Below are 68,918 nucleotides of genomic sequence, written 5' to 3' on the forward strand. Positions count from 1 at the left end.
CCGCCTTCCCCTCTCCCAGCAACGGAAACAAACAGGGAGAGGAGAGTGAGGGCTGGCCAGGCGGGCTTAGTGGGGAAGGCTGAGGCAGACAGGCACCCGGCCCTGCTCGGCCCCTGCCAGCTTCCCCACAACCTCCCTGGAAAGTGCCAGGCAGGCCAGGCGGGCCAGGGGCGGCCCCCCGGCACCCATGGGGACCACAGTACCCGTCCGCCGTGTGTGTTGGGGGGAATCCACACGGCAGAATCAAAAGGCAATTTTATTTCTATGAGTTCAAAGTCCCAAGTCCCACCGGACGCGTGAATGAAACCATCCCAAGGCCTCTCTGCACACAGACGTGCACGCGGTCCCGGACGACCGGTCTGAGTTGTGTGGCCATCCTGAAGGCCTGGCTCCAACCCCGGTGAATGTTCTGCGGGAATGGGGAGAAGGTCCCCAGAGATCCGGCCGTCAAGGCTCTTCCCTTCGGGGCAAAAGTAACCATCAGCGGACTCTCCTGGCTCTGCTCTTCTGAGTTGCGTCCTGCTGGACCGACCCCTGGTTTCTTTCCCAGGGACTGAAATGCTCCCCCGGCCGCTTGCGGTGCCCCGCGCCCGTCACGGGTCACCCCCAGAGCTGTTCAGAGGTCACTTCCAGCAGGTGAGGGGGCTTGCCGCACATCACCACAGCTCGTGACCCTGGGAGCAAGCTGGCACCCCCTTCCTCGCTGCCGTCCCCACCAGACCCAGTTGTGCTAATCGCGGCCTCCTCAGGGTCCAGCCCGCTTGCCAGTGGATGAGAGTCCCGGTGGATACGGTTGACCTCCTTGAGGTGGACATAGTTCTTACCGTCAGAGTCTCTTTTAAAAAAATTTTTTTTAAACGTTTTACTTATTTTCGAGAGACAGAGAGGGACAGAGCGTGAGCGGGGGAGGGGCAGAGAGAGGGGGAGACACCGAATCCGCAGCAGGATCCAGGCTCCGAGCTGCCAGCACAGAGCCCGACGCGGGGCTCGAACTCACAGACGGTGAGATCATGACCTGAGCCGAAGTCGGACGCTCAACCGACGGAGCCACCCAGGCGCCCCATCTTATCATCAGAGTCTCTTAATTCTTCGGTTTGTCATCGGGAATTCAAAGACTCTTTCCAGGCGGTTCCGTTGACAGCATGTCGGGTCCTAACCTTCAACCCCCCACTCCCACCCCCTGCCTTGCCGTGCTGACACAGTAGTGGGCAGGCCACTCCGCTAGGGGCTGGGGACCCCTCTGTGCTGCTTGCTCCCGTGAGTCTGGGCCATCGCTTGATGGGAGGGATTTGGGTACATCTGGGCCCCCCCAGGAGCCCCCCTCCTCCTGGGAGGACCAGCAGGAATCGTGGAGCCTCGGGAGGCCTGAGCAGGGGCTCGGGGAGGCGCAGGGGTCAGGAGCCCTTGCCCACCACCCCTGACCCTGCAGCACTGACCTCGGTCCCCGAGCCCTGGCCCAGTTCCCGAAACTGAGCCCACCCATGGATCTCGGCTTTCTCTCTGTCACCGACCAACCATTCCTTGTCTGAGCTCGGCAGTGTCTCCCCATGTCACCTGGGCCTCCCCACCCCGTCCCCCCACTCTTCTGGTCCCACCGTGGCCTGGTCCGGCTGCCTTCCCACCGCGAGCCCTTGCTGAGAGCTGTCGAAAGGGATCAGCCGCAGGGGCTTCCTGCCTCTGTGTGACCACCCGTGGGCACCTGTCTGCCCTCTCTCAGACTCGTGTCATGCCCTCTCTCAGTCCGTCCATGGCCGTCCAGGCCGTCTCCTCTGGGGGTTTTCTTGGCACGCTCACTCTTGGGGTCTGCTGTCCACTTCCTGGGTGTTGTAGGGGTGAACCTGGGTCTACACGGGGGCCTGGGAGAGGGGTAAGGGCCTGCTGATTGTGCGTGCGTGTGTGTGTGTGTGTGTGTGTGTAGCTTAGCAGGGGGCAGGTTGCAGACCTGGGGAGATGGGAGCTCCAGCTTGAGCCTGGGGACCTGGGGGCAGGGCAGGAGGTCCGGGCCCACAGCGGTTGTGTGAAATTGCTGTGCAAGGCTTTGGAGGAAGGGGAGGCAGGCCGGGGCCTCTGCCTGTCCTTCCCCAAGACGTCGTGGGGCTGGGCTGCGCCTCATCTCAGAAGCAGCCTCTGGGCCTCTCTGGGTCCTGGATCTGCCTCTTCCCTCCTCCGTGTCTCTGTTCACTCCTTTCTAAGCCTGTGTCTTGAGATTCTGTTTCTGTCTTAGGACAGAAGCAAATATAATCAGGGCGCCTGGGGGGCTCAGTTGGTGAAGCATCTGACTCTTGGTTTTGGCTCAGGTCCTGATCTCACGGTTCGTGGGATCAAGCCCCGCATCCGACTCTGTGCTGATGGTGCAGAGCCTGCTTGGGATTCTCTCTCTCCCTCTCTCGCTTCCCCTCCCCCACTCATGCTCACTGTCTCTCTTTCTCTCAAAATAAATAAACATTAAAAAAAAGAGAAGCAGGGGCACCTGGCTCAGTCGGTTAAGCGTCCGACTTTGGCTCAGGTCACCATCTCGCAGTTTGTGAGTTCGAGCCCTGCGTTGAGCTCTGTGCTGACAGCTTGGAGCCTGGAGCCCGCTTGGGATTCTGTGTCTCCTCCTCTCTCTGCCCCTCCCCTGCTCACGCTCTGCCTCTCTTTCTCTCTCGAAAATAAACAAACATTAAAAAAGATGGAACAAATAAATAAAAAAAAAGAGAGAAGCAAATACAGCCCCAACTGGCGGGTGTGCTCAAAGGAGGCCCCGTCTCCTGTGCTGAATGAACTGTGCATTTCTTAGGGAAAAGCAAGGGGGGCCGTCTAGGGTTCGCTGGACCACAAATGGCAGCCTGGGCCCTCTGCCTCCTCTCTCCCCCTCGGAGCCTCTGACGGGCCATTTGGATGCCACATGTGTTTCTGTGCCCCTTTGCTGAGCACGGACTCTCTCGACCGTCTTCTTTCTCCCCGGGGCACAGACAGACCCCAACAGTCCCCTGGATCTGTCCAGGCCTCTCTGAGACCTGAAAAGAAAGTGGGTGGGAAGATGGATGTTTGGGGTGGAGACTGGGTGAGGGAAAGGGAGAGGAGGAGTTGGGGTGGGGGTGGGGGGGCTCCCGGGAGTGGCCTCTCTTCTTCTGTTGAGGATGAGCCCAGAGAGAGACACGGGCTGGGGCTGGTCTCAGAGCCAGGGGGCTGGGCCTCTGCTGTGAAAACCAAGCTGACACTCAGTGCACTCACTCGTCACCAGCCTCCAAACCCTGCAGGGCTCAGGGCACAAGGCAGGAAGGCCGCCAGCTTCATTTATGGGCCCCAAACTGCAAGGAGGTGGCAATTAGCCCTTAGTGGGTCAAAGGAGAACAACAATGTGACTTGCCTTTTGAGGCTCTGAGGGCCCCCGGTGTGGAGCCCTCAAAAGTGGCTGTTCTTCTAGGAGTATCTAGGTCCTCAGTTTCCCCCAGCACGCGTCCCCTGGGACCCCCCACTCCGACCCAGTAAAAGTGCCTCTGGTGGGCCCTGTCTTCTGGATCACTTTGGAGCCCAAGCCCCACTCCCTGCTGATAGCTTCCTACACCAGGTCCCCAGCTGTTGCTGGGGGAGCTTGACTGCTGGCGGGCTTAGGCTGTGGAGCAGGACTCGGGGGGGGGGGATCCTTTGTTAGGGGGCTAGGTTGCTTCTGGTGGGCTCACGCCTATTTGGAACCCCCTCCCAAACCCTCAATTCACACACTGATCTGTGTTGGTACGACGCTGCTGGTGTTGTCCCAGAGCCAAGGGATAGATAGGCTGGCCAGTCTGCCCTTTAGCAGATGGGGACTGAAGTCTTCCCGCGTCTCAAGTCAAACTTCATTTCTCATCCCCATGAATCATGCGGCCCGCTTAACGCACGTCCCGACCCTAACCACAGCCCACCCTAGCTCAAATCCCGAACGCAGAAACCACAAACCCCAGCCTCAACCTACTGGAACCCCAACCCTAAGTCCGCCTCGGCCCAGCCTCCAGTTTGGCCGTAGCCGCATTACCACACGTGGCTGTGAATGAACCCCTCGCTCGCGCCTTATCCTGACACGGACCCCGGTCACACAGCCTAGCTTCAGCTCTCGCTGTCACTCTAGCCTAATCTAGCCCTAGTTCCTCAAGGGTGACCTCGAGCTCATTGGTGATCCCAACCGCCCGACCCAGCCTTCGCCCCGGCTCTGATATGAACCAACAGCCAGGACCCAATCCACCAGCCCTACACTTGACCCTGATGGAGCCACAGCTTTCCTCTTTGCCGTGCAGTCCCCCTTCTTCCTGCCCCCCCCCGGTTCTCCGCCCCCCCCATCCCCCATCACTGGCCTTCCAAGCTTCTACCCCGTGGGTACATTTACTAACCCACACGACCACCGAGCCCTTTCCTTGGACCGCTCTGGGTTGAGGGTCAGGATGCCTGGGCGTCCCCCCACTTTGCCAGGCTCAGCAGCAGCAGGTGGGCTGAATCCCCCCCCCCATCTGTAAAGGGGGGATAATGATCCTTGCTCTCCCGAGGGTGCAGGGCAATCTCATAAACCTCAAAATAAACAAGGAAATACAGATATTCGTTGGTACCTCTGGCGGGCCCTAGAGCACCCTGTCATTGCTGAGGGGGGTGGTGGAGGCATTTGGAACACAGAGGCGCGTGGACTCCTCGCGCTTCCTCGTTGAGCTGGCCGCGGCCCGTAACTCTCCCCAAGGCTCTTCACCCCTGCCCTCCCTGTGGCCCCTGTCAGCGACGGCCCCGCTGAGGGAGCTGAGCTGCTGAATGGGACCGCACAGGACCTGACCCCCACCATCGCGGGTGGGCGGTCCTGGGACCCCCTAGGCCAACGAGCCGGGGGCTGGTCCTCCGCCTTCTCGCTCTGCCTCCTCCCCTACCCACCCAGCTCCAACCTTCCCAGGTCACCCCAGTGAGCAGTCCAGGTCTCGAAGGGCCTCGTCTCCCCTCCTGTGCCTGGAAGCAAGGGCACCAAGTGACCCCTGAAAGGTGTGCACAGGCAGAGACGTGATGTGCGCACGCCCCCTTCCTGGTCTTTCCGGTGGCCCCCAACACCCCCGCGCCCAGGAACCCCCTGCGCTCGGGGCTGGCCTCACCTCAGGTAGGGGTGGGTGCCACAGCTCCCTAGGGGCAGCCAGGGGAAGCCCCTGTGCCCATGCACGCCTCCCTCTTTCAGCCCTGGGGAGACCCGACTCCCTTTGAAGGGCCAGAGGCTTCAGGGGAAGGCAGGCTGGACGTTCCCGGGCTCTTTCATCTGCCTGGGCCTTCCTTCCAGCCCGAGTCCCCTTTCCTGCTGCCCCTTCCCACAGACCTCAACCAGGGGTGGGGGGGGGGTTGGTTCCCCCAGGGTCACAGATGAGCTTGCAGGAAAGGCTGGGTCAGACCCCTGTGTCCCTGGGCCCCGGGTTAAACCTTCCCAGCCTGGCCACCTTTCCTCCCCAGGCCTGGCTCTCCTTCCGCTTCCCCATCTCCCCGGGGGAAGGAGGCAGCAAATGAGTGGTGAGGGGAGCTCTGTGGACGCTGTAGAACCAGGCGACTGTTGTTACCCCGAGCATGGGGCCAGGAGGAAGTGGAAGCTTAACAGGTGCCTAATTACAAGTCCCGCCGGCCTCCCTTTGCCACTCTCGGGAGAGGGAAGAGCTTGGGTGAGGGCTGGGTAATACCTGGGTAGGCCGCTCTGTCACCCCGATAATTAAGGCTCCCGGGGCTCCTCCCCAAGGCGGGGACCAGGCCCCCTCCCTCCTATAGAAATAACTCTGGCTGTGGCCCCGGCACTCACTGCACCTTACTGCCACCCCGGGCAGTGTCTGGGCCCTCCGCTCCCCCTCCCTCCACCTGTCCCCACATACCCACCACCGCTGGCCCCAGGGACACCCAGCCCAAGCGGAGGAAACACCAAGCCTAGAGACATGGCAGTCCGAGGAGCGTTCCACCTTCTGCTCGTGTGCCTGAGCCCAGGTATGGGGCTGGGCATCCGGCAAGGACACCCACGCGATGCCAGGAGGGCAGGGAAAGGGACCACAATGGGCCGCAGCGGCGCCTCGGAGGTGGTCCGAGGCCCCGCTGCCAGCTGGCTGTGGATATGGCCAAGACGGCCCCGTGCCCGAGGGTTTGGGGCACAGGCCTTGATGGATCTTCGCGGTGCCTGTGAGCCGTGTGGGGCTCGGACGTGCACGCACACGCTGTGCACGGAGAGCAGGGCTTGCCTGGAGAGCTTGCCTGGGGATCTGGGGGTGGGGCAGGGTGTCAGGCGCACGGCGAGGCTGGTGTCGCCGGGGAGGCTCTCCCCGGAAAGGCCCTTTTTCCTCTCTGTGTGCTGTTCCCCCTGGGAGGACCCGCTCCCACCCCCAGGCTAGAGCCAAGGGCAGGGAGTTGCTTTGAGAGGAGACAGCGCCCCCTAGGAGACGGACTGTGCTCTGAGAGCTCCAGGGTAGCGCCACCCCCCAGGATGAGATGGGGGGGGGCGGTGGGGATGGCGCCTCCCAGAGCCCCCTCACCCCGAGGGGGCACACCTCGAGGGCAGGGCTCAGAGGTTGACGCTGTGGCCCCCTGCCCCTGTTGGGGCAAGTCCCAGCAGGAGCCCCTGTGTGTGGGCATGGCTGGAAATGGCTGAGACCCTCCTGGGGTCTGGGTTCGCAGGAGCGCGTTTGTGGGAGGAACTCGGGGAGCATTTTCAGCCTTCATGCACACACACACGTGTGTGTGTGTGTGTGAGAGAGAGACAGAGAGAGAGAGAGAGACAGAGAGAGAGAGAGAGAGACTGCATTACTGGCAGGGTGACAGCAGGGTCCCCTCACGAAGCTCCAGCTGTTGTCTGGGGACCCGGGACACGTCCATGTGTGTGGTGTGGGGCGTGGGTGTGGCAGGACAGACCGGCGCTCCGTGTGTCTATGCTCCAACACCCTCTCTCTGCTCTGTCACCTCCAGAGGGAGGGTTAGGAGCTGTGCAGGCAGCTGGGAAACGCACCAAGGACGCCCACAGGGGGCGCACAGTCCCTGGTGCTTTGGCTGGGGGACGGGAGGGGGCTCACTGCGTCGCCTTGGCCCCCTTCCTCCCTCCTTCTCTCCAGGGACTCCTGTCCAGCTCTCTCTCCTTGGCTCTCTTCCCTCTCTTGTCTCATGCTCCCTGCAAGACTTCCTCAGTGCAGGAGCAAGAGGGACCAAGGTGAGACAGCGAGGAGTGAGGGGTGTGGAAAGGCTGGAGCCCCGCGGACAGGGTGGAGGTCGAGAGGCTTCTGGAGAGACTGAAAGGCTAGGGTGAGGCTCCCTGGCCCGGGACAAGGGAAGACACTGCCTAGTGCAGGGTGGAGGCGCTCTCATTCAGCCTGTCCCCTCCTTCCCCAGCACCCTCCCCTACAGATCTACCCTCCTGTTGGGCTGCTGGGCCAGCCCCCTGGGTATGGGGACAGCCCTCCCGGCAGCCCTTCCCAGGGTGGAGCCTCTGCTCTCTGGGCTCTGGCTCATCCCTGGTGTGCCTCCTGGCGCCCCAGGAGCTGGCAGTCAGTGCCAGGATCCTTATCTTGGGAGAGCCGATCACATCTCCCTTGGCCCGGGGCTGGAGGAGGTGTCCCCATGATCCGCTAGTGCCCCGTGGCCGGCCCGCCTGCTCTGGGTCAACCTGGAGCCCGTGGGGTTAGGGCTGCTGGCCCTGCCAGGGTTGGGGGCGGGGCATGCCTGAGGTGTCTGGGGGTGTTAAAAAGGCCCCTGCTGGCCCTCTGGAAGTGAACCAAGCTTCTGCAGGGACGTGTAGTGTTGAGCAGATGCGCACGGGGAGGGCGCCGTGGGCAGGGATGCGTGCCTTCCGGATGAAGGCGCACTGTGCGTGCAGACGCGTGTCTGTGTGGGTAGCAAAGTGGGACCCGCATAGAGATGTGTCTGCGTTTTGAAGGTCTGTTAAGTGTGGCGATGTGGGGCGGTGACCGTGTGAAACCGTAGGTGTGAGACACTCTAACAGAGACGCGGGCCCCGAGAGATCCGGAGAAGGGCAGAGCGGGAGTTGCCGAGACCAGGGCTGGGACTCCGGGGATTTGCTGGCTGTCTGGTGGGCCGGAGCATGAGCCAGGCCGGGCCAGGGGCCTGGGCAGGGAGGGCTGCAGGAGCCTGGGGGGTGGAGCCTGCCTGTCCTGCCTGCCAAGGTCGGGGCGGCCCCCCCCCACTCCCCACACTCCGTAATTCTCTCTGGGTCCAACCGGTTGGGGCTAGTGTTTGCCTGGGGCTCCAGGGGAGGGAGGGCAAGGAGCTGGGTCCTGAGCTTCCAGATCTTGGCTTCTTAGTGGGGCTGACTCAGTGGAACCAGGGCTGTGAGCAGTGGGAGGGGCCCCAACTGGAGCCAGCATGTGTGGGCGGCTGTGCCTGAGCCATTCGATGGCACAGGGGGACGGACACAAAATCCAGAATGCCATGTGTCATCACACAAGGCTCAGACTGTCCTACGGATGCATGTGGCCGTATTCCCAGGCCCAGGCCACGAGCAGCGCCAGACCCACGCAGCCAGGCTCCCGGTCCCAGCTGCCTGCCATCGCGCACAGGCACGAGCGATCACTCAGCGCCCTGACACAGCCAGTCACACGTGGTCACACCCAAGGGTACAGCCACAGACACGCAGGTGTCATACGCAGAGACACCCGCAATCATGTCACGTCTTTGACTCCTGGGGCTGGAAAGGGACCCCAGCGGCCATGGCTTCCACCCTCCGGTCTCCACGCGGGAACACTCTCTTGGCCCAGAAAAAGGCATCTTTTAATGAGCCAGGATTTTCCATCGGAGCGTTCAAATCTGGTCGCTTCGCATGCTTACATGCACACACACACACACACACACACACACACACAGGCGCGCGCGCACACACACACAGCAGCCACTCCTCCCCAGGCTGTTCCATGCAGGATGGCAGAGAGAGGGGCAGAAGCTGACTGCCCCCGCCCCCTGGTCTTCTCTCCCTCCCTCCCCCCACCTGCCCTGCCTCTCCCTTAGCACTGCTGTCTGCTGTGCGGATCAACGGGGATGGCCAGGAGATCCTGTACCTGGCAGAAGGTGATAATGTGAGGCTGGGCTGCCCCTACATCCTGGACCCTGAGGACTATGGTCCCAATGGGCTGGACATCGAGTGGATGCAGGTCAATTCAGACCCCTCACACCGGGAGAATGTGGTGAGTGCTGGGCTTAGGGTTCCCCTTGCCCTACCTGTAGGCCAGCCTGAGGGGAAAAGGAGGGCAGAGAAGGAAATGAAGACCTTGAACGTCCCCAGTGGCCTCTCCAGGGATGAGGCGACAGGCCCGCGGGCTCTGTAATCACAAATCACCATTAGTTGGCCTTCTCCCACCTGCTCCGGAGGGCAGGGGAGGCCTCGGGACGGTCCCAGCCTGACCCGACACTTTCCGACGCTTTCCAAAGCGCCTGATCTCATGTGCTCTCGCACGTTCACTGGGAGGTTAATGGGTCAGGTATCATCGTCAGCATCTTTCAGCAGAGAAAGCGGAGTCGCGGAGAAGATCGGGGAAATGCCCGAGGCCACCGAGCCACGTGGCCCTCCTTGGCCGTGCCTGGCTCACCGCTTCCGTGTCCTCTCTTTCTTCCCAGTTCCTTAGTTACCAGGACAAGAGGATCAATCATGGCAACCTTCCCCACCTGCAGCAGAGGGTCCGCTTTGCAGCCTCAGACCCCAGCCAGTATGACGCCTCCATCAACCTCATGAACCTGCAGGTGTCTGACACGGCCACCTACGAGTGTCGGGTGAAGAAGACCACCATGGCCAGCCGGAAGGTCATCGTCACTGTCCAAGGTATGGCCGGACTCCTCCGGGCGCCCCCCACTCCCCCACCCAGGCTCCAGAGCCCCTCGGCCGGGCCCCGGCTCACACCTGCCCGGTTCCCCGCAGCGCGGCCCGCGGTGCCCCTGTGCTGGTCTGAGGGCCACATGACCCACGGCAACGACGTGGTGCTCAAGTGCTTTGCCAACGGAGGCACCCCGCCTCTCTCCTACAAGTGGGCCAAGATCAGCGGGCACACCCACCCCTACCGCGCCGGTTCCTACCACTCTCAGCACAGCTTCCACTCGGAGCTCTCCTACCAGGAGTCCTTCCACAGCTCCCTGAACCAAGGTGGGTCTGAGCGAACAGCGGGACCTTGGGGGGACACGCCGACAGAGCCAGGCCTGGGTCCTGGCTGCTGCACTGACCCGCTGTGAGCCTCAGGCGGCTGGCTGCACCCCTCTGTGCCTTGGGCGCCTCACAGAGGGAGAGGGAGCGATAGCACCTGCCTTCCCGGGGCCATGCGGGGGCGGGGGGGGGGGGACTCAGAGGGCTGAGGCCCACAGGGAGGCTGGACAGTACTCACTGCCAAACAGAGACTCTCAGAGCTGGAGGGACCTGGAGAATTCCTCTGGTCTCACCTTGTCCTCACTGTACAAAGAAGGACACCAAGGTCCAGAGAGGGGAGAGATTTGCCCAAGGTGGCAGAGTGAATTAATGGTGTCTCCGTCCCGTTGCTGGGAGAGGGGCTGCCTCGTCTCTCCGTTTCAGCACCACCGGGGGAGTGAGTCATGGGGAGAGTGGGGTGGGCCGGTGTGTGTGTGTGTGTGTATGTGTGTGCGCGTGTGCGTGGGTGCATCCGCCTTCTCTCCTTCCCTCTCCACCGGCAGTGGTCTAGGCTGGGGTGGCCCCCGGGCCCTTGCCACAGCCCTGTGGTGCTTTTTCAGTTTCAGGCCTGAACAACGGCGACCTGGTGCTGAAGGACATCTCCCGGGAGGATGACGGGCTCTATCAGTGCACGGTGGCCAACCACGTGGGCTACAGTGTGTGCGTGGTGGAGGTGAAGGTCTCAGGTGGGTGCAGTGGCAGCGGCCCTGGGGGCCCTGGGGCAGGGAGGGCGGGACTGGAGGAGCCTGGGCTGTCTGCTCTGCCTTCCCATTTCCATCAGGGCTGGGAAGACGCGGGGGACACAGGCATCTCCTCATCCTTCCTCACTGGGTGTCCCGGGGCCCCGACACCCGCTGGGACCCTCGCTCTCTTCCCCACAGAGGGCCGGCCCCACACTTCCTGGTTAGGGGGCACCTGCCGGGCTGCAGGAAGCCTGACTGTCTTCACTTGTCTCCACAGACTCCCGGCGCATAGGCATGATCATAGGCGCAGTGCTGGGCTCCCTGCTCATGCTGGGCTGTCTGCTGGTGGGCATCTGGGGGCTCGTCTGCTGCTGCTGCGGGGGCGGGGCCGGCGGCTCCCGCGGTGCCTTCGGCTACAGCAACGGCGGCGGCGGGGTCGGCGGAGGGGCCTGCGGCGACTTGGCTAGTGAGATCAGGTAAAACCTGATGCATGCTGCATGCTGCCGAGCGGCAGGGGACCGGCGCCCTGCCCCTCCTCACCCCTGCCTGCCACCGGGCCGGCCGGGACCCCCACCCCCACCCTGCCGGCCATCGCCAGGAGTGCCGGGGACCGCAGCATGTCGACCTGCCACCCGCCGTGGCTCCTCTCTCCCCGTCCCGCGCCAGTCTTCACCTCTGCTCCCCTGCCCTCCGTTTCCCTCCTGTCTATGCACCTCTCTGTGCACCTTGTCTAGACTGTAAGCTCCTGGAGGGCAGGGACCGTATTCCCCCCCCCCCCCCGTGTTTGCCCTGTTTCACGCCGGTGACAACTCTGGACATGCTTATTTAAGAAGAGTCAATAGTAAGGATAGTGCTAATAAGGTATATTCGAAACCGACTAGAAATAAACATAGAACAAGCCTAGGAGTGCTAATGACCGCAAAGCCCCGGGGAAGGAGGCAAAGGTGGAGAAGGAGGTCGAGGGGCAGAGGCGAGGAGAGGAGAAGGCGAGGGCGAGGCTGGTGTTAGCTAAGGAGAGCGAAGGACAGGGAAGGCGGCTCCTCCCGGGCCTCCGAGCCTCCCTCCCCGTCTCGGGGACGGGTGCGCACGTCGGAAGGGGCCGGGGGGCGCCCGTGGGGCTGCCCGCCGGGGGCTGGCGGACGCTCGCGGACGGGCCCCGTGTGCGGCGTGGGGTCGCCGGCCAGGAGGAGGCAGAGGAGAGCAGGCGGAGGCCGAGGGAGAGGCGAGGCGCCGGTGGAGGGCGGCGCGGGGCCGAGAGGCTGCCGGCGGCCCCCCGCTCCGGCCAGGCCGTGCCCACGCCGCGCCCGGAGGAGCCCGCTCACCCGCCCGCCTGTTGTTTCCACAGAGAGGACGCCGAGGCGCCCGGGTGCAAGGCCGGCGGGCGCGGCCGCAGCGTCACCCACCTGCTGGGGTACCCGACGCAGACCGTCAGCCGCTCCCTGCGCCGCAAGTACGCGCCCCCGCCCTGCGGCGGCCCCGAGGACGTGGTCCTGGCGCCCTGCGCCGCCTCCGCCGCCGCCGCCTGCGAAGCGGGCCCCTCCCCGGTCTACGTCAAGGTCAAGAGCGCGGAGCCCGCCGACTGCGCCGAGGGGCGGCGGGAGCGCACCGACGGGCTCCTGGTGTGAGCGCGCCGCGGGGCTCCCCGCCCGCAGCTGGGGACGCGCTCCGCCCCGCGCCCGCCGCGCCCGCCCGGGCCTCCGGGCCTCCGGGACCCACGGCGCCTCCCCCGGGGCCCGCGCGCGGTGGCGGGGGGTGGGGGGGACGGCGGGGGGGTGGGTAGGGGGCAGCGCGGAGCGCGGTCGAGGCCGGGGGCCCGGCGTCCCCAGGCGAGGCGGAGGGCCCCGGGGCCGGACTGGATGGTTGCGTGTCAGGTCTGAGCTCCCGAGCGGCGGTGTTAGCACAATAAAGCGACTGTTAAGACCCGAGATTGTGGTGGCTGTGGTTCCACGGAGGGGCTGGCGCGCGGCCGGGGGCGCGGGCGGGAGGCTGCTGCCCCTCCTCCCCGGTCCCTCCCTCCCACCTCCGACGGTCGGGCTGGGCTGGGAGGGGCTGCCAACCCCCCTCCGTCACCCTGCGGATGGGGAACCTCCTGGTAGGCCAGGAGTCCTGCTTTCCCCTCTCATTCCTGAGGCAGGCGAGGGGAGACCGGGGGGACTGGCAGGGCTGACCTCCCGAAAGGTTCCCGGCCACCCTCAGCGCCTTCTTCCTCCTCCCTCATCTACCTCCTGCGGACTTCCTTCTCTCTCCAGGCTGTATGCCTTCCTTCCGTGCCACCCACCAGGAAGGATTTCAGAGCCATACTTTGGGGCTAGTAGACCTTGCACGGCATCTCATGTAGCGACCCCCCACCCCCACCCCCCACGCCTGCTTTAAAGGAAAGGGGGTGGGCATGTATTGCGTGCCCATTAGGTGCCAGGCGCTTGCCCGTTTTTTTTTTTGTCTTCTTCAATCCTCGCTTTAGTCCCATGAAGTCGTGCACTATCCCATTGGGCAGATGAAGAAACAGAGGCTTGAGGAAGTAGCTATCTTGACCAAGGCCACAAAGGTAATAACGAAGGTGTCGATCCAGGCATGTTGGACTCTAGGACCTCAGGCCAGTTCTCTGATACCTGAATTCCTTCCCCGGCATTTCTGACCAAGGATGTTCCAGCCCCTTGAATACCTCCAATGGCATCTTACTACCTCCCAAAGCGGTCCATTTGACCTCTGTCTGAGAGATATTGCTACTGCGGGGGCCCAATTTTTATTCCCAGAGCTTTTATCCCTGGGTCCCAGTTCTGCCCTCAGGGAGCCCTAAGCATCACATGTTCAGTTCTCAGCTGCCTCTAGGGGACCAGGTGGTTGTCCCCTCCCCCCCCCCCCCCCCCCACAATGGCTGCAGCAGTCACAAGCAGAAGTGTGTCTGGCCTAGGGGGTTGGAGGGTGTTCTGAAGAGCATAGTTCTGCCTGCCTCTGCCTAGCCACCTGCCTGTCGAGAGCCCGGGCATTTCCGTCTGTTTGCCTCTTTTCCCCTGGAGGCTTCCTAACCCTCCCCGCTCCTACCCTGCGACCCACCGCATGAAGTGTCGGGTATGGGTGCACCTCAAAGCACCTGGGTTTCAAGTCTCTGAACCGAGGAAGCCCTGCAACCCTGCGTGGTCACACGCCGCTTAGGAAGCCCTTCCGGTTGTCTGGGATATGCACAAAAGGGTGCTGGTGTTGGAGGCTCTGCCTTGCTAGAGCTTGGGAAGAGAAAGGAGAGACAGTGGGACCGAAGGAACCAGGGACAAATGCTTTGGGGTGGGGGCAGGGTTACAGGGGAGAAGGGCATTGAATGGTGAGGGGAACAGAGAACTGCAGGAACCGAATTCATCCCCTTGTTTGCTTGGACACATTCACGAGCATCTGTAGCAGCTAGAGAGCTAGGTCCTTGGCAGGGACAGGGCCTGGCACACTCTGGCCCGAAGGCAGGGGACTGAACGGGATGACTGGGGAGGGCCCTCCCAGTCCGAGGAGCCTCCAGCTCAGCCTCCTGCAAGGTGGCGAGGGATGGACAGCTGGCTGCGGGGGTTGTGTTGAGTGACATCATCTTCTTCATTCCAGGAACCAGGGAGCTGTGCTCAGACAGCCTTCCTTGGAGGGTGAGAACAGTGAGAGGCCCTGGCAAGGAAAGCTTATTAAAAAGCAGTAAGAGATTTTAGAGAGGTTCTGGAAACAACTTCCAAGAGGGTGACTCAGTGCACGCCGGGAAGTGCCTAGAGGCGGGCTCTCAGTGGGTACCTGTGGGCTCACCGCTGGGGTGCCGAGGGTGGGGGGGAAACACTTGCGGTGAATGTTTAACAGTGGCTTTGGGAGTGGAGGGAGGGATGGGGGCAGGGACGCCCTGACTGGTAACATCTGGCCTTTCTGAGACGCGCGCGTCCCCGCATCGAGTGGGAGCAGCATGCAGGACGCATTCCACGAGACAGGTGCCGTGGAGGTAAATGACCCCCACCACGGAGGCAGTAGTGAACTTCAGTGAAATAATTCGGAAGTGAGGCGTTTTCTGAGTACCTACCTCTCTTGTCTGGATGCAATTTATTTGTAAATTTATGGGAGTTAATTTTTAACAATGGCCGCGTTGAACGGGGTGGGGGGGGGGCTTGTGCATTGTAGGGGGGCCACCCAAACGCGGGAGAGGGAATCTCAAGTCTGGTCCCAGGTGTTCTGTGCTTTTCCGTGGAGACACCAGCAGCACGAAGCCGGCTGTCTCCGCTCTGCTTTCTAGCGCTGCCTTCGGTGTCCCTCCCCAGCCTTGCCGGGGTCGGATCCTCTGCTCACCGGAACATTAGATAACTTGTGCGTCCCTGGTCACCACCAGATCCCTAGCTTGGCATCCACGGAATTTCCATGAATGTGACGTCTCTTCACGAGACGCCGAGTCCCTCCTGACCCAGTTCCTCCTGAGTCTCTCCGCAGGTTTTAGGAAGTCGTGCTGCAGTCACCCTCTCTTAAGCCCCCATTCTCAAGACCCCAGAGGCATGGAATCCCAGTGAATCTTCTTCTCTGGGCTGCCGTTCAACTAGCCACATCCTGCTGCCCGATGACACTTCCATTGGTCCAGACCCGCAGACCCCGGGTGACTCTGGGGAGGGGTTCCTTGTTTCTCCTGCCTCCCCGGAAGCCAAGGGGTTTTAAGGGTTACACAATCACTGTCTGGAGGCCGGGGACTGGTTCGAACTTTGGCCTTGTCCCTGTGCTTCCCCGGGAAGCCCCGCTCCCCGGAACCCCCCCTCCCCGGAACCCCCTCCCCCCCAGGAAAGCCCTGCTCTGCACCCATCCGGCCCCTCTGGAGCGATCAGCGATCTCCCATTTGCTCCTGGTATTTAATAAGCCCCCAGCCCTCAGCTTCTTCATCTGTAAAATGGACTAGTCATAGGGCTGTTTTGTGTGAGTGCTTATTACGGAGCCTGGCACACCGCTGGGGCTTTGCAGCCTCCCGCCTGCCCTTGGTATGTGACTTCCGCTGGGCCAGAGGGCGTGCGGGCTGGGTCAGTGGCGGGCCCAACGCGGGGAGGGGGACGGAATGAATGAAGCCTTGGGATTGAACCTGGAGGCGACTTACCCTGTCGGGGAGGAGGTAGGGAGCCCAGAAAGCAGCCAATAGGGAAGTGGGAGGAGAGCCAGGCCTTGCCTCTGAGCTCCGGAATCCACACGCGGGTATTAATATTGACAACAATCCTCATTAGTAATAGGGTTACTAATAATAATAACAGGAAGCACCAGAAACACAAGCTCAGCAGGGTCCCAGAGTCAGGCCTGGGGACCGGCTGCCAGGATCCTCAGGGCCACCTCCCTGGACCGGGCGAGGCGTGCCCTCCTGTGCCCTTTCTTGTCTACCCACTAGCACTCAGGCCCGCGTCTGCTGCCCTCTGGGCACGGTGCCCACTGGGGCAACCCCTGGAGCGGGGACCTCGACAGCCCCTCCCAGGTGCGCAGTCCCTGCTGAGGGGTCCCCACCCAGCTGTCCCGAAGCTGAGGGGCCACCCTCCCAGCAGAGGAGTTTCTCACACATTTTTGGGAGAATCACTTCAGTCTTGGGGCTGAGTTCCTTCGGCTCAGGACAGGTTCCACTTCCTGCCTGTCTCTGCCTGTCAGTCCCTGCGGACACCCCCTGGTCTGTGCCCCTCCCCCTCTCCCACTTGGACGTCACTTGAAGCCCAAGGCCCCTCCCTGTCCGACCTGCCTGAACGCGCTTCTCGGCTCAGCCAACTCGTAATCCCGCCTCCAGCCCCAGCCCCCACCTGGCCTGAGCCCCACTGCCTGCCACACTTCTTCCTCCCCTCCCCTCCCCCCATCCTCCCCTCCCCCTCTCCTTCCCCCTCCCTTCCCCTCCCCCTCCTCGCCCTCTCCCCTCCCCCTCTCTCTTTCCCTTTTCCTCTCTTTCTCTCCCTCTCTCCCTCCTTCCCTCCTTCCCCCACTTCTCTCCCTACTTCCCCCCAAACTCTCTCTCTGTCTCTCTCAACCTGTGTCAGGTCTTCAGAGGCAGACTGACCATATCTGGTTCTATTACCCCAGGCTCTACATGCTCCCAGAGGAGGGGAGAGGATGTTTACTTTGCTATCTTTGAGCTGTCCTGGAGTGTCCTGCCTCCCTCCTATCTCCATCACACTTCCACTGAGGGCAGGGCTGGATCACGTCCTTTCCCAGTATCTACTCCCTCTGAGAGCTCAGACTCTCTCCCTGGGCTGATCTTCCCTAAGATTAGTGTGACGGATAAAGACAGCGCTGGACGCTTCTCCCCCAGCTTGGGTACCACCAACAGCCAATGGCTGTGATTCCCTTGGGGGTACGTGAGGGAAAAAGCCCCACAAATCCCCCCAGACCCTCCTCAAGGTGAACATTGCTCATCCGCTGATGAGCAAGTCAGGTAGGACCTGGGGAGAGTCTACTGGCGTTCCAGACCTTCCAGAACAGGGGGCGGCCACCAGGCAGCACTCTCCTGGACAGGCCACTGTGCCCCATGCCTTTGACTTCCAGGCTCGGTAGGAAGCTCTTCCCTGTATAGCATGGGGTGGCGGCAAGTGGCTTCTCCTTCTCCTCCTTCTCCTTCTTTCCTCCTCTGCCTCTTCTTTTAAAGTTTATTTATTTACTTTGAGAGAGAGAGCGAGAGCATGAGTGTGCAGGGTAGGGACAGAGAGAGAGGCAGAGAGAGAGAATCCCAAGCAGGCTCCACGCTGTCAGCGCAGAGCCTGATGTGGGGCTCACACCCCCAAACCGTGAGATCAGGACCTGAGCCAAGATCTCGCATCTGACGCTTAACCGACTGAACCACCCTAGGGCCCTGGGAGGGGGCTTCTCATTCGTAGCTTATTAAGGACTTGAGGAAATGCATGTTCGTGATTATCGCCATCAGAAAATTGCTTGGTCAGGAGCCTAAGCTGTTCTTGTAACGGGGTTCCTACGGGGAAGCTGGATTCCCTCCTTTCAATGCCCATACGCCTTTCCAAGAATGTAACGCACAGTTGGAGAAGGAGAGGAGTGGGGATGGCAATGACTTCCTTCCAAGCTCCCCACCTAGCCCTCTAAAGTCAATATACCGTTGGGGCGCCTGGGTGGCTCAGTCGGTTGAGCGTCCGACTCCGGCCCAGGTCATGATCTCACAGTTCGTGAGTTCGAGCCCCACGTCGGGCTCTGTGCTGACAGCTCAGAGCCTGGGGCCTGCTTTGGATTCTGTGTCTCCCTCTCTCTCTGCCCCTCCCCAGCTCATAAATTAAAAAAACTTAAAAAAAAATTAAAGTCGATACACCGATAGCACCTGGACTTACGAACCAGGGCCGGACCTCACTCCGACACCCCATGCTCCCTACCTGCTCAGATGTCGAATGGGCATCTCAGACTCAGCACGCCCCTGACCTTTGCTGAGTCTCTTCTGGTACCGTCTTCCCCAACTGTCGATGGCAGCTCTGTCCCCCACTTTGCCCTCCCCGCAACACATCCAACCTGTCAGAAGTCCAGTTGGCTCTACCTTCAGAGGAGCTCCAGAGTCTGAGCCTCCTCTCCTCCTTCCAGAAGGCTCCCAGCCTGAGTTACAGCGACAGCGTCCTGGCTGGGGTCCCTGCTTCCTGCTTCCCCCGCCCCTTGCCCACCTACACGTCATTCTCAGCGGAGAAGCCAGAGTGATACGTAGACCATTCTTCTGCTCCCAATACCGAAACGGCTTCCCCTTTTGCTTGGAACCAAGGTCAAGGTCCTTACACTAATCCTCCAGACCTGTCATGGTGCCACAGGGACATACCCTAGGGCCCTTCTCCCTTTGGCCCTCTCCTCTCCACCCACGCTGACTCTTGCTTCTTGAACACCACAGAGTATCAGCCCTGGCTGTCTCTCTGTCCAGAATGGCTTTCCTCCAGCCTTCCCAACGGCTAAATCCTCACCTCTTTCAAGTCTGCTCAAGTATCTCACTGAGTCTTATTTAAGGTTATAGTGCCCTTCTGCCCACACTTCTGATGGCCCTACCCCCTCTACGTTTTTCTTTAACCCATAGAATGCAGCCCCTTCTAAACATGCTAAGACAGGAGTGTATTTGTCGTGGTGATTGCTGATTGACACTCGACCCCGTGACGGGGACAGAGATCTTTGTCTTATTTGCTCGCGTACCTAAGACGCAAAAACGCCAGGCACGCAGTAGGCGCTCAATACATGTCGTTTCAAAGGGTTGGCGAGGATGCCGGAAGACAGGCAAGCTTCGGCAGGGAGAGTTCACCCCCGGCCCAGGGCCCCTGAGGGGGTGGGAAGTTCATGGGAAGCAGCCCGTCTCCTCCCGGGTGCCCGTGAGCTCCCTTGGAGGCCCCAAAGGTGGTCTGACCCCAACCACAGGACTACGCTGCCTGGAAGAGGGACAGCCAGGTATCGAATCTCCCACCCTGAGACTCCTGGCTTCCTCAGCGAGGGGCGGTCTGAAGAAGAGTGCCTTGTTTTGCACCTGCACGCCCCCCAACACCCTGCACTGACCGCGCTGTTCACGAGTGCGTGTTGGCCATGCACTTTCTGTGTGTCGGTGGTGGGAGGGGCTACTAAACCTTCTGGGCGCTCCCGGGCTCCCTAGGGAGACCCTTAGCCTCATCCGGAAAAATGAAAGAATAATGCTCATGATGGTTGATTCGGCTTCCTGCCACGCTGGGACACTTGGCGCTCTGAGGTCACCGGAGGAAAGGGTCCTGGGACCCCGGGTGGCCGGGGCTGGTTTCAGAACTTTGATCAGAGAACAAGATGGACAAAGGGCTGTATTCTCCCTGGGAGGTTCAGGAAGAGCCTGGAAAAAGGGACAAAGTGGGTGAGTGTGTCAGGCCCTGTGATGGAAGGTGGCTGACTGCCCAGTCATTTCTTTTTTTTTTTTAAATTTTTTTTTAATGTTTATTTATTTTGGACAGAGAGAGAGAGACAGAGCATGAGCAGGGGAGGGGCAGAGAGAGAGGGAGACACTGAATCCGAAGCAGGCTCCAGGCTCTGAGCTGCCAGCCCAGAGCCTGATGCGGGGCTCGAACTCACAGACCACAATATCATGACCTGAACCGAAGTCGGACACTCAACCGACTGAGCCCCCGGGTGCCCCATGCCCAGTCATTTCTAACATAAGGCCTTGCAGGGCAGAGCAGCCACATTGTGTGTGTGTGTGTGTGTGTGTGTGTGTGTTGCCTGAGATGCTCGCCAGACAGGGATAGGGTGTGTGGGAATGTGCTGTTCCCTCCTCCATCCTGTAGGCTGAGGGCCCTCACTTCTTCTGCTGAAAATGTCCAATGAGGCCTCATCCTTCCGGGACTCCAGCTTGTTCTCTGTCTCCCCTGCCCGCTGCCCCAGGCAGGACAGGAGCACTCCTCTTCTCGGTGGTGTAAGGGACCAGGAAGGAGGTCCCGATCTCACGGCAGCATTGAAGCTATGCTGGTTGGTGATGGGATGTTTGTGTGTCCTTCAAACTGGGTGGTTGGACAACCTCACAGGAGGCCGTGTGTGAAGGGGTAGGATGTTCACCACGGTCCGTGGTGGCCAGATGGCCTCAGCTCCAAGGGATGGGCCACAGCAGACCGCCAGTGCCCCCCTCTGTTGGCCTGAGAACACCCCCACCCCTAGGCCCTGACTCATGCTGCCCCTGGCTCTCTGCCCTGCCCTGCCCTCCACTCCCCTAGGTAACTCATTGCCCCTTCAGGAGAATCTGGGACATTTCCAGCCCAGAGTGACTCAGTAGCTAGATATTCTCTGCTTCAACCCTGCTCCAGCTCTGCGGCTGAGAGCCCCATGCAGGCAGGCGCTGGCCTCCATTTTGGAAGGCTGGACCCTCCCCTCCCTACCATCCACCAAGGCTCACCAGACTCTCCTTCCACCAGCCGGCCTGACCCTGAGGCCACTCCTCTCGATGTCCTCACTACCCCGTGGCCTTGACCTGGCTAGCGCGACTTACCTGTGTGGGACAGTGTGCTGTCTGACCGTCACTCCATGACACTGTCCCTTTGCTTGGAAACGCGCTCCTGAGTGGCATCGGGGGCTCCACCTGGACAACCCAGGTGGGACGCAGGATGCTGCAGCAGTGGGCATGAGGTGGGTTGCATCCGGAGGGTGCTGGGGTCAAGGACAGCCCTTCATGGCCACCCATGCAGCTCCAGCACCTCCCACCCTTGTTAGCCTCAGATGCCGAGTGTTCCAGGCTTTCCGGGGCTGGGTTGGCGGGATTCAGGCCGGGCAGGGAAGCTGACCAGGGCAGGAAGGGCAGCGCGGTGGTGCGGTGAGGGTGCGGTGGGGGGGCCCTCTGGCCTGAGGCTCTTGTAGCCCCTCCAGCCTCAAGTTCGTGTAGAAGGATCTGGAATGGAAACACCTACCCGGATCCGGGCATGAACCATTGTCCCGGGGCGGGGTGGGCGGGGAGTGGAGTGGAGCAGAAGTGGTGGCTTTTCTTCCTCAAATCATCTGCATGTAAACCATTAGCTTGCACTGTATGAAATTACCCATATGGGACCTTTTTCTTTTTAACTTCTACAAATGGCCATTTTCATATGATTCATTTCAACATGCTGTTCATCCTCCAAATATTTTGTTTCTTTAAAAAATTGTTTTTAATGTTTCTTTATTTTTGACAGAGAGAGAGAGAGACAACATGAGCAGGGGAGGGGCAGAGAGAGAGGGAGACCCAGAATCCCAAGCAGGCTCCAGGCTCCAAGCTGTCAGCACAGAGCCCGACGTGGGGCTCGAACTCACGGAGTGTGAGATCCTGGCCTGAGCTGAAGTCAGACGCTCAACTACCTGAGCCACCCAGGCGCCCCTGTTTTGTTTCTTTTAAAGCCCCCTTCCCCGAAAATTCTGTCTGCATGTCCAGTTTGGGTACATGGCACCTCCTTCCTCCTGGTTACTAAGGTCAGACGCCCCGGTGTCTTCCCTGACCCCTCCCCGCAGCCACCCTGTCCCCGTGGTCTCGATCTTGCTGCTGTCACTGCCACAGCTCACCTGCTGCTCTCCTGCTCCGTCCGTTCCCCCCAGGCCCCAGAGCGAGCTTTTAAACATGCAAGTCTGGTTGCCTTCCTTCCCTTCGTAAAACTTTCCAGTGGCCTCCTTTCGCATTAGAATTAAATATTAAATCTTCCCGTGTCCTACCAGACCCTGCGTGAACTGACCTCTGCCATTCCTGCCTCCCAGAGTGCAGCTTGCTCATCACTGCCTGGCCACAGGGACCTTCCTGCAGACCCTTCTGGATCTTTCCAGAAGGGCTTTCGGGTGGCTCATTCCCCAGCACGGCAGGCCTTCCCCCTTGGCCGTCCCTGCGGGTCTCAGCTTGGGCTGGTCCCCGGAGTCACCCTTTGTGTCAACCTGCCCCGGCCCTACTTGGCTCCCTCGTTACTCCTGCTCACAATTTTTGGCTCTTCTCCGTAGAGCTTAACGCATTTTTTAAAAAAATTTTATTTATTTTTAAATTTGCATCCAAGTCAGCATATAGTGCGATACTCATTTCAGGAGTAGATTCCAGCGATTCATCCCCAAGTATAACCCCCAGGCTCATCCCAACACGTGTCCTCCTTGATGACCCTCCCCCATTTAGCCCATCCCCCCACCCACCCATTTAGCTCATCCCTCCACCTACAACCCCCCCATCAGCCCTCAGTTTGTTCTCCGTATTTAAGAGTCTCTTCTGTTCTGTCCCCCTCCCTGTTTTTATATTATTTTTGCTTCCCTTCCCTTGTGTTCATCTGTTTCGTCTCTTAAATTCCACATATGAGTGAAGTCTTCGGATATTTGTCTTTCTCTGAGTGGCTAATTTCGCTTAGCACGATACCCTCCAGTTCCATCCCCGTAGTTGCAAAGAGCTTAACACAGTTTTAATTGGAGGTTGTGTGTATTTGTTTATTGTCTGTCTGTCTCTAGACTAGACTGCAAGCTTCCTGGGTGCAGGGCCCCATCTGTCTGGCTCACGGCTGTGTTCCCAGGGTGCTACCCGCTCATTACAAGATGTGCTGCGTGGTGACTGCTGGGGACAGACTGCTCAGTCCTCCGGGAAACCAGGGGCCGTTGTCCCGGTCTCATCAAGACCCACTCCCCCCGTGTTCCTTTGGAGCTGCAGTGACAGCTGGTGGGGGACGCCATGGGGGGAGGTCTCAGGTTCAAGAGGTGGGTGGGAATCATGATAGAAAGAAATCCAGGGGGAGAAGTGTCCATATTGCCCTTAACACTTGCAGTGCTAAACCAAGCTAACAGTTTGTTACGTAAAACACGTCCTGCCCTCCTACTTTGACAAGTACACCTTCAAAATGACCCGGAAGTCCAGATCCAGATTCCGAAATCTTGGCTTTTGGGGGTTTCGTAGCAGGGCTCAGTCTCCAAAGAAGACTCCCCCCTCCCCTTCTTGCCCACAACTCTGTCCCACACTGTGAAGGGCTTGCCCACCTGCGTGGCACCCTGGCTCCGTGTCTGAGCTTCGAGCTGACCCCCAAAGCTGCCTCTTAGCTGCCCTCAGGCGTAGGGGTGCCCATACAGGCACTTTGTTCCATCTTTGGGAGGGCAAGTGCAGGAAAGGGCTTGTACAAGGCCCAGGTTCCCATGTGGGCAAGGGATTCCAGGATTCTGGATTGTTCTAGAAGGGTAAGAGGGAGCTCCAGGTGGACGGACCCTTGCCTGTGCAGGAGACTCACAGCAGGCTCTGCGGTACAGACCCGGGGCCGCGGCCCTCTCGCCTTGGCAGAAGGGTGACACTATCTATGCTCGCGGCCTCTGGGAATAACTGGACAGGGAGTGGAGAGGCAGACACCCTGTTGTACCTGTCCTTGCTGGACACAACCCTCGGAAGAACAAACTCTGCAGGGACCGCTGCCCGGAGTTGGCCGAGGCTCTAGCTGGTCCCTCTCGGGTGAGTCATACGTGAGAGCTCTCCATTTCCTCCTAGCTGCTGTCCCCTGGAGGGGACCCTAAGGGCAACCCGCCGACCCACCCGGGATGCTGCCCTGGGAAGACCGGCCCCTGGAAACCTCTGTGCCGTAGTTCCTCCTGATGGAAGCTTCACTCCCAGCCGGAGTCTCTGTCCCTTTCGTCACTTTCTTTGGGGACCTGACTGCCCTCCTTGGGGACCGACGTCTCAGGAGCCAGGAGATGCCTTGGCGCACACGCTGGGGGCTGCATGACGGTTTACTCGCTGGCATCGGACTGCGACGCCTCTATCCGGCCTCCTCTGCCTCCCGGCTGGTGCTGGGGCAAGAGGAGACCGGCAGGTGAGCGGTCGGTGTGTTACAGATGGACCGATAGACGCATTGCCTTTCCTACTGATCCCAGTTCAGACTTCTTCTTGCCCTTGATTTTGTTAAACCGACACCCCCTCGGACAAGATGTCCCGCGACTCTTCTCTGTTCCCCACAGGGAGGACCCCTGATCCCAGCTAGGCCGACTGCGCCCAGTTTGTTTGCCGGGAATTTCGATCTTCAGACTGAACAGAAAGAGAGCAGATTTATTCGACGGCGGCCCCGAGGACGCTGTGCCAATGCCTGTATCCCCGAGGCCACCTGGCTTTGTCCTTTCTGAGGCCCGGTTCCTCAGTGTTTTCTTTGGCTCTCCCAGTGCTGTAGACCGAACATTTGTGTTCCCTCTCCCCAAATTCATATGCTGAAATCCAGTTCCCAGTGTAAAAGTATTTGGAGGTAGGGCCTTCAGAAGAGACCAGGTCCTGAGGACAGGGCCCCTGGGAATGGAATTAGTGCCTTTATAGAAGGGACCCCAGAGAGCTCTCTCTCCCCTTCTGCCATGTGAGGACACGGTGGGAAGATGGCCATCCATCCGTGAGCCAGGAGGCGGGCTCTCCCCGGACACCGAATCAGCCAGCACCTTGATCTTGGACTTCCCAGCCTCCAGAACCACGAGAAATAAATTTCTGTTGTTTCTAAGCCACCTAGACTCTGGTATTCTTCTACAGCAGCCTGAACTAAGACACTGAGCTACCTACAGCTTTCTAGAAAATTCCTCCTTTTGCATTAGTTAAAACCAGAGTTGGTTTCTGTTCTTTGCCTCCAAAGAACTCTGATGCCAGGTTTTCACAATATTGTTAGATATCCTAAAGAACATGGCTATTTACTTATTTATTAAATTTTTTTAATGTTTATTTATCTGAGAGAGAGAGAGAGAGAGAGAGAGAGAGAATGAACGGGGGAGGGGCAGAAAGAGAGGGACACACAGAATCCGAGGCAGGTTCCAGGCTCTGCGCTGTCAGCACAGAGCCCGACGCGGGCTTCGAACCCACAAACCCTGAGATCGTGACCTGAGCTGAAGTCGGATGCGTAACCGACTGAGCCACCCAGGCGCCCCAAGAGCATGATTTATTAAATGGCCAAATGTATCCTATTGACTTATTTGGCTGATTTCGTGTATTTTGTGCTTTCCTGGCTTTCCCACTGATGCCTCCCCCTGTTCATTTCTGGTACATTCCTGGGCAACAGGCGGAGAGAAGGGCAGAGGAAAGGAAGCTGGGAGAAATCTTGTTTGCAGGAAGCTGGCGTGTTTCTGACACACAAGCTGAATCGTCTCATCGGCCTCCTTCATTTCGCTGTCCCCTCATTCTTCCCTTACTTTACAATTCTCGTGTGATGTGGGAAGGCTCTTATGGGTTGTATAGGGCAGGGATGGCTAATAGGTTTCATCTTGGCTCCCAACTTCTGTTAATTGGCCCGAGTCACTTGAGCGTTGGGCTGCCTGGGGACTCAGTGGGACCAGTGTGTCATAAGTAATTATGCCCGACACGGTGCTGGAGGGCGGCGTGGAGGGAGTGCATATTTGTCATTCCCACCTGACACGAAAAGGCTCTAGTCTGCAATATCGCTCTGTGATGGGTTCTGTGCCACCGCTGTCACCGAAACAGCTCACTTCATATTGGGCTCTCCATCTGGCAGGGAGCTTTTCCCTGGCAGTGCGGTGCAGCGGAGGGGCTGGGCCGATTCGATAACCTGAAGCTAACTCTGACTCTGTCACTGACCAATTATATTGTTCCAAGGAGTAACCATCTCTTTGGGCCTTGGCTTTCCCCCTGAGAAATGAGAAACCTGAACTGAGAAACCACAAAGTTTCCTTCCAGCTTGAAGGTCCTATTACTGGTATGAGTCACCATCTGCCTCTCAGGGACGTGTTCCTGTGGCCTTGGCTGTACAACCTGCCTACAGGAGAGCCCTTTGAACACTTGGGGACCCCCTGAGTCTTCTGTTCTAGGCTCAGTATGACCAGTTTCTTTCGTCATTTCTCGGATGATAAGGCTTCTAGACTTTTCGCGATTTGGGTCATTCTCTTCTTGACACCCAAGTTTTCCGGTGGCTCCCTGGAAGTGTGGCTCCCAGAACTGGCTAGTTGTGCAGAGGGAGTATCTCTATTACTTACCTGTGTGCTCAGCCTGCCATCCCCCCCACACCCCCGGCAGACGGGGCCGACGCTGACCAGGGCACAGCCCGAGGGGAGGCACCCACCGAAACTTTCCCGGATCTGGGGGTGGTTGAGATGGTTGCTCTGTGCCGTCCTTTTTTTTGTTTTTATTTAGTTTGTTTAATGTCTATCTATTTTTGAGAGAGAGAGAGAGAGACAGAGCACAGGCAGGGGAAGGGCAGAGAGAAAGGGAGAGAGAGAATCCCAAGCAGGCTCCACAGCGTCAGCGCAGAGCCAGAGGCAGGGCTCGAACTCACAAACCGTGAGATCACGACCTGAGCCAAAGTCGAGAGTCAGACGCTAAACCCACTGGGCCACCCAGGCGCCCCTGCGAAACTTTTTAAATGAGGAACTGGGCGTTCCTATCCCCACTGATGCCAAAAAACCATGTATCTCTCACACTTCTCTTCTGCCGTGCCCCCCTCTCCACTCTCTCTGGCATCGTGTCACAGGACCCCTCCACCCTAGCAGCTCTTGCTTTTGTGCTTTGCATGGAAGGACAGGTACAAAGCCTCTTGCTCAAGGAAAGTTGGATGAAAACAAAGAGCAAAAAACAGAGCCTACCGGAAATAATGGTATAAAGGTTGTCGTGGGAGGAATCTGGCACCCAAACAGATGGGGGCGCTCCTGGCTACCTCAACCCCAGGGATGTGTATTCTGAAGACCACAAGGTCCCCCCTGCTGTGGCCCCAGTCGCCCCGACCCTCCCATTCCGCCCTCCCCCACCGCACCCTCCCTGGCCTCCACTAGAGTGGAGTTTTGGAAAGCACTAACCATGCCCCACTTCTGGGCCTTTCTTTGTACCCTCTGCTCTCTGGATTACTCTTGGCCCACCCACCGCACAGTTCACCCCACTCGCCCATCTGAGATGGGCCCCGCCTCCCCAGCACACCCTTCTCTAGCCTTTTACTCTGCTTTATCTTCTTTTTTTTTTTTTAAGTTTATTTATTTTGAGAAAGAGAAAGAGAGAGCGTGGCAGAGAGAGAGGGAGAGAGAGAGAGAATCCCTGTGCCAGCAGCGCGGAGCCTGACTCGGGGTTTGAACCCACGAACCGCGAGATCATAACTGGAACCATGAAATCAAGCTCCAGACGCCTAACCGACTGAGCCACTCAGGTGCCCCGCTGCTTTATCTTCTTATTAGAGCCCATCGACCTCTGACACATACCTCCTTGCTTGTTTGTATTTCTAGAATATAAACTCCACGAAGGAAGGGCTTTGTCCGCTTCTGATTTGCCTCAGACCGTACCCAGCACGTGCCGAACCTTCAATCGATCTTTGTCCTGTGTGACCTTAAACCATCGGTCCCGGTGCTTGTTAGCACGTGGTTCTCTCGGAAGTTCTTTGGGTTTTTCGGTGGAGGGCTGATTAGTCCACTAGCTGACAAGTGTATCGTAGGGAACGGGAGCATCCGTCTATTTGAGCGGCGTGGGCCTATTTAAAAAGGCCCCGGTGCACCGCATCACAGAACCACGGCTAAATGAGGTCACTAAGAGTTAACTCATGGAGGGAGAAATGTGGGTCCCACCCTCTATCCAGAATTGCTCTGATCTGAGGTGGGGCCTGGGAGATGGAGGGAAGAAAGTGGGGGGGGGATACAGGGTGTGTGTGTGTGTGTGTGTGTGTCCTCCACACAGCCACCATGGCTCCTTGCTAGATCCTGGCCTGTCTCACATCATTTTTAGGGATGGAGGCCAGTTTTGCGTGAGAAATCAGTGACCACAGGGAATGCCTCTGGGTGGCAGGTAGGGGCAACACCCGTTTCCAGGTTGGGAGGCCACGGGCACTGTTTAGGGGGACAGGGGGAAGGTTGGGTGGGGACAAGTGGGTGCAGGAAAGGCAAGAAGACAGGTGTTGCCCCGGTGACCCGCTGGGGACCACTGAGCAGAGCCGGCAGGCAGGGAAATTCCAGAACAAGTTGAGTGGAGGAGTGTGGATGTGACGCTAGAGGCCAGCTGTGCTGACCATTCGTTGAAGGTAAAGTGACTTTCCAGCAACTGGGAGAAAGAGGGGAGATCCTGGCACAGGACTGACCTAGTGAGTGACTGAAGTTTCCCTGGGAAAATACTTCAAAACTTGCCCCGTTTCCTCACTGTTATCACAGAACATCCCCTCTAAGACACTGGATGTTCTGCAGGATCCACAGGGACATTGACTGTTCAGGCATTCACCCCCCCCCCTCCCCCCACTGCTGATGAACTATTGTTGTGGACTGGATTTGTCTCTTCAAAATCCATTCGTCCAAGTCCTAACCCCCAAGATCTCACAATACGACTGTACTTGCAAATAGGACTTCAAAGAGATAATTAAAGTTAAATGAGGTCACTGGGATGGGCCCTAGTCCATTATGACTGGTGTCCTTATAAAAGAGGGAGAGACACCAGGGATACGTGCACACGTAGAGGAGAGGCCACGGAAGGACACCTAGAGAAGGAAGGCATCTGCAAGCCAAGGAAAGAGAGGCCTCACAAGAAACCAAAGCTGCCGGCACCTTGGTCTTGTGCTTTTAGCCTCCAAGGCTACGAGAAAGTGAATTTCTGTTCTTTAAGCCCCGATTCTGTGATATCTTGTTACGGCGGCCCTAGCAGACCGATGCAAGTATTAACTAATTGGCACCAAAGAATTGCATCCAGTCTGGGTCCCGGACCCTAAAAGATATTAGACATTTGAACTAACAGAGAAACTGTGAATCGCCCATTTCCAGCTCTGGCCCCAGCCCCACCCCTGTAGTTTGAGACCCCGATGTTCCCTGATGACCAAGGCCTTATCATGAGATCTAGAGATAGACAAAGGTGAGGGAGGGGGTGCTCTGTGATCTTGCCCCGAGCAGAGCCAGGACATGCAAGGAGCGGAGGGTGGGGGGCGGGCGGAGAAGGAGGGGACGTGGAAGGTTGTGCCAGTGTTTTCCGTGTGGTGGCTCCCAGTGCAAGAGCTTCCCGGGCTGCTCCTGGAGGTGGGACAGGAGTGTCACCAGAGGCATGAGGACCATGGTCGTTTCCAGACACCAGCTATGGCCCAGAGCATCGTGTACTTCCTGGTGGTCCAGGCAACAGTTTATATCCTCCTTCTTTGCAGACCCTACACAAGGGGATTCTCCGTCTCTGGAGCCACTCTGTCGGTACAGATGTCCTTCTGCTTTTTCCCTGGCAAAGAGATCAGAAAGGTTACCTTCCAACAGCTGCCCTCTCACTTTGGAATCTTGGCTTGGCCCGAAGCCATCCCGGACAGCCTGGGGTGGACATCCCCATGAAGCCCAGGTCAGTGGGGTGTTTCTGTCAGGGGCAGGGCATCCTGGGGTCCAGGCAGGGGCTGTGCCGGAGGGATGGCTCAGAACCCAGCCCCACCTCTGACTTTCCCCTTTTCTCTTCTCCTGGAGAAGGAGGACTTATCAGCTCCCGGCCAGACAGGTACTTCTCTCAGGGAGCATTTCCTAGGAATGGTGGGCAAGCACGGGGCTGGCGTTCATTTAGACTTGCACTCAACAGAACTTTATCCCTACGAGCGCTGTTCCAGGGACCATCGCTAGATACCCGGTGGCAAGTCAGCCTTTGCCTTCAAGGGGCTGAGAAGGCAGCGGGAGAGTGAGTGCAACGAGGGCTGGGGGCGATGGAGATTAAAGGAAGAACACCAACCGCGCCTGGGCTGGGGGAGCAGGTCAGGAAGGCCTCCGGGAGCAGGTGCACCTTGGAGACTGTGGAGGAGATAGTCACATGAAGAAGGGGGATTGGGCGGAAGCCATGGAAAGTGCGTTCCAGACAGAGAGAACGGCTGGCACGAAGGCCTGAAGAGGCAGGCAAGAGGAGCGGTCATTTTCAGAAGTGCAACAGACACTTCGCCTTGTTTAATCTGATTGGAGATGGAGACCAGGGGATGCGGTGAGAGTCAGGACCTGATGTGATAGAGGGAAGGAGGACAGACCATGCGAAGCCTAAAACGGAGGAGGTCCAACCTTGCCTTCCTTCCCAGTAGGTCCTCCTCCTCCAAGGACATCTGGCATCTGGAGGACTCCTACCTGAGTAGCAGGGGTGCCAGACAGAGAGGAGACCAGCCAGGGTCAGGAGCAGGGCCACGGGCACCACCACCAGCACCATGTCTTTGTAGGAGGACTTTCCTGGGGCTGGACACGGAGGGGGCAGGGTCAGAGGGGGGCTGGAGGCTTCACAATCCCTTAACCACTGACCCCTGGCCCTTGGCATACCTGCCTCGTGATGGCAGCTCTCCCAAGGGGTGACGGTGGCCACGTCCCGGCTGACAGGGTTGGAGACAGTGCAGGAATAGGCCACACTCTTGTCTCCTGGTCCCAGCGAAACCTTCAGCACCTGTCCATCCGTGAAGAGGCTGCTTGGCTCAATACCAAAGTCAGTGGTCCCCTCCCTTTGCCAGCTATAGGTTATGTCACTGATGTTGGGGGCCCAACAGGACAGGAGCACCTGGCAGGTCTTGGGGGGCTGAGCGTCCCCTGACACAGCGATGAATACTTGCACCACGGGCCTGGGCACTGCATCTAGGCAAGAACAGAAGAGCAGGCACGGGTTACAGTGATGCTGGGCAGGGCCCAGAGCGCCAGCCCCGGGATCCATGCAGGGTTGGAGGTCACCTCTGACCAGACGCCGCACTCTTGCTGCAGAGCCTAGTCTGGTTTCCCGTTGTCCAGGACAGAAACTGAGTTCCTTAGTCTGGGAGTCGAGACCCTTCAGGAGATAGTCAATGCCAACCTCTCCAGTGGTAGCTTCCTGCCGGTCTGACTCACCTGCCCTAATGAATTTCCAGTTCTCCGGAGCACGGCGCCCTTCCGCGTCTCTCATGCTCTCATATGGGTCGCCTGCGCACATGTACCTTTCTCTTCTCTTCCTCCTAGGGAACTCCTACCAATCCTTCAAGACCCAGTTCGGACACGTTGCTTACTGCTCCGATTGTGAAGCCTTCCCTCACATTCCAGGCTCCGAACTCTCCAAGAACTCGGTCTGTCCCTTGTCATAGCACTTTCTTCATGATATATCAGCCAGAGAGATGATCGGCAGATATTGAGTCGGGCAAGAAAACAGACACATTCCTGGACTATTCGAGCTTATAGTTTGGTGGAGAAGACAAGTGATTGAATAACTAAGAAAATAATTACAAGGCTGCAACGCCCTACGAAGGAGACCCGGGCAGGGGGCTGGGGGTTCTGTTTTGTTATCTTCATAACCTTAGCCCTCTAGGTGCACAGACACCTGGACCACTGCGCAAATTGGAGTCCTGGCATCTTAGACTGTGGCTTCCCTTTCCTGTGTAGCTTGATGAGTAAATCCTGAGTCTCTGTGGCAATGGGGGCCAGCGGGAGAGCATTCTAGTGACAACGGGAGGGCTCAGTCTCTGACAGTATTCCAAAGTCAAGCCGAGTAAAACCTCATTAATGCCAGCTCAATCTGGGGGGATTTGTGAGATGGCAAAGGAAAGATTTGCTGGGCACACTAATAGTATAAACAAAGATTAACACACGTGTGCGCGCGCGTGTGTGTGCGTGCGCGTGTGGTGGATATTTACATCGCTTAAGAGGACAAGCTGCTTCCAAACACTATCAGGCACAGTAGAAACACCCATTGACATTTCTAGTAACTGATCTGCTAATTCAAATCATTCTTATCTATTGTCAAAGCAGAGCTCCCCAGGACGGCTGCTTGGCAGCTTTGTGCAATTAGTTCTAATCACGCTATGTATTTGGAAGCAATAAAACAGCAATTTCCTTAAAATCTGTAATTCAGATGCTGAGAACAAGGCATTTTAGAGCTTAGTGGTGTGGGTGCTGCATGTATTATCACATTCAATGTCCTCATTTCACATGTGCAGCAGCTGAGACTTAGAATAGGAAGAGGCTCCAGGGCTGCCTGTGTGGTTGCGGAGGTTATTCACTGCACAAGGGAATGGGGCTGAGGGGATAACAGGTGAGGGTGGGGCTGCCTAAATCCAGCCCCCCCTCTGCTTGCCAAGCTGGGCAGCTGGGTTCAGGGCTGCGTGCATTCGGGACACCCATCTAACCGCACACTGGCACCCCCAGGGGCTCACCCAAGGGCAGCCAGCTAGCTGTCTTTGGGTTGGTTCGTGGGGGGCGCTCTCTCCTTCCCAGTTTACGACTGCCCTTCTCTCCCTCACCGTCTTCTTCCTCCCAGGTGTCGCTCGTGCTTTTCATTCTTAAAGTTGGGCTTTGCTCTCCCCACTACTCTACCAAATGTCTGAGGTTTTACTGAAATAGTGGTTGGGGGTAACTCACCCACCTTTTCCGAGCCATTAGGTAGATGAATGAGAGCTCAAAGGCCACTGTTTTTTTGTTGTTCGGCAGGAATACAGTGGAGGTGGGGGCAGTAGATGCAGAAGTAGAGGGGCTGATGGTGACAGAGGTGATGTGGCAGGAGGCAGAGGGAGTAGGGGGGGAAGTTGCTGGAAAGCAGGGTCCACCTAGTCCGCAGCGAAGTCAGCCGCCCCAGCTGAGGTGCCAAATGCAGCCGCCTGAACGACCTTGGCGGACCTCAGGGAGCAGGAGGCCCACCCAGCCGAGCCCCGTCACCCACAGATCATGAGAAATTAACAGCGTTGTTTTCAGCCCGTAGGTTTGGGGACGGTTTGCTCTGAGACAGTGAATAACGGAGAGAACCTGTGACCGTTATACATCGGAAAATCTCTAAACACGGCGAAAAGAACTCTCGAAAGCAGTGTCAAATAAAAATTCCATACTGTATGATAAAAAACATCGCGTCGTGGTCTGATGGGCCGTACTTTTTTCCCCTGTAGGAGTTTGTCAGGTAATGGCACATCCTATGAGCTTAGAAGTTTGCAGTGCGGGCCCAGCGCCCTCTCAGATGTTTTCCCAGACGCGCTCTATTTCCCCCTTTGCAGGCGCCTCGTTGTGACATTGCTCACGACGCCCATTTTCTAAGGGAGAAAGGTGAGCGCCAGGGAGGCTTAACCTTGTGTCCTTGGCCACCGAGCCAAGAAGAGGCCGCTCTGGAGTTCAGGCGAGGACCGCGGGGTGGCAAAGCCAGGCTGCCCCAGCCGGGAGCTCACCTGGGAGCACCGGAGGAACTTTCTCAGCTGTGCCATGGGGACAGCTGTGCCCCGCGTCAGCCGGGAGGTCAGAGGCCAGAGGCCCCTGGAACCCTGTCCCCCCCAGCTCCCAGGACGCAGGATGCCTTTCCAGTGTCGGGGGTACTCACCATGCACCTTGAGCTGCAGGATCTGGGTCCGGGCCCGACCTCCCGTGTCCACCAGCAGCACGGAGAAGTTGCCGCTGTCTCCCGACTCCAGCGGCTGGAGCGCCAGGCTCAGGTTCTTGTGCAGCTGGGCTCGGCCCAGGAAGCGGGAGTGGTAGAGAGTCTCCGGGGCGCCCCGGAAAAACGTGGCCACGAGCTCCTCCGAAGGCCAGAGCGATCTCCAGATGGCCTCTCGGACTTGGAAGCCGGGGGGGCACTCTGCCGCCAGCAGCACGGAGCCCCCGATCTGGCCGTGCACTTGGGCACCATGGACGGCGGCGGGAAGGAGGGCTGAAAGGACGGAGCCCATCAGTCTGCCTGCCCCACAGCTCCTCGCCTCTCTCCCTCTGCTCCTCCCGCACCCCGCCAAGCTGCCGTGAAGCCAGCACATTAGGGCCCCTCTCCCCACGCTCCCGCCACCCACGCTGAGCAGGTGCACCGTGCCAGGGACCAGGAATAAAACCGTAAGGGAGAGAATCCCTTACGCTCACAGAGGAAGTCAGACTCTAAGCGAATGATTAAAATATAGTAAGCACCACGATGGGGAGAAAGGGAGGCTCCGGGAGAACCCAGGGAGGGTGAATGGTCTTGAGGGGCTCAGAGGGGAAATGGCTAAGCTGAGACCAGAAGGGGGAGTGGGAATCAGCCAGGCCTAGGAGAAGAGGGCTGTCTGGAGCCGGGAAGCGTCTCAGGCAGAGGGAAGGACGGAGGGTAGGAAGGCCCGGCCAGCAGGCGAGCAGGAGGGCAGGGTGCAGGGGAACTGAAACCAGTTCTCTGCAGGGGGGAGTCAGAAACCGTACTGCGGAGTCCTTGGCCGGAGCCAACCCGGGGCCTGAAAGCAGCGTCTGGTTTTATCTTTAGAGCCGTGGGAGGCCTTGCGCAGGGTTTAAGTAAGAGAGTAACAGGATGAAATTCTGGTTCGAAAGACCATGGGTGGGGGGGAGCGCGGGGAATGTGCCGGAAGCTTCGGGGGCGGGCTGCTGCTGTTTTTCCACCTGCAGTGAGTGAACTCCTGCTGCAGGGGGGTGGGCGGCAGCGATGGGGAGAAGTGGGAGGGGTGGAGAGGGATTCAGGTGCGCAATCAGTGAGGCCTGAGCCTAGTTGTGGTCCGGGGAGCCAAGGAGGGGGAGTCACGGATGCCAGGGACCCGAGGGCGCCGGTCTCTGCCGTCAGGAGCTGGCGGAGGTGAGAGTCTGAGGTGGGGTGATGCCTCTGCGGGAGGTACCCCTGAGCCCTTTGCTGGCCGATCGCTGCTCATCCGGACCCACTGCCTCCCCTGAACGCCCCCTCCCGTCAGGGCAACATCCACCCTGCTTCTCTGTGCGCCCAGCACCCTGGGGCGCCCCGTTCCTCTGCTGCGATTGCCCATAGATGAGTCAGGCGCCTGCCGCGAGACGGCGAGCTCCTCTTGTCCTCTTCGTACCCCCTGCCCGCCACTGTTCAGAAACTCAACTCGCCGTACTGGGTGGATGATGGGATTCCCGGGGGACTCACCTGGCGCCTGGCACAGGGGGCACCTGGCACAGGGGACACCCGGGGTGCGAGGCACAACACGGCCCGTAGAGAACGCACCCAAGCGCCGGGCGTCTGCTTGAGGAGTCGTGTTCTGGGGGCGCCGCTCGGCCGGCCCCCTGCCCCTCTCGCTGCCCTCCCCGGCCCTACGCATCGGGCCCGGCCGCAGAGGCTACAGTGTTAATGCGTACTGGGTGTGCAGAGTGGTGCTGGCTCCCCGTCGAGGCTCCTAGGCCTCCCGCAGGCTGATGGAAAGACGTGCTTCTTTGTGAGAGTCTGCTCTGCCCTGTCTTCCTCTACGAGAATCCCCTCGCCCTTCTCACAACCGTCTCTGTCCGAACCACTGGCACCACCAGCCTAAGTTTTAACGGCCCTGGACCACAGGACATGTCTCACGGACGCGGATGCTTCTAGAGCAGCCAGCACATCCCATCCAGGACCCTGCATCTCTTTGGCTCCCTCCGGCTTTTCAAGGTTGCCTGAGAACCTGCTTCCGCCTTCCCTGGCCCTCCTCGGCCCCTGGGTCCTTGCTTGGGATGAGGCCCCTGCCCAGAAGGCTGGTGAGGGGCCCTGGTCACGCACCTGCCCTACTTACCTTCCCAGAGAAGCAGACTCCACAGGGACCACATGGCCATCCTTCTCCGGAGAGGCCAGCAAGCTCTTTCGACAGCCCCAGTCCAGAACATCCTGGGTCAAGTGGATACCCAGAGGGAGCTGTGGTCCTTCTGGGAAGTCCCATGTTCAGAAGGAGGAATCTTGACTCAGAACAGGATGGCCCGAAAGTGAAAGTATCCAGAGGAAAGTGGAAGTTGGCCGTCGGCCTAGCTGGACTTTCTCAGGAGCGGATTCTTGTAAGTCAGCCTCTTTCATGTGCCCGTGGTTGGCCAATGCCATTGCCAGTGGCGGGCGCCCCAACACAAGCCCACGTCTTCCTGTGGGACCCGCCGGCCCTCCCTGCATCCCACTGGCCCCCTGGCTGGCCGCCTTTCCTGCCGCAGCCACAGAGAGGCCTCCAGATCGCAATTCCCTCTGTTACTTCTCTAAAATTCTTCCGCACCTCCCACCACCCTCAAAATAAAGACGAAACTCTCGGCCTGGTGTGCAAGACTCTCCTAAGTTCGGCTCCGGCACGCTTGTCCGAGCTGGCCTCCCCGGCCCAGCCTGCTCTCTGGCCATCCCAAGCCAGGAGTGCTCCTCCTGGGAGCACCCTCTCCAGCCCGGTGCTGGCTCCTCCAGTGGGCGCCCTGCTCCGTTCGTCCCTCCGGGCCGGGTAGGCTGCAGCCAGCGGGCTCCCACCTGAGCAGACGGAGTGAGGGACCTCCTCTCCCGAGCCCAGTGCCGGCCGGGTCTCTGCCATGACCCTTGGCACGCTGTCCTGTGATGGCTTTCTTGTCTCCACACACTGTTTGCCGGCGAGGTCTTCACCCGTTCATGTCTGTGTTCCCCTTGGCGCTCGGCACACCGTGGGCATTTAATAAACACTTGGAAAGGAGCGCACAAATCCTGCACACGGTCACAGGCCTCCTCCACAAGGGTCTCATTGCCGCCTGTCAGGCGTGGGGCCGAGGTCAGCCCCGTGCGGAGGTCACGAGTGCGAGCTGGGACGGGAGCCTCACCCTTGGGAGCCCGGGCCACGTTGCCAGAGCTGTGTCTCCCCCGCCCTGGGTCTCTTCACGCTTCCGGTTATGTGGCCGCTTCAGTCTGGGGAGGCTTTTCGGGAAGACGAGGGGAGTCCCCGCGTCCCGAGCGTGGCTCGCCGTGTCTGATCCCGCAGAACTCCTGGCCTCTGCTAGGGACCCGACCAGGAACGAGGCAGCCATGGTGTCGGGACAGCAGGAGGATAGGCTTCCTGCCTTCCAGGTGCTCACAAGCCAAGTGTCCTGGCTTGGATATGCCCAGGACGAAGGTCGGCCGTGCCGCAGGCACGGCTCTGTGCCATGGGCAGCACGGCTTCTCCGTGCAGAGGGTGCGGTGGGGAAGAGGCGTCTGTGGATGCGGGCAGGGGACGCTTCCCTAGAAGGTGGGCTTTGAGCCGCACCTTGAAGATAGGCACGATTTGGGTAGGCGGAGAAAAGGGATGAGCCAGAGGGCGGAAAAGAAGAGCCAAGTGGATAAGGCCAGGCAGGGGGAGCCCCAGGTGGGCTCCAGGACGATGAAGGAGGGCAGGGAGGGGAGGAGCCCCTCGGGGCTGGCGTGGGTGGGGCTGGAAAAGGAGGTCGAGGGTCAGATCGCTGGAATACTGGCTTTTAGGCATCAGGTTTTGGTTCTGGGAGCAGCAGCTCTCAACCTCGCTGGGCTCAAATGCTTGGAGACTCTGGTTCAGTGGGGGCTGGGCCAGGACCCGGGAATCTAGTGGAACCAGCCTGTGTTCCAGATTCTGTAGCTGGTGGGCCGAGGGAAGGCTCCGAGGGAGGGGATGTGGCCCCTTCTGAGCTGAGGGCGCCTGGCTGGTGGAAGGACTGCACGCAGGGCAGGCGGGCAGAGAAAGAAGAGGCAGGGAAGCCTGGGTGGCAGCCGTTGGGATGGTCCTGGCTGGACTAGAACGGAAGCCCCCAGAGTAGAGAGGAAGGGACAGGGCAGAGCTGGGACAGAACTCGGAAGCCACCTGGCTTTGGGGCAGAGAGGCCAGCGGAGGGGAATCATTCATGACCCCGTTGTGAATTCCATCCTTCTTCATCAGGGGTTTATTGAGCACCTAGTTACGTGCCAGGTGCCGGGAACACAGACATGGAAGGCGTGGCCCTGACCTTGAGCAGTCTGCAGTCTGGAGGAGGGGATGGGCTGTGTCACCTGATAATGACAGTCAGCCTGGTAAGGGTGGCTTGCAAGGGCTTATTTAGAATGGGGTCTGGTGCGTGGTCAGCACTCACAAGAATCTTAACCGTTGCTACTAAGTGGCCAGGGAGGGAAGAGAGGAGAGCAGGTTAATGCAGAGCAAGGGGGTTCGGGTGTGAGTAGCTCCATCCGCCGGTCCCAGACTGGAAGCTTGGTGAGGACAGGGCCAGGTCCCTACCCTTCCCCCTTCCGGCAACGCCCCCAGCCCCTTGCCTCGCCCCCCGTCGATAGCCACGGACAGCCTCCCCAAGCCGGAGTGCCCTGGTCAGGTGTCCGGTCAGGTGTCAGGCCTGGGACGGCGAGGGCGTGAGACGCAGGAGTGGGGCCGTGGCGGGGATGTAGGGAAAGGGGCGCCCAATTCCTGCAGGGCAGATGGTGGGCGGTCGTACTCCCTCCTCTCCCACTTGGTCTATCCAAGCAGGCACTGAGTTGAAATCGCTGCCTTCCCAGCCCACCCCGTGCCCTTTACCTACAGGGGAACTTCAGGGAAGCCAAGGAAGGGTGAGGAGGGGGTTGGCGGGGGGTCAGCGGACATTCTGTCTCCCAAAGGGAAGAGCTCCAGGCTGTGTGACAGCTGGAGAGAGATGGACAGGGGCAGTGCGGGCTGGGTTGGGTCTGTGGAGACAGGCTCGCCCCCGCTGCTGGTCACTGGCGCAGAGCACGGTAATTACCACACCTCGGGGACAGCTCTCGAGTCACGGGCTGGGAGTTCAAAGGCACCACTCCCACATTCCTTAATTAAGAGAGCAGCTGGCAGCTGGGCCCTTCTGGGAAGCCTGACCCAGGGAGACGCTGGGGCTGCGGCCCCCTCTGCACCTTGCCCTCAGCCTACCTCCGCTGCGGGCGGGGGCAGGGAGCAGGTGTCCCCAGTGACCACGCGGGCCGCCTGAGCTCTGTTCGGGGCCAGTGGAATCTCGGGGAGGGTGTGCGTGTCAGGGAGGCACCTGCCCTGCCCACTCACCCTTGTCGTTAATTCTCGGACTGGCCTGGACACGGAATGGGGCCACCCAGAACAGGGGAGAGGTGGAGGAGGGACAAAAAGGGGAGCAGGCAGGCAGGGAGGCAGGAAGGAGGGGCATTCAGCAGGCTTTTTGGGAGCCGGGGTGGGGGAAGGGGGCAGAGGTGTTACCTTCTGAGGGGTGGGGGGGTGGGGGCTGAGAGGCCAGGTAGAGCCTTGCCTAAGCCGACACGGTGCCACCGGGCGCCGGCTGGCCCCCAAGGCTGCCCAGGGTGGGGCAGCCCATGCCCGCCCATGCCCGCCACTCCCTGGCAGCCAGCTTGGGCAGCAGGGGCAGTGCTCGCACGTGTGGAAACGGTGCACCTGACTTCCCACCAGAGGACGCTGTCAGCCTGCGTGCACGGCCTGAGCTGCCTCTTTAATATTTGTGCGGATGGTGCCTGTCTTGTCCCACCCTGGTCCTGGCCTTGCCGGGGACAGGGGCAGGGAGCGGAGTCTTTGCTCTTTGGTGCCCGGGAGCAAGGTGCAGGCAGCTTGAGATGGAAGGCGGGAGAGAAGGGGAACAGCCCATAGGAACTGGGTGGGGCGGTCCGAGGCTTGGTAGGATTTACTTTTGAGGCAAAAACATACTTCCCCAGAGAGCTGAAGGCAGGCTGCATACAAAAGCGACAATGCCAGGACTGTGCTTCGTGGGGGGAGCGAGGGAGGGGCTGGACTCTCATTCGCTCATTCAGTCATTCAGCAAACATCTGCGGGATCCCCACCCTGCGGGGTCCCCACCGGGCACCTTGCGCCGGTGAGCACTCAGCACGGGAAGCCCGTGAGCATAGGACTGGACGACGGTTCTCCGACCCAGTCACCGCCCATCTGCACCCCGCTGGCAGAAAGAATCCCCAAACAAGTACAACGCAGGCCGATCTTTCAAAGAGCCTGAGAGTCAATATAAAGATGAAGGATACAGGGCTGTTTCTTTTTTTTTTTTTTTTCTTTTTAAATGTTTATTTATTTTTGAGAGAAAGAGACAAGTGCAATTGGGGGAGGGGGAGAGAGAGAGAAAGAGACAGAGAGATAATCCAAAGCGGGCTCCGAGCCGTCAGCACAGAGCCCCATGCGGGGCTCGAACTCAGGAACTCAAACATCGTGGCCGGAGCTAAAGTCTGATGCTTAACCGACTGGGCCACCCAGGCGCCCCCTGCAGGGCTGCTTAGCGGAGGCTTGCTTAGGACAAATTGTCCAAGACCTTACTTTCTAGCCAAATCTAAAACCCAGAATTGAAAGAAATCCCAGCATCTGCAACCTGCCCGGTTCAGGGAAGGGCCACGTTTCATTTTAGTCGTTGGCATCTAAAGCGTTTAGCCGCACACAAAGCAACGCCCGGTGCCTGATGGCACCGCGCGGTGAAGCTGTCCGGCGGGTGGTCGGACCCAAGGGGGCCAGCAGAGGGCAGCCGCGAGGCCCCGTCCGCTCTCAGTCTCCCCGAAGGGGCGGTGGCTGCCTCCGCCCTCAGCCCGGCTGGGCTTGGAGTCCTTTCCCTCCCGCTTACCCAGCGGGTGATCTCTGTCGCCTGCCCAGCAGGTGCTGCGGCCCCTCGGAGCCCCTGTCCCTGGAGCAGGCAGACAACTCGCCGCGGCTGGGGGGGCGGTGTTTGCATTTAGCTCTGACTCGGAGAGGAGAATGACGTTTTGCAGCGCAGGGCCTTGCCGGCAGCGGTGCTTGGGGATGCCATGTGACGCCTTCCTTGGTGTCTGCAGGGTCTGTCCCCAGAGACCCGTGACAGTCCTCTTCTCCTCGCCACCACTACTTTCCAGGGCCAGCAGCGAGTTCCTGCTTCCAGGGCTGGCAGCGAGCCCTGGGGCCGCCTGCTCCAGCCAGAGTCTGGGGTCCCGTCTGGGGTCCCCTCTGAAGGCTCTGCCTTCTCTGGGGTCCCGTCTGGGGTCCCCTCTGAAGGCTCTGCCTTCTCTGTGGCCTTTTTTCCCCCTCTAAAGTTTATTTATTTATTTTGAGAGAGGGAGAGAGTCCCAAGCAGGCTCTGCACTGTCATCGCAAAGCCCCATGCAGGGCTCGAACTCACCAACCGTGAGATCATGATCTGAATGGAAACCAAGAGTTGGACACTTAACTGACCGAGCCACCCGGGTGCCGCTGCTTTCTTTATGTTCTTTTGGGGGATTTTCTTTGTCTTCAATTTTCTGAGTAATTGTTCATTTTTAAAAATGCCGGCTCATTCTTTTCTAAACTAAGGGGAAAGGATATTTTTGGCTCTGTCAATAGAAGTGGGGGTGGGGAGGAATTCTGGGGGAGGAGTATAGTGGGGGGGTGGGGGGCAGAGACCGGGCCAGGCGCGTATGTAGACCGAGTCTGTGTGTGTGTGTAGGGTGGGACTTTTCACCTATCTGGGTCAAAGGAACTGTTTTTCTTTATTTTCCCATCCATCGCGGACCCATACTTTGGTAGGATACAATAAAAGCAATGTACTAAAAACTAAAACAAAAAGAAACATACAAAATCTAAGCCCTATTTTTTAGGACTATATTAAACAAACAAAATTGCTCCCTCAGGGTGCTATAAAAGGGTCTAAGTTCTTGCTTTTCATTGTTCCCTGTAGCCCATCCTGGACCGGTAAAGACCATCCTCAGCTGGGCCCCGTGTCGCTGGTGTAGGACAGAGGGCAGGAGGCGTGAATTCTCAGGGAGGAGGCGGTCCGTGGGGATGATCAGCAGGGCCGGCTCCTTCCGGGTCCCCAGCATCAGTGTCTCCTTCATGAGCTGTCCTGTCTTTGACTGGACTCTTTACGAGGGGCCCGGCCCGTTTATAGAGGGCGTGGCAAGGCTTGGCTTCTACAGTTGTTTCCTGATTGACCAGATAGGACTCTGTGCTTCCAATGACCTAGCATGTGCTTCTCGACCTGGCATGTGATTCTCGGCCTGGCAGACAAGAAGCGAGGGGGAGGGGCCCCGGTGTATCCTGGATGTGGATTGGACCAACCTCGAGAGAGATGGGGAAGAGGAGGCAGAGGCTGGGGAAGAGGAAGGTCAGGTGGGGGGAGGGAAGGAAGAGAAGGCATAGGGAAGTGAGAAACGCCAGCACATGCGTTGGCCTAGTAGCTCTCTGGGCCCCCTTGTGTCATCCAGTGACGCTCCAGAAGGCGAGTGGACAGAAGTATTCCCACGAAGTTTGGAGGCAGACCAGGCTTTTTAGACTTTACTGTGCAATACGAACCGCCTAGAAATCTTATTTTAAATGCGGACTGAGATTCAGCAGATGTGGGGTTGCCTCTGAGTGACTACGTTTCTATTAAGCTCAAGGATGAACCCTGACCGTGTCCAGCTCTGGGTGTCCGGGCCGGAGTCCTCTGAAAACGTGGACCTCTTCCCAGGAGAGGCGGGCGGGGTCTGCGGGACCCCACTCTGTGACCCGGGAGCAGGGACCCAGAGGGAACCGGGGCTCGGAGGAGAAGCAGGGATAATTGATCTTCCTAGTTACTAGTGCGACACTCTCAGCGTCACTGAGTGTGGGCTCCACAACCCCAGACCAAACTGAACCAGCAGGCACTACAAGCGATTGGTATTGGTGAATAATATTGATGCTTTTCTATGAACAAATACGTTCTACCAGCACGCATCTTTGTAAACACAAGGGGTAACGGTTTTCTGCGGTGCTCCCCACGGGGGGATTCGGGTCAGGCCTCATTCCATAAACGTGGGTAACCTGGGAGCCTCGAAGGGGTGTGGACAGAAACGGGTTGCATGCGAAGGCAGTGTTCTCCGGGCCTGGGGGGGGGGTCTGGCTCAGGGGTTAAGAGTTGTGTGATATTGTGGGCTCCAGGCCCTTTCCCCCGACCCTTGATGCCCTGGAGTCTCTGAGAGGCCCTCAGCTCTCTGGTCACTCAGGGGCCTCAGCAGAAGCTTGGAAGTTGGAAATGCTTTATGGGAGCTGCCCAGGGCCAGCCCTCAGGGTGTGCAGATTAATTCTCTCCGGCAGGGTGAGGCCAAGCACATCCATGGGGACCGAGGGCTATGGGAGAAAGCACTTACAGATGTGTAGACAGAAGGGATTGCAATGCTTCCATTCGTGTGAAAGAAAACATCTGTGGCTCCCGTGTCTAGTCCCCTTGTCACGCGTAAGTGCGGATGTCCCTGCCCACACGCTGCCTGTTCTGCTCAGAGGGGGGCTCCGAGATCATTTAGGCGCTCCTCGAGTCTCCCGGGGACCCTGGCCAGGACACGGGGCTCCCTCACTGCCGGACTCAGGGACTGGGGACCTACGGAAGGGGCTGGGGCCCCGCTGGCCTCCTGGGGAGCACCGGAGGGTGGTGTTGGGGGGAATGCCGTCAGTAGTGGAGAACCTCCTCGAAGTGGCCAGGGAGGGCTTTGTGGGTCCTGCTTCTCGGATTCCGTTTCGCGGCTGGAAGCTCACCAAGCTGTGATTGCGTCACCTCCGTGTATATGACAGAACTTTCCTGTGGGAGAGGCGGGTCGGGATCAGGAGGCAGATGTAACACAGAGGGTGGGGGGAGGGCAGGGGGCCCAGCTCACCTGAGTCCCCGAGGCTGAGGCAGCAGGCCCGGCTGTGGGGGAGAGAGAAACACTCAGGTTAGGGTGCCTGGCACATCCGCACCTGCAGCCCGCCTCCTCCACGCACGGACCAGCCCAGGGAGCGCTGCTCCCCCTTTTGCCTCTGGGGACCCCTCGTTCTTCATCCAAACACAGGAGGTCTGGGTCTTTCCACCTCAACCACAGCCCAGCCATGTGACTGCAGGCCATCCACTCAGCCCTGGGACCTCAGCTTCCCCGGCCAGGGAGAAGGGAAGGGGTGGTCACAGGGATTAGAAGGAGAAGAAAGAGAGATGAGCCTATCAAAGGTGCCTTTAAAACAGCTACTTCATTAGACAGCTACCATGCACCAGGCAATCCTTCCGGTGTGAGCATTATATTTATTATATTAATCTCACACCAATCCTGCAAGTAGCGATGATTGATTCCTTCTCCAATTGAGATGAGAAAACAGAGGCTCAGAGTGGCTGATACTCCCTGCGGTCATGTCTGTAAGAAGGGGAACTGTAGACAAATCTCAAATCTTTGCATACGTGAAGCATTCTTCCAATGATAGAAGATCCAGCGTCCCCTTCCTGTGAATCTTGAAATACAATGGCCTTTCCTGACTCTGGGTTTCGGAACCCCTCGCCCTCCCATCAGGGAAAGCTTATCGTGAGCTGGGAGGAGGCCACCCGGCCCTGAATCATGCCTTCGCCTTGTTGCCCTGCTGCGATTAAAATGGCCACATTTCCTTTTTGCAGCCAGTGAAAACCATATTTGGAGGTTGGCTTCTTTTTTTTGTCTCTCTCGTGTTCAAGTCCCCGTTGTGACTCTCCGCTGAAATGACCCGTGTCCACGTGCGTGTGCCTTCCCGTCTACCCGGCCATGCTAGGGTCCTGGGGAAACTGCCCCTGAGTCCAAGAGACTCCTTGTCTGTCCACTTCCCCTGGTGCCCTTCATGGGAAGGAGCAGGAACCCCAGGCTGATTCAAACCCATTGTACAGCCCAGGAATAGAAATAGCAACAAAACAAGAACCAGAAGCTTCCTGGTTTTGAATACCTGTGGCACAGCAGATAACCTGTAAAGTGTCGAGAACCCCGGTTCCATTCCTAGTAATTTAAAATAGTCTTGCAAAATTAAGCGTTATCTCCATTTTTTTATACATTAGAGAGCTTAAGAGAGAGAGCTTAAGTAACTTGCCCTGTAGCAGCACAGTGAATACGCAGAGCCCAGTTTCGAACTCAGACCCGACTGACGCAGAAACCCATACTCTCCCCATGACGCCATGTTGCTTTCCACCCCCGTTGGAGGGATGACTTAGCCTTTCCCTGTCCCTGCCATCTGATTCTGGTGTCGGTGGCCGGAGCTCAGGGTCTCAGCTCCTCTAAGAGCTGGGACTGTCCTGCTGAGACTTTTACTCTGGGGCAAAGGCACACTGTGTTATTCTCTCTCTCTCTTTTCTTTGTTCCTCCACGGTGCTGAGAAAAAGGCGGAAACACTCCCTAGTTAGGGTGGCAACGGTGATGGAGATGATGTGGAAGACAGTCATTATGGTGGACGTAGCGTTTTTGGGGGGGATGGTGGTGATGGTGGGGGTGGTGATGGGGGGAGGAGGTGATGATGATAATCGTGGTCATGGCACAGCGGTAATGTCGGTAATGATACTTCACTCCAGGCCCCAAACTTCCCCTTTACATTGGCAAAAATGTCCAGTTTCATCCGAGAGTACTCACCTTTACTCTTCTGTGAGGTTGTGCACACTACAGAGTAATGATCATCTTCATTCTCATTCTGCCAACGAACTGAAAGAAGGAATGGGGCTCGAATAGGACCCACCTGCTCTCCCACCTCAAGACCCCCGTGTCCTGAAGACACCTATGGAGGGAAGCCAGTCGGGGGCTCTGTCATGGCGGTAGCTGGGAGTGGGTGGCAGCCATTAATGTGGGATACCCGTCTTGGCAGAAGGTGCCCGCCCCCACAGCAGGTTCCAGTAGCTTCACCAGCCCCAACTAGAGGTTTAAACTCTTTTTCTGTAAAAAAGAGTCAACCCTTGAGGCTTTGCAGGCCATACGGCCTCTGTCGCCTCCACTCAGCTCTGTAGTGTGAAAGGAGCCATACACAAAACATATGCAATGTTCTTCACAAATGCAAAATTGTGTGGTGAACTAGATTTGGCCCACGGGCCAGAGTTTGCCGACCATTGGTCTAACCTCTCCACGCCCTCTCTTCGGAGGCCGGGCTTCCCTCCTACCTCCCTGTGCCTCCACCGGCTTCGCAGCACTGTCCCCTCTAGCTCTCCCCAGAAACCATCCACTTCCTTCCCCGATGACTGATTCCTGAGACTTGGGGGCTCCCGGGGGCTCATTCTTGCTCCCCTTCAGAGGCCCTCCTCTGCCTTCCGGGACAGACCATGCATGGTCCTGCTGGAGGGACTTACCTTCACCATACAGTAGGTCCTGCTCTCCACCGGGGGCTGGGGGTGGATTCTGAGATGGAAGGGACTCTGGGAGATACAAAGGCACAATTTGTTGAGTTCCCTGAGAAAGCGTGCTGGAAAGTAGGGGGTAGAGAGTCTGAGAGAAAGAAAGTCAGTGGAGGCTGCTGGAGGTCTGAGTCTGGTTTGTTTACGAGGGCTAATTCACAGGTCTGGACACGGTTAATTTTTATGGGATGTTTCCTTTGAAAAATACCCTAGAGGGTAGCATGGCCCCATGGGAATCACAGACTGGGAGGAAGTACGGTCGCCAAGGATGGGTCACGTCCCCTGCATGGAGAGGGCCCAGATTCACCAGTCAGGCTGCTTTACAGAAGAAGGAGAAGCTGATAACTGTGACCACCCACTATGTGCGAGACACTGGGCCAGGGGGTTCAAACACGATGTCTACTTCACGGCACAGTGGCTAACCCCGTGCCCAGCACGTAGCTGGACGGCAAAAGAGCCTCCCTTCCTAACCCTTCGGGGTCTGAGAGTCTTTTTACAACCGTCTTGCAAAGGTCGATGCTATGATATCATAGTATCGTATGGAGTATTATGGAGGAGGTGACTGAGGCTGGGAGAGGCGACTTCTCTAAGGTCATACAAGGTGAGGGGTAGGGACAGAATCTCAATCTAGGTTTATATGCTTTTTCTCCACTGGCGTGTTGCCTCTGTGAAAGCGGGTGCTTCCAGAACCTTAAAGATTAGCTCCTGGGATAGGAATTGGGCCACATGTGGATTTTAGAGCACCTGCTCACACCTGGTGCCCAGGAAATGTCCATTAGCTCTGACAGCAAGAAGGCACCGGAATCGTGGGCAGGACTGGCGGAAACAGAGCCTCCCGTAGAACCAAGAGTGCATTTACGGAGACTCCGAGAAGCTCTTGGTCGTTAAGCATCCCCTAACGCTCCCTCGTCAGGGGCTGTGTTTCTGAGTCTCCATTCACTGAAGAACTCCAGGAATTCATTGGGCCTCTGTTTTACGGGAGGTGTGACAATAGGCGGTAAAACGAATGCTCTTAAACAAACAAACCAGGGCTTGCACATCGAGGCAAGGGCTGCTTTGAAGTGGGCCCCTTGCACAATTGCATATGGTGCCAGGGACACCATCATCGGCCAACATGTTTTGAAAATTGCCTTGCGAGATGCAGCCTGTTGGGCATCTTTGGTGGCGGCATGGTTTTTGCTTGTCGAAGAAGTGGCTAGGTTATCTGGAGATGGTTAAGAATCTTCCAGAATGGGGTGTGGGGGATGAAGCTGTTGATCTACAGCTTTTCTCGGGGAGCTTTGGAACTGGGCCCGGAGGTGGTCTTCTGTGTGATACTCTAAACCCTTTGTGTCGCTGAGCTTCTGAGATAGGAGGACCGCCACCCGAAGCCCTATTTTCTCCGGCGACAGGTTCCTTAATACAATAGAACCTAGCTGCTCCCGGGTTGGCAGTGGGGGTCAGGGGCGGGGGAAGCGTGGACCGTGCAGGGGCAGAACCTCCACGTGAAGAGGGAGGCTTCTTCCTCTTGAGGACCCCTCCCCAGCGACTCCCCGCCCCCCCAACTGCACTGCTTTGTCTTTAATGTTCTGACCCAGAGATGAGCGGACAGAAACAGAAACACCCGTGTTACCGACACCAGGTAAATGGCCGGGCCCTTTGCAGAGGGCTTTGTTGTAGACCCAGGGATTCTAGAAGTCACACATGCAGTGTTGGTCCGCTTTTCCAGCTGCCTCCCCATCTAGCTCTGGGCCTGCCTCCACCTTTCTCTTACCATCCGGGTAGATATAACTTAAAGCAAGGTAGCCTGCATGGAACCTTGACTCAGGACTAGAGGGAATGTTCGTTGGACAAAGACTGATAAGTCAACAAGGGGAGAGGAAGTTGGAGGCTGGCCCGAGCCCTACCTGGGGTGCTGGTAAGGCAGGGGAGAGGGTCCAGGGCTAGGGAGAGGCCCTTTCAGGTATCCTGGCTGGTGCTCAGGGAGGAATGCTTTGAGTGTATGACTGGGTGGTCTTTCTCACGGAGTGGTCTGGCCCGGCTCCCGAAAAACTCATCGCGAATTCCTTAACAGAAGGAGCTGCCAACTTGAATAAGTAAACCCAGCTTTGGAGGTCTGTGGGAGCAATCGCGTTTTCTCTTGGCAAGTGGAAAATAAGAATGCTGTCCCTGGGGAGGAGGGGGTGGGGTGGATTTGAGTCTCAGTAGGTGGGTTTGAAGGCCTAGGAGGAAGCTGGGATCAAACAGCTTTGGCACCGATAGGCCTTCCCTTAAATGTGGCCTGAGGCGAAGAAAGATTAGAATAGGAATAAGTTTGGAGCCACCCAAGGTGATGGCTGTGGGGGCCCCCATTCCTGCTTCATCGTCACGACCTCACGACCGGACAGGAGAGGAGGAGGGTCTCCCAACATCAATGGGCTCCCTGGAAATGCCATTTATCTGATTGCTTTCCCTTTTTCTCTCTATGGGCCCCACTGCATCTGAATTCTAACCACACTTCTTATTTTCAGCGGTTCCCACGGGAGAGACTAGGGGACGTGTGGCAGGAGAAGGGGTGGTCTGGGGAATCTGCGTCGACTAGACGGAGAATGTACTGAGCGCCCACCAAGTGCCAGTCCAACACGTCACCTGTCAGGTAGCTGTCATCAGCCGAAATGCTCACAATAACCCCGGGAGGGAGACACTTCACGAACTGGCCCGAGGTCACGGAATTAGTAAATAGCGGTGTTGGGAGCGGGCCATTGCTTGGCCCTCTCCACTGTGTTCCCTTCGGATGACTGAATGTCCCCTGGGCACTCACCTCGGGCTCGGCGCTGGACAAGAGGGGTGTGTGCGCACAGGTGCACAGACACGCATCGGGCTTCTCATTCTTTCTCTCTCCTCTGCCGAGCTTAGTGACAGAGGATTGGAGGTCTGGGGTTTCCCTGCTATATTTGCAGCCACAGATTGTCTTTCGAAAGTGAAAGAATCTGATGGAGCTTGCGTTTGGCGGGTGAGAATTCCTCTGCTTGTGCCTCCATTCATGCCCAAGCGTGCAGTCGTGTGTTGTGCACATCCCTGGGTGACTGTGTGTGTGTGCGTTTTGGAAGCTGTAAGGGTCCCTCCGTGGACTACTTTGGGTGACATGTAAAGAGAAGTCCCTCCTCTCACCCAACACCCCGGAAAAGGAAGCAGCTGGCCCCGGCAGGCCTTCCAAAGGCTGGGTAATGCCCGGCATAGGGATTCAACCACCAAGAAAGTCAAAAAGGTTACTGACCAGCTTTTCTCCAGGGTCTGAAGCAAGCCAGAAGCGCAGTGGCGATGACCAGCACACCAAGCAGGCTCGCGGACAGCCCGGCAACCAGCCAGTGGGGGCTGTTGGGGGCAGACAAGCCCCAAGTAGGGGTGACCATGAGTGCTGAGGATGAAATTCAGAATTGTACCCCAGATGGACAGAAAGAGGCAGAATGGCTGGCATCAGGGGGGATGGCGTGGCCTGGGGAGCTTTGCAGATGGAATCAGGGATGGCCCCGAGGACGCCAACAAGGACGGGCAGCCGTCTCACCCACCCCCCACCAAGGATCTCCTGTTTTCCCTCCAGGTCCAGTGGACGGATACTCTGAGCAGCGTCCAGGCTCCGTCATGCAGTGCCTGCTACGGGCCCAGCTTCGTGCAGGGTGTGGGTAGGGGGCACGCAGAGGGGTGGGACCTGCCCCATGCCAGCTTGCTGGGGCTCAGAGCCCAGCTGGGGGACAAGACGTACCATCCAGGGAGAGTATCTGGGGCTCACTGGTCTCTCCGGAAACATAATTCTCTGCCCGGCAGGAGTATCTGGCATCCCGCTCTGACGTCACGGTGACCAGGAAGCAGGTGGCTCTTCCATAGGGAGATGAGATGTTCCCTAGGATCTTCCCGTCCAGGTAGAACAAGTACGAAATTGGAGGGGAGCCCTTCTGGGCCTCACAGAGGAGCTCCACCATGGCCCCCACAGCGAGGCCGGTGGGGCCAGGTCTCAGGGTGAGTAGAGGCTGGGACACAGGAACTGGGGCAGCACAGAGAGGGGAGGCTCAGCTGTGCCACCCAGGCTCCTGGCCCCTCCTCCCCTGGGGATCCCTTCCCATAGGCCCACGGGTCCCGTTGCCCAAAGCCCAGGCCCCTGGGGAGTGTCTCCCCTCCCTCCCCACTCACCCTGCACCCTGACCTCCAGCTGGGGGCTCTGTTTCTGGGCCACACCACCCTCAAGGGTGGCCTGGCACCAGTAAAGCCCAGAGTCTCTCTCCTGGGCTCCTGGGAGGCAGAGCTCCGTGTGGGGGCCCCAGTCCTGCAAGGTGCTGGCATCTCTGTGGAAGGAGAAGAGGAGCCTCGAGGCCGACTTCTGGGGGTGCAGCTTCGTCTGGCATCTCAGGATCAGCAGGCTCCCCTCACGGAGCTCGGGAGAGGGGACAGCGCTCAGCACAGGAGGCGGGAACGGCTCTGGGGAGACGTGGGCCCAGGCTCAGGGGGGGCCTCCTGAACCCTGAGTCCCCAGAGGCCGGGTCCAAGCCAGAGCGCATCCCAGGTCACAGCCCCACTGCCCCCGGGAGACCCTGTCATTGTGTTCCAGGACCCGCCTCCCAGCTACGACCCACACCGCCAGAGTCTCTCTGGAGTCCCTAGCCAAAGCCAGAGGGCCGTAGGGGTCAGCTGGTCCCCAGAGGGGAAGGGTCTGGCCCAGACTGGTTCAGGGCACTTCCTTCCCCTGGCTCTAAACGGGGGGCCCTGTGGTCGCCCGGCATCAGGGGCAGCCAGAGGGACAGCTGCTGACCTCTAGAGACCAGATCCCTGAGCAGCATCCCAGCCCCACCCCCGACCCCCCTGAGCTGGTGACTCACCTTGGACTTGAACCTTGACCAGCTCTGAGGTTTGTCTGCCCAGGTATGGGACGTAGGCCACCTTCCCAGAGCAGCTGTACTGGCCGCTGCTTTCCAGGGTAGCTGTCCCCACGGACAGGGACCATCTGGTCTTTGGGGTTTGGAGTAATCTTCCGTCTTTGTAGAACTTCACCTGGGACAGGGCCTTGTTCGTCGATCCATAACATTGCAGAGTCAGGGCATCTCCCTCAAACACGGGGTCTGGCCAGGCTCGGAGGTACAGCCAGGCTGTGAGACAGGGGAACAGGGTGGCCCCGGAGCCACACACTGCGTGGCCATTTTCTCCCTCTGTCCCCACCACCCCCCCAAGCCTGCCTCAGTCCTCCCCCTGGGGACACAGGCTGCTGGATGGCACCTGCTGAGCCGCCCCGCCCCCCAGGCCTTCCTGCCAGACCTGGGCGGGGCCTCTGCTTTCCTCTCCCCTCCCCTCCTCCCCTCCTTCCTCTCCCCTGCCTCTTCTCTCTCTCTACTCCCCTCCCACCCTCTTTCCCCTGCCTCTTCTCTTTGGCCTTTATCCCTTGCACTTCCCCTCTGCTCCTTTTACTTCGCCCTTTTGATGTTGCCAAGCTTGGGTCCAGTTGAATTCCTTCCATCCATTGTCCTAACTCCTTCCTTCTCACCCAATCCTCACCTCCCTAGACTGGTTACTTGCCCCCTGGCTCCCCCAGTCAAGCCTTTCTGCAGCGTCCACCTCTGAGAACAGCTGGCCCCGGACCGCCAGCCAGAAGCCAGATGGATGGATGTAGGAAGTGCCCGCCAGGGCTCATCCCTCCTGCCTTCCTTCTCAGGCCCCTGGCCTCCACCTCCTCCCCCAGCAGGGAGTTTCATTTCCACCACGGTCGTGGGGAGGGATCTGTCCTGTCTGTCCTCATTCTTAAAATGCGTTCTATGGCCTGATGTGGACAAGAGAAGAGCTCCCGGGGACCCCAGCCTGGGTCTGTCCCCAGGTCATACTTCTTTGACAAGTCAGACACCATTGGTCCCAGAGAGTCTCAGGAGCCAGGCCTGATAAACTGAGAACAATAATGAAGAATCAGATAGGGACTCGCGGTATATCCTGCCTTTGCCTCAGTCCTCAGGACCCGCCCCTGGAGCCTCACGGGGTGACTGAATGATGAGCCTTGCTTTTACTCCTGTTCTGTCGAGCAGCACTGAGCATGGCTTTGAGTTCTGCCCAGCAGCCCCCATTGCCTCTGGAACCATAGAACATGTCCTTGGAGGTGAAGATGTTCATAGGTCAGGCTTCTTCCTACTTGATAGAAAGCCCCGTGAAGGTCAGGATGGACTAGAAGGCAGAAGGAGCTGAGGGTCAAAGCTGCCTTCTCTGAACATACGAGGGATGGAAGGGAGTCCAGGGCCTTGCTGAGTGGAGAATACAGGAGCGCCAGAGCCACCCTGAGAGGGACAGAGGCCAGTGCCACTTACAAGGGAATAGGATGAGTCCCAGAGCCACTTGCTGGGGCTTGAGCCACCTAGAATTATTCTCAGCCTGAGAACAGTGGAGTCCCAGGTCTCATTTCTGCCCAGGTATCAGCCAAGGCTCCTGAGGAATGGGCCTAGTATGCTGTGCTGAAGATGCCTCCGGGGGACCCAGTGGCCCATCAATTAAGTTTTGGTCCAGAGACACACTTGGAGATGGAAAGGACATACACAAGACTCACCACTTTGCCCAACACAGGGAACTGTAAGAGAACAGAGTGATAGAATTAGGGTAAATAATAGAACTTTTTCACAAAGAGGCCTGTCCCCTCAGGCATGGGTGCTCATGTCCATTCAATAAACCAACCACCCAGCCCCCTAAGCACCTACTCATCCAACTACCCAGCCACTCAACCACTCAGCTACCTAACCATTCAACCACCCACCCAGCCACTCAGTCCCTCAGTCCCTCAACCATTCAGCCATCCAAGCACCAAACCACCTAGCTTTTACGTTGGACCCAGCGCCTGGAATCCTCTGCTCCCTGTCTCTTTCAAATGTCGCTTCCTTAGGTGGTTCTGGGGCCCCCCATTGAAGGACTTCTCCTCAACCCTTATTATAACACCCCACTGTACTATCATCAGAGCACTTATCTCTATTTGAAAGTATCTTATTCTTTAAATTGCCTACTTGTTATCAGCTGCCTCACTCCGTCTGGAACATAAGCCCCACGAGGGTGGAGACTTGTTCACGGTCTTGTCACCTATGTCTCGGACCCGTGCCCGGAAGGGTCAGTGTTCAACAAGCATCTACTGAATAAATGCTTTCCTCTGTGCCCAGCCACGTGGGGCAGGGCACGCGACGTGGGAGACACAAGAGTGGACTCTTGCACTAGTGGGTCTGAACGCCTACGAACAACTCAGAGAGCAGACCTGGCGTTTCCTGCAGCCAGATCTGTCTACGCGGCTCTGGAGAGTAGAGCCTGGAAGTGACGGCTGAGGGAGGTGAGGAATCCCCCGATGGGCGGGTCAGATGGGACTGGTGAGGGGATAACACACAGGCCAGTGCATCACGCACTATGCTTGGACCTTTATATGTGGTATGAATGCTTTTATTTATTTTTTTTAAATGTTTATTTATTTTTGAGACAGAGAGAGACAAGAGCATGAACGGGGGAGGAGCAGAGAGAGAGAGGGAGACACAGAATCCGAGGCAGGCTCCAGGCTCCGAGCTGCCAGCACAGAGCCCGACGCGGGGCTCGAACTCACGGACCATGAGATCGTGACCTGAGCCGAAGTCAGACGCTCCACCGACTGAGCCACCCAGGCGCCCCATGGTATGAATGCTTTTAAATGAATGAATATTTGAGGAGCATAGGTGGCCCGGGAAGAGAGGCCAAACCACAAAGTGATGACAGATGAGGTTAGACAGGTATGAAAGGCACAGGGGATGGCATGGGGGGGGTGGGGCGGGGAGGCACAGCTGGGCGTGACGTGGTGGAGAGTGTTCTAGACTGCGTGACAAGGGGTGAAGCAGTCAGTGGCATTGGGCGAGCGTGGTCGGGCCAGCCGTCCTCAGGCAGTTACTGTGTCCTTCACACTGACATGTCCTAGGTGCTGTGTAGACAGAGAGGAACGTGGGAATGGCCTTGGGAGGGGTGGGTGAAGAACCTCTCACCAGGGGCTTGAGGTGCGGCTGTTTGGTGTGTTGAATCACTCGCTGTCACCCTTGCTGTCCACATGGCCTTGGACCCAGACGGAGGCTTTTAGCCTCAGTTCTCTGCTCAGCTCGGGGTTAGCTCAGCCACAGGATCAGTGTGTGCAGAATTATGAGTCTTTCTTGTCAACCCTCTATCTCTCACTGGGTCCATCTAAACATATCTCTTGGAAACTTTTTTTTTTTAAGTTTATTTATTTGAGACGGACGGACATAGGACGAGCTGGGAAGGGACCGAGAGAAGAGGAGAGAGAATCTCAAGCAGGCTCCACACTGCCAGCGCAGAGCCCGACGCCGGGCTCAAACCCATGGAACCATGAGATCATGACCAGAGCTGAAACCAAGAGTCGTGACGCTTAACCGACTGAGCCCCCCAGGGCGCCCCTAAGCACATGTCCTCCCTGGGCTTAGTGCAGTGGGAAACAAGCAGGGTTCGGAGTCACGTGACCTGAACTGGACTCGTGATTCCACCTCTTTCTATGTGAACTTGGACAGATCATTGAAATTCCAATAGCCTTGAATTCCTGGTCCTGTCTACACAGTGGGAGCCGTCACAGCCATTTCTTCCCTGCGGACTGTTTGCGTAGATTATTGTGACCCACCACCTGGAAAAGCGGTTACCGCATTGACTGAAAGCAGAAAGGAGGCCTGACCTCAGAGTGACTAATACCTCACAGTATAGTGATGTCCCTCTTCCTTTTCCCTCCTCACCCGCAAAACACCTCTGCAGCTTCAAAGTGATGAGTAAACAGGAGTGAGGGCACTGAAGCCCTACAACCAGAGAAGGGGCATCCAGAGAGCAGAGAGACACTTCAGATGAGCTTGTGTCCCCAGACCCCATGAGACCTGGGAGCTGTGCCCACAAAGCCAGTGCCTGTAACGAAGGCAGTGGGCAGCGGGATGCGCAGAGGGGCAGCGGCCACGTTACAGCACTTCCTACAAAGAGGGCCATGGGCTGAAGATGAGGCGACAACACAGCCAAGAGCCGCTGTTGAATAAGCTGCACAACAGAGTCCTGGACAATGGAGGCCATAGCCCCGCTGACCTTGGCACTACTCAGGCCATGGTGGGGGGCGGGGAGGGGAAGGCACAGGGTCTGGTCCACTGACAAAGGGCATCGAGCCCAAGCAGACCAGGCTGATGAACAACGCCAAGAAACCATTCCCCACTCGAGGAAGACACAGCCAAGCAGGGACACAGTAGGTCTCCAAATATTTGATGGGCTAAGTGTAAAAGAGGGAAGAGACTTTCAGGTAGAAGTGAGACTAATTCAGAGGAAATGAGAGAGACCAAGGAAGCAGATTTCAGCAAAGTGTGAGGGACTTTGTCACAATCGAGGTCTAGGACATTGGAACCCGCTGCTTTGCCAAGCTATGGCTTCCGTGGTGCTAGGGGTGGCCGTGACGTGGAAGCCCAGAGACACCTGTCACGGATGGTGTGTGTGTCTACGGGTGGTGGGTTCCAGTCCTGGGGCTGAACCTGGCTGATGCTCAGCTCAGAAGGAAATTAAGTCTCATCTCCTAAACTTCAAATCACCTTTAACGTACGGCCGTGTCCCAGCACGTTCAGGGCCAGGGGCCCCTCGCCTGTCGAGTCCCTGATGGCCAGTAAGAGTAACGGGCACCATTTATTGTGTGAACATGCCCCACCAGGCACTTTAAATGAATTTTATTTTCCAGTCTTACGTGATTAGAACCCAACCAGAGTCCTGCCCGAGGCATCCGGGTGGGATGGAGAAAGCATGAGTCTGGCAACAAGTGGAGTTGGAGTTGTATTTCTGTTTTGCTCTTGTTGCCAGAGCAATTCTACACAAGTTTCTTAACCTTTTTGAACCTCAGTTTCCTCAATTGCTTAATAGGGACAAAAAATACCCACCCAATAAGATTCGAAAGGTTAGATGAGATAATATGTGTACTACTGAGCAGGGTGTTTCTCTGTCTCTCTGCCCACATCTAAGAGGAAATAGCAGCTGTGCACGTATGGTAACTCTGTTCCTCCACATCTAGCCATGGGGTCTCCATTTTAGGCTGGTCTTCTGGGGTCCCCAAGCATCACGCATGACCCTGTCAAATCTGGGTCCTCCACCACTCTGTCCCCTAGTCAGTCAGCTTTTGACTCTCTCCTCTCTTGCTTTGGTCTTCCCCATCCAGATACTGGGTTCCAAGTTGGGAAACGCTTGGACTTTATCCAGTCAAGTCCAAGGGCTGTTCCTCTTACAAGGTGGTGATTTGCCCATGATAACCTTTCTTCTGGAATATATCCAGGCACTAGGCCATCCTGACCTTGTCCAGTATGACCATTAGACCTTTTCCCTTGTCCAAATGGCCATTTGTAAGCACACAGGGTAACAATGAGGTGGGAGAAGGAAGAGCATTGGGCAGAACAAGTGTTTCTTTACAGGGTCAAATGCCTGCAAATCCTGTCCAGGAAGAGATCACATTTAGGAATGGTTTGCTTTTCTGGTTCAATGAAAACAAACAAACAAACAAACAAACAAACAAACACAAACTATTGGGAACAAGTTTAAAATAAAAAGTAAGTCAACTCAGAAATTGTAACGTGAAACATATGCCCAGAATTGTTCCTTCTAAGTGTGGCAGGGTGATAGTGGCTGAGACTGAGTTGAGTCGGGGAGGCCCAGTGGCCCTCTCCCCACTCTCATAATCCTCTGCCCTTGGAGGACCAGTCCCTTCAGTCTCTGGTGAGGGTGACGGGTGGCCCCTGGGGAGGTAGCTCAAAGAGAGAGATATAGATCAGAGAGAATGGATTTGATTCTTCAAACCATCCCCAAGGACCAGTCAGACCTGAAACAGACCTCCCCACCACAATCCCCAATAGAGAGAGGCAGAAGGAGGATGGCCAGTTTGTAAAGGGCTTGAACACTCCGGGCAAAGCCTCTTAATCAGGTGAGCAGCCTGGACATTGTAGAGTGGTTCTAAAAAAATGCGGAGGATTCATAAAAATTTATCTTTGATTTCTCCCAAAGTTTATTGATGTATTTTGAGAGAGGGAGAGAGAGAGAGAGTTCAAGTGGGGAGGGGGCAGAGAGAAGGAGAGAGAGAAGCCCAAGCAGGCTCCACACTGTGGGCTCAGAGCCCACATGGGGCTCGAGCTCATGAACCATGAGATCATGTCCTGAGCTGAAATCTAGAGTCAGATGCTTAGCCGACTGAGCTACCCAGGTGCCCCCCAAAATACTTTTTGTAAAATCCCACCTTCTACTGCTGAGCAAAATGCACAGAACTGCGTTTTCCCATTTCCCTGGTCCTCCAGCCCACCCCTGCCCAAAGCCTTCCTTCTTCCATAACTTCATTTTCCTTTTGAGGCAGCCCAATGAGTAACTTAACCTTATTTCATGGGGTAAACATGTGGGTGGGCCTCAGAAGGTGATTTTCTGCCTCCTTAGTTTAGCTCTGATACACTGAAGGCCTGCCTTACCAAGGACCCAGGAAAATGCAATGGGAAACATCAGGGAAGCCCCCCACCACACCCCATGTGCACACACTCATTTCAAGCTCCAGCCATAAAACCCACTTGAACCTGGAAAGGGGAAATTAGGATTCCCATAAATAATTTACAGTTTTTGGTGCCCAGGAAGTAAAGCCCATGCTCGGTGACTTACCGAAAAACAGCAGAACCCTGCAGAGCAGCATGGGGCCTGGCCTGGCACAGAGCGGGGATACAGGTCCAACCGAAGGCAGACGAGAAGTCGGGGTGGAGGGGAGAGCATCTGAGCCACAGGCCCAGGGGTGGGTGAGTGACCCCTGTGATGTAGGTGGTGTTACTGCTTCATAGCCTATATAGAGGAAGTGGGGAAGAAACTTCAAAAGTTCAAATTTCCTCTCTGGTTGAGGGGGTATTATTTAAGTGAACTTTCTTCACCGTGAAGCATGAAGGAGTCAGGGAATTTACTAGTAAGCACTTTTGAACATTCTCCATGGCTTCGAAAAGCTCATGCTAGTGAACAGGATGGGACACGGCTATGGGAAGATCCAGAGACTACCAGAATTTGTGTGATTTCAGCATCACTTAGCTTGCAAGGCAGCACAGTTCTGGATACACTAAGATCTGTTCTCTACCTTGAGTGACCTCCAGTTCTCCAAGCTTCCCTCCTATCCAAGGAGAAATGTGTTTGGACACTGCAATGAGGTGGAAAAGAGGAATCCTGAAAATGGTCCACAAGACCATCAGAGGAGCTCAGAGATCGATGAGGTCAGAGTAGATCAGGCTAGAGTTCCTGAATCTGAGGTTTTAAGACTGTCAGGCTATTATTTTGAGAGCTATGCCTTAAAAAGACACCATTGAGAGAGCAATTAGGCAAGCCACAGGGTGACAAGATATTTTCAATACATATGACTGAAAAAGGATCCATATCCAGAATATAAGACTTTCTACAAGTCAGTAAGAAAAAGACAGACAACCCACTAGGAAAATGGGCAAGATAATTGGATAGGTAATTTACAAAAGCAGACACCTGAGCTCCGAATAAACAGAAAATGAAGCTTGACTTCATAAATCACTGTAGAAATGCAGATTTAAACTAAATGAAAACACTACATTCCCCATAAGAATGGCTAACACTGTTAAGATAGACAGCCAAGTGCTGGTGAGGATGCAAAGCAGCCAGAACTCTTGTAGACCTCCGGTAGGAGTGTAAATTGGTACAACCACTTTGGAAAACTGCATGGCAAAATCTCCTAAATGGGTTATACGAATGCCTGATAACCCAGCATTTTTGCTTCTAGGTACATACTGAACAGAAATGCATATGTATTGGCACCAAAAGACATACACAGGACTGCTCACTGCAGCATAACTTTTAATAGATAAAAATCTGGAGGGGCGCCTGGGTGGCTCAGTCCATTAAGCATCCAACTTCAGCTCAGGTCATGATCTCATGATTTGTGAGTTCAAGCCCCACGTCGGGCTCTGTGCTGACAGCTCGGAGCCTGGAGCCTGCTTGGGATTCTGTGTCTCCCTCTCTCTCTGCTCTCCCCTGCTCGCATACTCTCTTTCTCTCTCTCTATCAAAAATAAATAAACATTAAAAAAATAGATAGAATCTGGAAGCTACTTAATGAGCCCTCAACAGAGAAGGAGGCCATGAACCCTCATCTCCTCTAAAGACAGAACATGTGAGTTTAAACTGAAGCATGGAGGGCCGGGTTAAATACCAGGAAGCAGTTTCTGAGAGTAAGGTTTTTCTCAGAAGTCTTTAGGTGAGAAGTTCCATAGAGTCTGGAAAGAATTCAATGTGCTTATTGCCAAAGACAGGAATGGAGAGTGTGACCTTTCTAACTTTTTGTGTTCTAGATTTTCTGATTGACTGGAAATGGGAAACCAATCCGACAATGACAGGCAATTCTGTCATGACTCTGTTGATCGGGAGAGAGGTGCACTTAGCGAGGAAGTAATGTAGGAAACCGGTGTCTTATCCAGTCTCCCTAAGATGTTAACATTTATGCATTTCCCTTACTGTTCTCTTTCCACCAGATCTCTTGGCTTGAGTTGTCTCCACTCCACCTCTGCTCAGCTGCAGGTCCAGAGTGTGGGGCAGCAGCTCTGCAGGGCTGCAGCTAGGGTAGATGGGGCAACCGCAAATGGTCTAGCTTGCAAGCACTTACTGTGCTTTGCATGCAGAACAGTTGAGGCCTCTACCCTAGCTGCTTCTATTTTCGCCAGGTTCTAGCAGTTTGGGCATGTGAACTCTCCCTGACTTCTCACTCTACCCTTGAAGAGTGAGATGTTGCTGCAATTTTATTTTATTTTATCTTATTTTTATTTTTTTAATATTTATTTATTTTTCAGAGAGAGAGAGACAGAGAAAGAGACACACACACACACACACAGAGGGAGAGAGACAGCACAAGTGGGGGAGGGGCAGGGAGGGAGGGAGAGAGAGGGAGACACAGAATCTGAAGCAGGCTCCAGGCTCTGAGCTGTCAGCACAGAGCCCGACGTGGGGCTCGAACCCACCAACTGCAAGATCATAAACTGAGCCAAAGTTGGACACTTAACCAACTGAACCACCCAGGAGCCCCAGATGTTGCTGCAATTTTAAAGGTGTTAGTGGGATTTGCTCTCCAAGCTGAGCTGGCTGCATACCATTGCTTTGGGGATGAAGGTGGGCTGCTGCTAGGTTAGGAATTATCCAGAACCCAGACTGACCTTGAACTGAGATGGAAATGGGTTGGGAGAGGGATCAAAACCCATAATACTAAAACTCTAAGGGAAATTCGGGGTTAAAAGGAGGTGGGGAGGATAATGGGGGCGAGGGAATTCTCATCCAGATGGGTTTATAGACTTCATAGATACATATCAAGCATTGCATCCCCAAATGTCAGAATACACATTCTTTTCAGGTGTGCATGGAACATTCTCCAGGATAGGCCACATGTTAGGCCACAAAACACGTCTTAATAAATCTGAGAAGACTGAAATCATATCAAAAATCTTTTATGACCATAATGTTAGGGATATTAGGGATATTAGGGATCAGTTGCAAGACAAAATTGGAAAAAAACATAAACATGGAGGCTAAACAACATGCAACTAAACAGTCAATGGGTCAATGAGGAAATCAAAGAGGAAATAAAAAATACACTGAGATAAATGAAAATGAAAACAACCTTCAAAAATCATTGGGATGCAGCAAAGGCAGTTCTAAAAGGGAAGTTCATAGCCGTGATAGGCTTACCTCAAGAGACAAGGAAAATCTCAAATAAACAATCTAACCTTATACCCGAAGGAACTAGAAAAAGAATAAACAAAGCTCAAAGTTAGTAGAAGGATTGGGGATAATAAAGATCAGAGTGGAAAGAAATGAAACAGAGACAGAAACATAGAAAAGGTCAATGAAACTAAGAGCTGGTTCTTTGAAAAGAAAAGAAAGTAGGTAAAACTTTGGCCAGACTCATCAAGAAAAAAAGGGAGGGGCCAAATAAATAAAATCAGAAGTTAAAGAGAAGTTACAATTGGCACCATAGAAATACAAAGGGTCATAAGATAGTACTATGAACAATTATATGCCAACAAATGGGACAACGAGAAGGAATGGATTAATTCCTAGAAACATATAATCTTCCAAAAATGAATCATGAAGAAATAGGAAATCTGAACAGACTGATTACTAGTAAGGAGATTGAATCAGTAATAAAAAAAAAAATTCCAACAAAGGTCCAGGACAAAACAGGTTCATGGGTGAATTCTACTGAACATTTAAAGAAGTATTAATACCTACTCTCAAGCTATTCCAAAAAAATTGAAGGGGAAGGAACATTTTGAAACTAATTTTATGAGGCAAGGATTACCCTGATACCAAAACCAGACAGACACCACACACACACACACACACACACACACACATTACAGGCCAATATCTCTGATTAACATTAATACAAAAATCCTCAACAAAGTATTAGCAAGCCAAATTCAACAATATATTAAAAGGATCACTCACCATGATCTAGTGGGACTTATTCCAGGGATGCAGAGATGGTTTAATATACACAAATCAGTCAACCTGATACATCACATAAGCAAGATGAAAGACAAAAATCATGATCATCTTGAGCTTGTTCAATATTCACAAATCAGTCAACTGTGATACACCACATTAATAAAAGAAAGGATAAGATCCATATGATGCTCTCAATTGATGCAGAAAAAGCATTTGACAAAATATAGCATCGTTTCTTGATAAAAACCCTGAATAAGGTAGGGATAGAAGGAACATACCTCAACATCCTAAAGGCCATATACAAAAGACCCACAGCTAATATCATCCTCAATGGGGAAAAAGTGAGAGTTTTCCCTGTAAAGTCAGGAACATAACAGGGATGTCCATTCTCACCACTGTTGTTTAACATGGTACTGGAAGTCCTAGCTTCAGCAACTAGACAACAAAAAGAAAGAAAAGACATACAAATTGGCAGGGAGAAGTCAAACTTTCACTCTTCGCAGATGACGTGATACTCTATGTGGAAAACCTAGAGGACCCCACCAAAAACTGCTAGAACTGATACATGGATTCAATAAAGTCACAGGATCTAAAATCAACATACAGAAATCGGTTGCATTCCTATACACCAATAATGAAGGAGCAGAAAGAGAAGTCAAGGAATAGATCCCATTTACAACTGCACCAAAACCCATAAGGTATCTAGGAATAGGCCTAAGCAAAGAAATAAAAGATCTGTACACCGAGAACTATAGAAAGCTTAAGAAAGAAATTGAAGAAGACACAAAAAAATGGAAAAACATCCCATGCTCATGGATCGGAAGAACAAATATTGTTAAAATGTCTATACCACCCAAAGCAATCTACACATTTACTGCAATCCCTATCAAAATAACACCAGCATTCTGCACAGAGCTAGAACAAACAATTCTAAAATTTTTATGGAACCAGAAAAGACCCCAAATAGCTAAAGTTGAAAAAGAAAATCAAAGCTGGAGGCATCACAATTCCAGACTTCAAGCTGTGTTACAAAGCTGTGATCATCAGGACAATGTGGTACCGGCACAAAAACAGACATATAGATCAATGTAACAGAATAGAGAACCCAGAAATGGACCCACAAATGTATGGCCAACTAATCTTTGACAAAGCTGGAAAAAATATCTAATGGGAAAAAGACAGTCTCTTCAGCAAATTTTGTTGAGAAAACCGGACAAAAACATGCAGAAGAATGGAACTGGAGTACTTTCTCACACCATACACGAAAACAAATTCAAAATGGATAAAAAACCTAAACATGAGACAGGAAATTATCAACCTCTTTGACCTTGGCCACAGCAACCACTTACTAGATATATTTCTGGAGGCAAGGGAAACAAAAGCCTCCCTCACTGGGACCTGAAGATAAAAAGCTCCTGCACAGTGAAGGAAACAATCAGCAAAACAAAAAGGCAACTGATGGAATGGGAGAAGATATTTGCAAATGACATATCAGATAAAGGTTAGTATCCAAAATCTAAAGAAGTTATCAAACCAACACCCAAAAAACAAATAATCCAGTGAAGAAATGGGCAAAAGATATGAATAGACACATTTTCAGAGAAGACAATTCAGATGGTTAATAGACACATAAAAAGGTGCTCAACATCACTCACGATCAGAGAAATACAAATCAAAACCACAACGGATACCACCTCACACCTGTCACAATAGCTAAAATTAACAACTCAGGAAACAACAGGTGTTGGCAAGGATGTGGAGAAAGGGGAACAGTTTGGTACTGCTGGTGGGAATGCAAACTGGTGCAGCCACTCTGGAAAACAGTACAGAGGTTCCTCGAAAAATTAAAAATAGAACTACCCTACAACCTAGCAATTGCACTACGAGGTATTTATCCAAAGAATACAAAAATGCTGATTTGAAGGGGCACATGCGCCCCAATGTTTATTGCAGTGCTATTACAAACAGCCAAATTATGGAAAGAGCCCAAATGTCCATTGACTGATGAATGGAAAAAGAAGATGTGATACATATATGCAGTGGAGTATTACCTGGTAATCAAAAAGAATGAAATCTTGCTATTTGGAACAATGTGGATAGAACTAGAGTGTATTATGCTAAGTGAAATAAGTCAGAGAAAGACAGATACCTTATGATTTCATTCACATGTGGAACTTAAGAAACAAAACAGAGAAGAGAAGGGAAGGAGAAGGAGAAGGGAAGGAAAAATAAGATAAAAACAGAGAGGGAGGCAAACCATAAAAGATTCTTAAATACAGAAAACAAAGTAGGGGTTGCTGGAGGGGTGTTGGGTGGGGCGATGGCCTAAATGGGTGATAGGCATTAATGAGTGAGGGCACTTGTTGGGATGAGAACTGGGTGTTATATGTAAGTGACGAATCACTAAGTTCTACCCTTGAAAACAATGCTACACTATATGTTAACTAACTTGAATTAAAAAAAATAAAAAGACAAGCAAAAAAATCATGATCATCTCAACAGATGCAGAAAAACCATTTGATAAAATTTAACATCCATTTATGATAAAAAAAAATCTCAGCAAAGTGGGCATAGAGGGAAAATACCTCGAAATAATAAAGACCATTTATAAGCAACCCACAGCTAACATCATACTCAACAGTAAAACGCTGAAAGCTTCTCCTCTAAGATCAGGAACAAGACAAGGATGCTCATTCTCACCATTTTTATTCAACGTATTATTGGAAGTCCCAGCAACAGCTATCAGACAAGACAGAGAAATAAAAGGCATCCAAATTAGAAAAGAAGCGACACTGTCACTATTTGCATAGATGTAGAAAATCCTAAAGATTCCACCGAAAAACTATTAGCACTAATAAATGAATTCAGTAAAGTTGCAGAATACAAAATAAATACACACAAATCTGTTGCATTTCTATACACTAATAAGGAACTATCAGAAAGAGAAATTAAGAAACCAATCCTATTTATAATTACATCTAAAAGCATAAAATACCTAGGAATAAGTTTAACCAAGGAGGCAAAAGACCTATACACCGCAGACTCTAAAACATTGATAAAAAGAACTGAAGAAGACACAAATAAATGGAAAGATGTATTGTGCTCATCGATTGTTAAAATGTCCATGCTACCCCAAGCAATCTAGAGATTCCGTGCAAGCCCTATCAAAATGCTGAGGGTGTTTTTCCCAGAACTCGAAAAAATAATGCTAAAATTTGTATGGAACCAGAAAAGTCCCTGAAGAGCCAAAGCAAATTGAGGAAAAACAAAGTGAGAGACATAATGCTCACTGATTTCAAATGATACTACAAAGCTACAGTCATCAAAACAGTATAGTACTCGCACAAAAATAGACAGAGGGCAGTGGAACAGAATAGAGAGCCCAGAAATAAACCCACGCTTTGTCAAGTTAATCTTTGACAAAGGAGGCAAGAACATACAATGGGGAGAAGACAGTCTCTTCAATAAACCGTGCTGGGAAACTGGACAGCTACCTGTAAAAGAATGAAACTGGACCACTTTCTTATACCATACACAAAAATAAACTCAAAATGGATTAAAGACTTAAATGTACAACCAGAAACCATAAAACTCCTAAAGGAAAACACAGGTAGTCAGCTCTGGGTCATTAGTCGTAGCAATGTTTTTTGGGATGTGTCTCCTCCAGCCAGGGCAACAAAAACAAAAGAGTTTGACTACATCAAACTAGAAAGCTGCACAGCAAAGGAAACCATCAACAAAATGAAAAAGAAACCTACAGGGAGAAGATACTTGCAAATGATATAACTGATGAGTGGCGAATATGCAACATATATAAAGAACTCGTACAACTCAATACGTAAAAGATACGAACAATCTAATTTAAAAATGGGCAGAGGACCTGAACAGACATTTCTCCAGAGAAGACATCCCGATGGCCAACAGACACATGAAAAGATGCTCAGCATCACTCATCATCAGCGAAACGCAAATCAGAACCACAACGAGATACCACCTCACACCTGGTTGGAAGGGCCCTCTCAAAAAGAGAAGAAATAGCCAATGTTGGCGAAGATGCAGAGAAAAGGAAATCTTCACGTACGGTTGGTGGGAATGCAGACGGGTGCAGCCACTGTGGATGACCCTGTAGGATGACCATCCTCAGAAAATTGAAAATAAAAAGACCTTACAGTCCAGCAATTCCACTTCTGGGTATTTATCTGAAGAAAACCAACACGTTAACTTGAAAAGATACATGCAACGCTATGTTTATTGCAGCATTATTTACAAGAGCCAAACTATGGAAGCAACCTAAGTGTCCACTGACAGACGAAGGGACAAAGAAGCTGTGGTATATATACCCACTGGAGTCTTACTCAGCCATAAAAAGAAGGGACTCTTGCCATTTGTGACAACATGGATGGACCTAGGGAGCATCATGCTAGATGAAATAAGTCAGAGAAAGGCAAACGCAGTGCGTTTTCACTTACGTTTGAAATCTGAAAACTGAAACAAATGAACAAGGACAACAACAAACCTGAAACAGAAAAAAACTCAGAAAGACAGAGAAGCGTCCGGTGGCCGCCAGAGGGGGAGGAGGTGGGCAAGATAGGGGAAGGGGACTAAAAGGCACACACTTGAGGTTATAAAATAAATATGACAGGGGTATCATGTGCAGCATGGGGGATCCAGTTAACAGGTTGTAACAACTCGGTGTGGCAACCACAGATGGCGATCACTTCATAATGTCTAGGACTGGTGACTCCCTAGGTCGTGCACCTGAAACTAATATAATTTTGTTTGTCAACTACTCTTCAATTTGTTAATTTATTTTTTGAGAGGGGGGCGGGTGGTGATGAGCAGGGGAGGGGCGGAGAGAGAGAGGGAGAGAGAGAGAATCTCCAGCAGGCTCTGTGCTGTCAGTGCAGAGGCCGACGGGGGGTTCCATCTCACGAACTGTGAGATCATGACCTGAGCCGAAGTCGAGAGTCGGACGCCCAACCGACTGAGCCATCCAGGCAATCCCACTTCAGTTTTAAAAGTGGTGGTGGGGGGTGCTTAAACCTCAGTGTCCCTATCACTCAGGGTCAGCCGTGAGGGACAGTGGGTGTTGAGGACCAGAAGGTCAGTCCCACTCATAGGAGGTTGGGGGGAAAGAACCACAGCCCAGATTAGGGGCAGCTCTGGGTGCAGAGACAGCGTGTTGGGCCCTGGAACTACCCATCTGAGCTTAAATCCTCGCTCTGGACCCCAACCCGCTGAGGGCCGGGCTGCGATTGCAACCTCTGTGCATCTCCGGGACCTTACCTCCGGTGGATGCATGGTTACCCTTGCATCGTAGGGGTGTTGTGAAGGTTCCATGAGACAAAAACGTGAGAGGCCCTTGGTGCTGCCAGAGCTTTCTGTGGCCGTGGAGCTGTTCTCTGGGCTGTCTGACCAGAGAGGGAGCCAGCCAGGAAGCCTTGAGCCCCCGACCCTGCCTCCCCCGTCGGCTTTTACTAGCGCGTCCCAGAGAGGTGGGGTGATGTGTGCGAAGGTACTCAGCCACGAAGCCTGCCAGGATCCGGGCGGCATCCCTGGCTGCGACCGGAGGCCCAAGGCAAGACCAGGAGCCATTTCCTGAGTCTGAAAAACAGCAAGCTGCAGAAAGGGGTCGAAAGCCTAGTCCTTAGGACAGAGCTGGGTAGACCAGGAGTCGATGAGGATGGAACCGGATGGAGGACGGAGGTCCGAGCTGGTCTGTAGGGGGAGGACTCGCCGGGAGGCATCTGGTCACCACACTCTCCCTCCCCGCCTTGCTCTCCTTCCTTCTAGCAACTGCTGGAGAGAGGCTGAGGGACCCGTGGAGAGAGCGTATCAGGTCTGCAGCGACCCCTTGTGGCCACATGGACAGCAGGGAATTCGTCCTGGAAGGTGGCTCGCCACCCACCCAGCTTTCTTTGTTCAGCTCTTGGTCAGTGCGCAGCCCAGCCCTGCCTGGGGAGCTCGGGAAGAGACGGGCTTATATTTGGTACAATCTTTGTGCTTCTTTACCTTTTTTTTTTTTTTTTAACGTTTATTTATTTTTTGAGAGACAGAGAGAGACAGAGCGGGGGAGGGGCAGAGAGCTAGAGGGAGTCACAGATTCCGAAACAGGCTCCGGGCTCTGAGCTGTCAGCACAGAGCCCGACGTGGGGCTCGAACCCACAAACTGCAAGATGGTGGCCTGAGCCGAAGTGGGGCTGAGCCACCAGGTGCCCCTTTCAGTAGTTCCTAAATGCCTCCATTATTCTATTTTGTCACAATGCATCATGATTGTTTCATTGCCTTTCTCGACTTCTAGGCCGTGACCTCCTCAAAGGCGAGGCTAAGTCTACTTCCTGTCGGTGTCTCCAGGCCGCGCACGCTATGAGCTTCTAGACACATCGAAGTGTAACCGTCAGGAGTTCTGGAATCAGAAAGATCTGGGCTGTAATCCAGATTCTGCCGCTTCTTAAGTAGGGGACCCCGGGCTGCGACTTAGTGTCACTGACCTCCGCTGTACAACTGGTCAGATTTCTAGTATCACGGGGGGGATTACATTTCCACACACGCAGCATCTGGACTCCCGTCCCTCCGCCTGAGAGTGAATTCCGCCCCCACGTGTTCTTAGGCGCCGTGGACTTCCAGGGCCACACTAACTCTCTGTCTAGGCCTATCTGGCGGGCAGGTTCCCGTTGTGTTTGCTTGTGTGCTCCCGTTGTTACCGCAGACGACCCCGTCCGTCCTTAAACACGGGGCACGGGGACACCAGGACGCCTGTCCTGTTTTCCTCCCCATTCCCTGGCTTCTCCTTCCCGCGCTCTCAGCCTCCCTCCTCTGGGAGCTTTAGATGAGTTCTACAGACCCAGGCCCCAGGGCCCTTGCTCTCTCTATGTTCTCTCCTTAGCTATTCTCATCTGTGACCATGGGTCTGAATGATGGCCTCTAAGGCAAGAGTCCCAAATGTGTCTTTCCAGAGAAGGCGGTAACCCCCTGTTTCGGGACGTGAACCAACTTACCTGGGGGCTAAGCTGTCATGGGCGCGCAGGACTTGAAAAGTACGGACATGCCGAGGGGATTCACACGGAGGCGGATCTCGGGGTGGCGATTCAAAGGAGCAACGCAGGCTAAGTGGGCCTCCTGCCCAAGAAAGTGACCGTCCCCTCCCGTCACGGAGGAAGGAATACAGGTGGTGAATTATTTGGTTGTCAGGCTAACTCAGAGTCAACCAAGCGCCTTTATGTCGGAAAATCTCGCCTAAGATCCGCTAGCGTAGAAATACACACAGCGCCGTGCTTCCCAATCCGTCTGGCTGTGTGGCACCTGGAGAAAATCACATTGCAACGGAACACCGGGTGACGGGATATCACGCGTGGGGGGCTCGGAGGCTCCTTAAACTCCGCCTGTCAAGACCGCACCCAGCCTCTGCCTCCCAGCCTGGCTCTTTCCTGATGCTTCCTGCGTTCGTCGGTCAGCAGCACCACTCACCACCCTGCTGTGCAAGTCAGAAACCTGCTGTCACCACTCTGATTTGCCCCAAAGTGCAAATTAGCTCAGCAAAAATGTTCCCATGAATGGCACCTTTGGGATAGCAGCTATCGTGTGTGTGTGTGTGTGTGTGTGTGTGTGTGTGTGTAGAGAGAGAGCACATGCTTTGTATTTCTGTTGTTCGTACTTTCCCCACCGCCTGCCCCCACTGCCAGTCTGGCTAAAATCCTGGTAACGTTCCAGATTTCA

At 55.6% G+C, this 68,918-nt stretch overlaps 3 protein-coding genes across 4 annotated transcripts; 1 reads left to right on the top strand and 2 right to left on the bottom strand.

Annotated features, from left to right (window-relative positions):
* Window positions 1-8,666: 8,666 nt before the first annotated feature.
* VSIG8 (V-set and immunoglobulin domain containing 8) lies at window positions 8,667-12,964 on the top strand. Its single transcript, XM_049635069.1, has 7 exons — window positions 8,667-8,766; window positions 8,902-9,137; window positions 9,568-9,769; window positions 9,866-10,087; window positions 10,684-10,809; window positions 11,084-11,282; window positions 12,152-12,964. The coding sequence occupies exons 1-7, from the start codon at window positions 8,667-8,669 to the stop codon at window positions 12,429-12,431; spliced, it is 1,365 nt and encodes a 454-aa protein (XP_049491026.1). The 3' UTR covers window positions 12,432-12,964.
* A 14,181-nt stretch (window positions 12,965-27,145) lies between these two features.
* On the bottom strand, window positions 27,146-35,681 carry SLAMF8 (SLAM family member 8). 2 transcript variants are annotated; one of them, XM_049634716.1, is made up of 5 exons: window positions 35,526-35,681; window positions 33,383-33,709; window positions 30,391-30,696; window positions 30,205-30,309; window positions 27,146-29,335 (listed from the first exon to the last, which is right to left on the bottom strand). In XM_049634716.1, the coding sequence occupies exons 1-5, from the start codon at window positions 35,614-35,616 to the stop codon at window positions 29,271-29,273; spliced, it is 894 nt and encodes a 297-aa protein (XP_049490673.1). In that variant the 5' UTR covers window positions 35,617-35,681; the 3' UTR covers window positions 27,146-29,270. The 2 variants fall into 2 exon arrangements, with proteins under 2 accessions (XP_049490673.1, XP_049490672.1); XM_049634715.1 differs by lacking the exon at window positions 27,146-29,335 and having other exon boundaries at window positions 29,866-30,309.
* Window positions 35,682-43,053: 7,372 nt separating this feature from the next.
* LOC125925827 (Fc receptor-like protein 6) lies at window positions 43,054-54,777 on the bottom strand. The gene is made up of 10 exons (XM_049635070.1): window positions 54,678-54,777; window positions 54,456-54,515; window positions 52,271-52,333; window positions 50,571-50,837; window positions 49,888-50,172; window positions 49,454-49,741; window positions 48,977-49,117; window positions 45,511-45,762; window positions 43,259-43,290; window positions 43,054-43,182 (listed from the first exon to the last, which is right to left on the bottom strand). The coding sequence occupies exons 1-10, from the start codon at window positions 54,775-54,777 to the stop codon at window positions 43,054-43,056; spliced, it is 1,617 nt and encodes a 538-aa protein (XP_049491027.1).
* Window positions 54,778-68,918: the final 14,141 nt, after the last annotated feature.

This window comes from Panthera uncia, chromosome F1, assembly GCF_023721935.1.
Source record: "Panthera uncia isolate 11264 chromosome F1, Puncia_PCG_1.0, whole genome shotgun sequence".
Lineage (NCBI taxonomy): Eukaryota > Metazoa > Chordata > Mammalia > Carnivora > Felidae > Panthera > Panthera uncia.

Coding starts and splice junctions, on each gene's coding strand:
- VSIG8 (XM_049635069.1), top strand. CDS start 8,667: ATGGCTTCCACCCTCCGGTCTCCACGCGGGAACACTCTCTTGGCCCAG. Junction 9,138..9,567: donor CCTCACACCGGGAGAATGTG/GTGAGTGCTGGG, acceptor CTTTCTTCCCAG/TTCCTTAGTTACCAGGACAA. Junction 11,283..12,151: donor GACTTGGCTAGTGAGATCAG/GTAAAACCTGAT, acceptor TTGTTTCCACAG/AGAGGACGCCGAGGCGCCCG.
- SLAMF8 (XM_049634715.1), bottom strand. CDS start 35,616: ATGTTCTGGACTGGGGCTGTCGAAAGAGCTTGCTGGCCTCTCCGGAGA. Junction 33,710..35,525: donor GAGTCTGCTTCTCTGGGAAG/GTAAGTAGGGCA, acceptor CCGTCCTTTCAG/CCCTCCTTCCCGCCGCCGTC. Junction 30,310..30,390: donor GAGCTGCCATCACGAGGCAG/GTATGCCAAGGG, acceptor CTCCGTGTCCAG/CCCCAGGAAAGTCCTCCTAC.
- LOC125925827 (XM_049635070.1), bottom strand. CDS start 54,777: ATGGCCTCCATTGTCCAGGACTCTGTTGTGCAGCTTATTCAACAGCGG. Junction 50,838..52,270: donor TCCCTGTGTTGGGCAAAGTG/GTGAGTCTTGTG, acceptor CCTGTCTCACAG/CCTGGCTGTACCTCCGAGCC. Junction 45,763..48,976: donor CAGACCCTGGAGAAAAGCTG/GTCAGTAACCTT, acceptor TGTATCTCCCAG/AGTCCCTTCCATCTCAGAAT.